This window comes from Macaca nemestrina, chromosome 12, assembly GCF_043159975.1.
Source record: "Macaca nemestrina isolate mMacNem1 chromosome 12, mMacNem.hap1, whole genome shotgun sequence".
Lineage (NCBI taxonomy): Eukaryota > Metazoa > Chordata > Mammalia > Primates > Cercopithecidae > Macaca > Macaca nemestrina.
Genome location: NC_092136.1, coordinates 11,804,212 through 11,865,714, shown reverse-complemented (window position 1 = coordinate 11,865,714; position 61,503 = coordinate 11,804,212). Strand labels below are relative to the sequence as shown.

Sequence of the window (61,503 nt, the reverse complement as noted above, 5' to 3'; positions counted from 1 at the left end):
AGTTTGCTAGGAATAGCATTGAATCTGTAAATTGCTTTGGGCTTATGGCCATTTTAACAATATTGAGTCTTTCCATCCATGAATATGGAATATGAAATGTTTTTCCACATGTTTGTGTTGTCTCTGATTTCCTTCAGTGGTGTTTTATAAATCTCATTGTAGAGCTATTTCACCTCCCTGGTTAGCTGTATTCCCAGGTATTTTATTTTTGTGGATGGCTGTTGTGAACAAGATTGTGTTTTTGAGTTAGCTCTCATCTTGAATGATATTGGTGTATAGATATGCTACTGATTTTTGTACACTGATTTTGTATACAGTAACTTTCCTGAAGTTGTTTAATAGCAATTGGAGCTTTTGGGCAGAGACTATGGGGTTTTATAGGTACAGAATCAAATCATCTGCAGACAGGGGTGGTTTGACTTCCTCTTTTCCTATTCGGATGCAATTTCTTTCTCTTGCCTGATTGCTCTGGCTAGGACTTCCGGTACTACGTTAAATAGGAGTGGTGAGAGTGGGCATCCTTGTCTTGTTCTTGTTCTCAAGGCGAATGCTTATGGTGTTTACCCATTCGGTGTGTTGTCTGTGGGTTTGTCACAGACGGCTGTTATTGTTTTGAGGTATGTTCCTTTAATGCCTAGTTTGTTGAGGGTTTTTATCAAAAGTCTTTTCTGATTCTTTTGAGGTCATTATGTGGTTTTCATTTTTAGTTCTGTTTATGTGATGAATCACATGTTTTGGTTTACATCTGTTCAACCAAACCTGCATCCTGGAAATACCGACTTGATCATGGTGGGTTAGTTTTTTGATGCACTGCTGGATTGGGTTTGCTAGTATTTTGTTGAGGATTTTGCATCTATATTCATCACGAATATTGTCCTAAAGTTTTCTTTTTTTGTTGTTGTGTCTCTGTGAGGTTTTGGTATCAGAATGATTCTGGCCTCATAGAATGAGTTGGGGAGGAGTCGCTCCCCTCAATTTTTTGGAATAGTTTCTGTAGGATTGGTGCAACTCTTCTTTACATGTACGATAGAATTAGGCTGTGAATCCATCTTTTCCAGGGCATTTTCTGGTTGGTAGCCTTTTTATTACAAATTCTTTTTGAACTTGTTATTGGTCTATTCGGGTTTTCAATTTCTTCCTGGTTCAATCTTGAGAGGTTGTATGCTTCTAGGAATTTATCCACTTCTTCTTGTTTTTCTAGTTTATGTGCATAGAGGTGTGTAATACTCTCTGAGGGTTTTTGTATTTTTTTGGCAGGGGGCAGGTCAGTGATAACATCCACTTTGTCATTTCCAGTTGTATTTATTTGGATCTTCTCTCTTTTTTTCTTTGTTAGTCTAGCTAGCAGTCTATCAATCTTATTTATTCTTTCAAATAACTAAATTTTGGTTTCGTTGAGTTTTTGTATGGTTTTTCACATCTCAGTTTCATTCAGTTCAGCTCTGAATTTGGTTATTTCATGTCTTCTGCCAGCTTTGGGGTTGGTTTGCTGTTGTTTTTATAGTTCTGGGGATCACGTTAGGTTTTATTTGAGATCTTTCTAACTTTTCGATGTGGGCATTTAGCACTATAAACTTTCCTTTTAACACTTCTTTACTTAACACTTCTGTCCCAGAGATTCTAGTATGTTTTATCTGTTTTCACTAGTTTCAAAGTATTTCTTGATTTCTGCCTTAATTTAATTGTTTACCCAAAAGTTATTCAGGAGCATGTTGTTTACTTTCCATGTAATTGTATGGTGTTGAGAGATCTTAGTGTTGATTTCTATTTTTATCGCACTATCATCCAAGAGTGTGGCTAATATGATTTCAGTTGGTTTGAATTTGCTGGGAATTGTTTTTGGCCAATCAAGTGGTCAATTTTAGAGTATGTGTCATGTGCACATGAGAAGAATGTATATTCTGTTGCTTTTTGGTGGAGTGTTCTGTAGATGTCTGTTAGGTCTATTTGGTCAACTGTTGAGTTCTGGTCCTGAATGTCCCTGTTAGTTTTCTGCTTCAGTGACCTGTCTAATACTGTGAGTGGGGTGCTGAAGTCTCCCACTATTACTGTGTGGTTATCTAAGTCTCTTTGTGGGTCTCTGAAAACTTGTTGTATAAATCTAGGTGCTCCAGTGTTGGGTGCATATATATTTAGGATAGTTAAGTCTTAAGTCTCCTTGTTGAATTGAACCCTTTGTTATGTAATGCCCTTCTTTGTCTTTTTTTTTTTTTTTTTTTTTTGAGACAGAGTCTCACTCTGTCACCCAGGCTGGAGTGCAGTGGTGCAATCTTGGCTCACTGCAACCTCTGCCTCAAGTGATTCTCCTGCCTCAGCCTACCAAGTAGCTGGGATTACAGGCATGTGCCACCACACTCAGCTAATTTTTGTATTTCTTTTAGGCAGAGTCTCACTCTGTCACTCAGGCTGGGGTACAGTGGCACAATCTTGGCTCACTGCAACTGCCACCTCCAGGGTTCAAGTGATTCTCATGCTTCAGCCTCCTGAGTAGCTGGGATTACAGGTGTGCACCACCACACATGGCTAATTTTTGTATTTTCAGTAGAGACGGGTTTCACCATGTTGGCCAGGCTGGTCTCAAACTCCTGACCTCAGGTGATCTGCCTGCCTCAGCCTCCCAAAGTGCTGAGATTACAGGTATGAGCCACTGCGCCTGGCCTAATTTTTGTATTTTTTTTTTTAGTAGAGATGGGGTTTTGCCATGTTGGCCTGGCTGGTCTCGAGCTCCTGGCTTCAAACGACCTGTCTGCCTTGGCCTCCTAAAGTGCCGAGATTACAGGTGTGAGTCACCGTGGCTGGACTTCTTTGTCTTTTTTTTTAATCACTGTTTAAAGTCTTTTTTGTCTAAAATTAGAATAGCAATGCCTGCTCTTTTATGTTTCCTGTTTGCTTTGTAGATTTTTTCCATGCCTTTGAGCCTATGGGTGTCATTCCTGCGAGATGAGTCTCTTGAAGACAGCATACAGTTGGGTCTTTCTTCTTTATCCAACTTGCCGTCTGTGCCTTTTAATTGGAGTATTTAGCCTGTTTATGTTCAAAGTTAATATAGATATGTGCATATTTGATTGTCATTGTGTTGTCAGCTGGTTGTTATATAGACTTGATTGTGTCATTGTTTTATAGTGTCAATGGTCATGTACTTAAGTGTGTTTTTGTGCTGGCCAGCAGTGGTTTTTCATTTCCATGTTTGGCGTTCCGTTAAGGCAGGTCTCATGGTACTAAATTTCCTTAGCAGATACTTGTCTGGAAAGGATCTTATTTCTCCTTCACTTATGAAACTTAGTTTGGCTGGGTATGAAATTCTTGGTTGGGATTTATTTTCTTTAAGAATTCTGAACATAAGTCCCTAGTCTTTTCTGGCTTATAGAGTTTTTGCTGAAAGGTACACTGTTAGCTTGATGAGGTTCCCTTTGTTAATGACCTGCCCCTTCTCTCTAGCTGCCTTTTTATTCTTCCATGTTAACCTTGGTTAATCTGACGATTATGTGTCTTGGGGATGGTCACCTTGTATACTATCATCTAACAGGAGTTCCCTGCATTTCCTGAATTTCAATGTTGACCTCTTTAGAAAGGTTGCGGAAATTTTTGTGGAGAATATCCTCAAATATGTTTTCCAGCCAGGCATGGTGGCTCATGCCCGTAATCCCAGCACTTTGGGAGGATGAGGTGGGTGGATCACTTGAGGTCGGGAGTTCAAGACCAGCCTGGCCAACATGGTAAAACCCATCTCTATTAAAAATACAAAAAACAATTAGCCAGGAGTGGTGGCAGGTGCCTGTAATCCCAGCTACGCAGGAGGCTAAGGCAGGAGAATCGCTTGAACCCGGGAGGCGGAGGTTGCAGTGAGCTGAGATCATGCTGTCACACTCCAGCCTGGACAACAGAGTGAGACTCTGTCTCAAAAAAAAAAAAAAATGTTTTCCAAGTTGCTTGCTCTCTCCCCCTTTCTTTCAGGGGATGCCAATGAGTTGTGCATTTGGTCTTTTTACATAATCCCATATTTCTTAGAGGTTTTGTTCATTCTTTTTTATTCCTTTTTCTTTATTTTTGTCTGACTTTATTTTTGTCTGACTGAGTTGATTTGAAGAATCATTCTTTGAGATCTGAGATTCTTTCCTCAGCTTGGTGTATTCTGTTGTTAATACTTCCAATTGTATTACACAATTTTTGTAGTGAGTTTTTCAGCTCTATCAGATCAGTTTGGTTCTTTCTTAAAAATGAGTATTTTGTCTTTCAGCTCTTGTATCATTTTGTTGGATTCCTTAGATTCCTTGAATTGGGTTTTGGCCTTCTCCTGAATGTCATTGATCTTCGTTCCTATCCAGATTCTGAATTCTGTGTCTGTCATTTCAGCCATTTGAGCTGATTAAGAACCATTGCTGGGGAACTAGTGTGGTCATTTGGAAGTAAGATGACACTCTGGCTTTTTGAGTTGCCAGAGTTTTGTGCTGATTCTTTCTCATCTGTGTGTAGTGATGCTCTTTTAATCTTTGAAGTTGCTGTCCCTTGGATGGGCCTTGGCCTCCCGAGTAACTGGGACTACAGGCACGCACCACCATGCCCAGCTAATTTTTGTATTTTTATTAGAGACGAAGTTTCACCATGTTGGCCAGGATGGTCTCGATCTCTTGACCTTGTGATCTGTCCACCTCGGCCTCCCAAAGTGCTGGGATTACAGGTGTGAGCCACCATGCCCAGCCCGTTTTTTTTTTCTTTTATATTCTTTGATGCCCTTGAGGGTTTGACTGTGGTATCAGGTGGGTTCATTGACTGGCTTTGTTTCTGGAAGACTTCAGAAGGCCAAGGTTCAGTTCAGTTCAGCACTCCTGGGCTGCTTGCTCTAACCCTGGAGGCCTGGTTCCAGGCCCATGGCTTTGTTCTCTGGCCCCTTGAGGTTAAGCACCTGCTGTGCTGGTCAGGTGGAGGTGTTCCCAGTCTGCTGGCAACAACACTCTGCCAAAGCACTTCATCAGGGCAGTGGCAGCAGGGTCTGTGCTCATGTGCATGCATGCTGGCAGCTGTGGTGGCAAATCAATATTGAGAGTTTTTCTAGTAGATTGTCTTAGATTTCCCTGATAGTTGAATAACTATCTATAAATAATGACCAATTTATGTTCATGGATTTATCTTTTAATATGGATTTTGCCCTCTGTTTGAAGAGAATATTGTTGACATCATGTTTCTCTCCATACAATTTTTTTATTTTAAATTGACAAATAATTGTGTGTGTATATATATACATTTTTATATATAATATATATTTTTATATATTATATATAAAATATTTGCATATATAGCATTTATTTAGCACTATATTAGATATATAGATAGATATATAAATATTTAGATATACATCTATATAGATATATAAATATTTAGATATATATCTATATAAATATATAAATATTTGCATTTATATAGCACTATATTACAGTGCTAATATAATATATATTATATATATTTTATATATATATAATTTTTTTTTTGAGACAGAGTCTCACTCTGTCATCCAGGCTGGAGTGCAGTGGCACGATCTTGGCTCACTGCAATCTCTGCCTCCCAGGTCCAAGCCATTCTCTCGCCTCAGCCTCCCAAACAGCTGGGATTACAGACACACAGCACCAAACCTGGTTGATTTTTGTATTTTTAGTAGAGACAAGTTTTTGCCATGTTGGTCAGGCTGGTCTCAAACTCCTGACCTCAGGTAATCTGCCCAGCTCAGTCTCCCAAAGTGCTGGGATTATAGGCATGAGCCACTGCACCTGACCTAAAATTGTATATTTTTATGGCACACAATATGATGTTTTGATGTATGTTTACAATGCATATATCAAATACAATCAAATTAATTAACACATCCCTCGCTTCACATACTTATTTTTGCATTAAAAACGTTTATTTTATTTTATTTCACATTTTTAGAGACAAGTTCTTGCTCTGTTGCCTGGGCTAGAGTGCAGTGGCATAATCAGGGCTCACTGTAGCCTGAAACTCCTGGGGTCATGCAATCCTCCCACCTCAGCCTCTTGAGTACTGTGAATACAGGCACCCACCACCATGCCTGGCTAAATTTTAAAATTGTTTGTAGAGACAAGGTCTTGTGTGTTGCCCAGGCTGGTCTCAAACTCCTGGCCTCAAATGATCCACCTGCCTTGACCTCCCAAAGTGCTGGGATTACAGGTATGAGCCACCGCACCCAGCCGAGATGAGAAGATTTTAAGCCAACCAGGGAAGGAGTAGAGCAGTCATAAAAAGTACCACCTATGAAAACTAAAAAAAACCCGGAGCAGGTGTTAAGAGCTACATGAATGATAAAAGTATGTGGGCAGCAATCCTCTTTCAGATATACACATCCCTCCTAATGGAATATATAGATGAAGGCCAAGCCCACGTCAGGACAAGTTCTGTTCAACAGATGTGGAAAATTCCTCACCCATTTGTCATCTGTGAGAACCTAAATTCCTGTCCCTGGTTCTGTGGTCTCAGAGACCATGAGCTGGGTTTCCTTAATTTATTTCAGATAGTGGGGGTATATCTAGGTTTCCTTAGACAACTGTGTGTCTCTTAGTGACTGGGACACATTCTGAGAAATGCGTAGGCAATTGTCATTGTGTGAACATCATAGAGTGCAGTTATACAAACCTAGATGGCATAGCCTACTACACACCTCAGCTATTAAGAGGTAAGCCTATTGCTCCTGGGCCACAAACCTGTACAGCATGTTACTGTTCTGAACACTGTAGGCAGTTGTAATACAATGACAAGTATTTGTGTATCTAAGCATATCGAAACAGAAAAGGTGCAGTAAAAATACAGTATTATAATTTTAGGGGACCCCTGTCGTATGTGGGGTCTGATGTTAACTAGTATGTCCTTATGTGGCCCATGACTTGTAGTTCTGAAAATCAGTGATTTTTTTTTGAGGGTTGGTTGTGCTTTAAACTAGGAACTGGTAGCAATCCATGACATGTATGACAGGTGGGACAAGATAATAGTAGTCAACATTTATTGAGAGTTTACTACATGTCAGACCTTGTTAATTTTTTTTTTTTTTTTTTTTTTTTGAGACAGAGTTTTGCTCTTGTTGCCCAGGCTAGAGTGCAATGGCGCCATCTCAGTGCACCACAACTCTGCCTCCCAGGTTCAAGTGATTCTCTTGCCTCAGCCTCCTAAGTAGCTGGGACTATAGGCACATGCCACCATGCCCAGCTAATTTTTTGTATTTTTAGTAGAGATGGGGTTTCATCATGTTAGCCAGGCTGGTCTCAAACTCCTGACCTCAGGTGACCCACTCGCCTCAGCCTCCCAAAGTGCTGGAACCATAGGTGTGAGCCACTGTGCCTGGCCAGACCTTGGTAAATTTTATACACACACACACACACACACACACACACACACACACTCATTTGAACATCTATCAACCCAATGATGTAGGCACCATTTTTAACCTACTTTTACAAATGATAAAGTTGAGTTTACATAAACAGTAATTTTCATAGGGTTCAATAGCCCATAGACATGGATCTGAACCCTCCTAGCTGTGAGCTTCGCCACTGGACCTTCCCACTCCTTAGAGTTGGAGGCAGAGGTGGCATCAGGGGCTTCCCCACCATTTTGGGTGATGGAAGTGAGAGCCATTGTCGCCCTCAGCTGGGACTCAGCCAGGCCTGCCAAGGTGTCTCTGATGACACAGACCATAAGGTCCCCTTCCTTCATAAAGGTCTTTCTGAGTGGTTCTCAGCCCTGCTGCCCATCAGACCCACCAGAGCAGTTTAAACAGAAGAGGAATGGGACCTCGCCCTGGAACTATGGAATCAAAATCCTCAGAGAGGGAAGACTGGGGAGGTCAGTATATTTTAAGAGCTCCAAGTGATTTGATTGCACAGCTGAGAATGGAAAACTCCGTCCTGGGCTGTGACTCTTCTCAAATGTGTGTTCACTTAAGAGACACATTTCCGGTGATTTCCTACTCACCAAATGGTGGCACTGCAGTGGAAGGGCAGTGCCAGGGGCTGGTGCTGGACTCATGACATGTACTCACCCCAGTGAGTACTCTGGCACCTGGACACTCACCTGGAGCATAGAGCAGAGTTCCTCTGCAGGGCTGCCCTCCTGTTTTCCGCCCCACTCGGGATGCAGGGAGGCATGGGGACGTGACACTGATGGATGGCAGCAGCCCTGGCTAGGAAGGGAGGGTTGGAAGCCAGAAGGGTGTCTATTGCCTTTGCTGGGGGTGGCCTTCGCTTTCCATCAACAATGAGATGGCCCAGGCAGCAGAGCTAGGTTAGAAGTGGAACACTTGAGCCCAAGGGTTAGAGGGAAGTGACCTCCCACCCCGTTCATCCGTCTCTTCCTTTCCATTATCGTCCCTGCCTAGAAGTGAAGACCAGTGTCTCTGATGCCTGTTTGCCTCCAGACACCCCAGAAGCTCCTTGGGTAAAAAGAATTGGGCAATTTAATCATCACATCAGCCCTGTGAGGAGATATGGGTGGCTAGAGGTCACGGGAGGCTTGCTTTCAGTAGACAGAAAATTTGAACCTGGGCTATATTCACAACTCCACCCATAAACAAAGACACAGATCTTGGAGTGAGACAGGGTAGAGGACGGGGGAGCGGTTGTTTTCCCCAAGGAAATCCTCCAAAGGTGGAGTGTATTCAGCTACGTTTTAGGTACCTATATGGTAAAGATGGTGGTGATGGAAGGGGCCGAGTGGGAGGATAGGTCTGGTTCAAACCTGATCTGTGTGCAGCTGAAACACATGTGGCTGATTGTCAGACATGCAGCGGAGGTCAACGTGGGGTCTCTTCCATGCCTGCTGTCCTACAACCAAACCACAGCCCCTAGCTTCCTGCACCCCGGTTTCTGTCCTCCTGAAGTGAGAACTCACCTTTACCCTCGCACTGACATAAAGAACAGAGAGATAATCCTCAAAAGCCCAAAAGCAAACTGAGGTTCCGGGGAACATGGCCAGAGGCACCTGGACACTCACCTGGAGCACACAGCCGAGTTCCTGCAGGGCTGCCCTCCTGTGCTCCGCCCCACTCAGGGTGCAGGGAGGCATGGGGATGTGACACTGATGGATGGCAGCAGCCCTGGCTAGGAAGGGAGGGCTGGAAGCCAGGCCTCATCACCTGCCAGATGCCCACGTGGGCAGGACCAGCCAAGCTCCTTAGGTACAAATAGCCCTGGGCTCCACGGCTCCACAGGTTCCTGGGGTTGAGTCTAAATCACTCATCATTGGTTAAAGCTGAGCTCACAGCAGAATAAGCCACCATGAGGCTGTTGGTGTGTCTCGTGCTGCTCACGCTGGCCCTTTGCTGCTACCGGGGTGAGTATATCAGTCATGAGTCCAGCACCAGCCCCTGGGACACACCCTTCTCTGAGCACGAGGTCACCTATTCGGGTTAAGGTTGGGGTCTGGAACAAACCAAAATTCCAAACCTTATCCTGTGCTTGTTGAAGGAACTGCTCATAAAGCTCAGGCCTCATTTCATCAAATCCCCAGCACCTAGGAAGTTTTGCAGAAAATCAGTGCAGGCAAATGTTAGGAATCCTGCCTGAACTTCACTCCTGGTTGGGATCCGTGTCAGATGATGTAATATGAGGTCTGGGGTGACTCTGGGCTCAGCCACTTCTCAGCCCTTTCACTGTGGGCAAGATGCTCACCCTCCCCGCACCTCCTCCTATCACTGGTGCTTAGAGCTTCTGCCGGGAGTGGCAACGGGAATGGAGTGGGATTATTGTGCCAAGGGTCTATCTGTGGATGTGAAGGCGATCACTGTACCATCAGACATTCTCCTCCCCAGACCTTTAGGTACCAATTGAGCTCACAGCTTCTTACATTGTAAATTCAGACTCATAAAATGTTACATCTGGAAGGATCCTTGGAGAACTCTCAGTCCAAGAAGAGACGGTGCTTTCTGATTCTCTCAATAAGAAGCCTGCAAATGAACTCTTAGAATAAGCAGTACTCAGTGTATCTTCCAGGGGTCCTACCAGTAATGGTGGTAGAAATACTGCAGTGGTTAGCATCAGAACTTCTATTTTTCTAAAATAGAAATTCTGATGCTAATTCTGGCTGTTTTTTCCACAGTTCATTTGGGTACTTTCCTTTCCCCTGTCAGGACCGATCCAGATTCTGATTCTTCTCTTTCTTCTTCCTTTCTGAACTTCTCCCATTTCCCTGTGACACCCCTGATCCTACCCTCTCCAAATTCTTCCCACAGTTGGAAGTCGCGTAGTCAGGGGTCATGTTGAGCCTCGTGGGGCACTTTCTGGTTGCACGATGTTTGCAAAAGACTTAGGGGAATGGAGATTCCAGACCAAGCGAAATGATTACTCCAGATCTTTCCAAAATTCCCAGTGGGAGCAGGAATGAGCCTCAGTATGAGCCTCAGTTCCCTCCTGTCATCCTCTGTAAATATTCTAGACATTGCTGCAGAATATGGGCCAAGTACAATTTCCTGTATAAGCTTCTAATGTGTGTTAAAACCGATTCACATTATTTTATTTTATATTCACATTATTTGATTTTGTTTTAATTTGTTTACCTTTTAGCTCTGTCTATATTGGATCACATAAGCCTAAATCCCACAACTTATTCTCAAAGCATCACCTTCATCATTTTAATAATTTTAACTTCTTCTTTTCCAGATTTACTCATTTCTCTAATTTCCGATAGGATTCTGACTCTACCATTCACTTCAAAATTTGATTACCCAAAACCTCCTCTTCACCAATGTCTAAGACTAATAAAGTGTCACTTAACTGGCAGAGAAAAGTGATTATTTTCAAATCTAGAAAAAAGAACGTTGGCCATCCATCCAGAGAAGCTTCGGAAAGTCATGGGTGTGCTTAAAAAAAAAAACAAAGACTGAATGAGTGATCAGGAAGTTCGTTTTCCAGTTCTAGCTCTTCCCTTTGCTGTGTGACCTCAAGGAAGTCACAACCTCCCATGTCTGACGTCATTGGCATAGTTATTGACCAGAAGCCTAAAAGCCTGGGGTTCCTGTCTGGTCTAACATCAGGGAGGCATGGGAGAAACACTGATTTCCTTACATAAATTATATTTTTATTCTTTTGCTCCAGCAAATGCAGTGGTCTGCCAAGCTGTTGGTTCTGAAATCGCAGGCTTCTTATTAGCTGGAAAACCTGTGTTCAAGTTCCAACTTGCCAAATTTAAGGCACCTCTGGAAGCTGTTGCAGCCAAGATGGAAGTGAAGAAATGCGTGGATCTGATGGCCTATGAGAAGAGAGTGCTAATTACAAAAACATTGGTAATTTCTGTCTCTTTCATGTGGCCAGGTCAGCGGCACAGTGTGAAGTGAGGTCAGCTTGCTGCTCTGTGAGGGACACAGGTGGTGGGGCACCTGCCTTGCTGGTCACCATTTGAGGTCACCTGGGGCCACAGGGTGGGTGCTTCCATTTCACCTGCAGAACTCAGCTCAGCTGCGCACAGCCTCCTGCATGTTCCCCCTCCTCAGGTCACCTGCCTGGATGCCGTGTCCCCAGAGTGTGCTGAGGACATGGGGAGTGAGCCTGGGCCCAGGCAGGGGTGGTGAAGGGCCGAGTACGACTACCTCTCCACCTGGGGACTTTCCTGAGGCTGAGCTGCCCTTACACAGTCACTGTGGAATGTACTGGGGAGTGTGGGAGCCTCGAACAGGGAGAGGAAGGCAGGGAGGGACCCAAAGCCAGGCCTCCTACAGAGGCAGCGCTGGAGGGCTGGGCTTCTCTGCAGCTTCTGCAGAGCCAGGAAGGAGCTCCCCCCAGCTCCTCAGACTCCACGCTCCCCTCCTCACCCACGATGCTCTCCTGACCACGGCCAGTGGGCCAAGACCCTCGCTACTCCACCTCCTGCAGTGCCATGGAAGCGGGATGCTCTCACTCTGTCTTTCTCAAGAAATCAGAGGTTTTCCAGGGGCCTCTCAGCCTGGCTGCCTCTGGGTTGCTGTCCTGAGGCTCATGGAAGGTGCAGGCTCAGGACTGAGGGGTGCTCGGATCCTGAGGCAGAATTCCTGCATGGGGAGGCTGGAGTCTCCTGGAAGCCAAGCTTTCCAGAAGCCCTCTCAGCCCTACCAGCCTCTCAGTCCTGGGTCCCTCATTGCAGGAAACAGGAGACTCCAAGTCCTGGGAGACTCCAGCCCAGACAATAACCTCTGGCTGCTCTGTCCACCCCTTCTTTCCCCCTCCATGAGGACCCGGGGCCTCACACTTGGGTCCCCCCAGGGCTATTGGCCTGGCAAGGAAAGGCTGTTCCCTCACCAGCAAGGGTGCTGTGAAGCCCCCAGGTCTAGGCTCTGGTTTCCCACGCACACTAGGTTCCTGCCTCTGCCCTTCCAATTGTCTTTGGGAGCAGAATTCCATCGACCACTTGGATGTTAACCTGTTGTCTCCAGGAGCTGCATGACCAACCTCATCTTCTTTTCTTTCCTTTTCTATTTCAGGGAAAAATAGCAGAGAAATGTGATCGCTGAGATGTAAAAACTTTTTAATGCTAGTTTCCACTATCTTTCAATGATACCCTGATCGTCACTGCAGAATGTAAAGGTTTCAACGTCTTTCTCTAATAAATCACTTGCCCTGAACTTCTCCATTGGTCTTGTTATGATCCTGCAGTCTTAAGCTTTGAGCCCGGAGTGGTTTCCATAGGGGAGTGGCTTTTGGGCATGGCTAACAATCAACTCCAGAGAACCAGCATCCTGTTGTCAATGGGGCCTGAGTCCAGGCATCCCAGAAGGAACTATTTGGTAGGAATCATCCTGCATTCCTTACCGATTTTCCATCCTGCAGCCGTGAATGAAAACCATGGTAATGAGGACACAGGAATTACAGTGTTCCTGCTGTTCTTGTACTGAGGGAACCCCCAACCTGCCTGAGTGTCCAGGCGCAGGGCTCCCACCTAGCAGGGACCCTAGTGGATGTCCCCTCAGACCCACAGTCAGCCTGCTTGGTGCCACCTCTGCACTGTGGTTTCTCTCCTCTGTCATGTCCAGTATACTTTCTTTTCCATTTACCATAATTTGAGAAGATCTCCAGGTTTCAACCTGGATTTCACATTTGTTCACTCCCCACACTCAGAGGACTCCTCAGTGTCTGCATCACTCACCAGCACCTGAGGCGAATGCTTCCTTCCTGCCTCAAGCCACCCCAAGAGCTCCAGAGACCAGCACCCCTGCCAACTGGACAGCTCCAAGCGCACACTCCACAGTCCTTTCAGGAGCAGGACGTAAAACTGAGCACAGGGTCCGTGCCCAACCTACTCTCCCTTCCATGAGCCCATCCAGGCTAATGCACCCACCCAGCAAGTCCACTGACCAGGACACAAGGAGATGCCACAGGTTCCTGGTTTGGTGTCCTGTGGCTGCTGGAATAAACTTCCACAAGCTTGGTGACTTAAAACAACTGATTTGGCTGGGCGTGGTGGCTCACACCTGTAATCCCAGCACTTTGGGAGTCCGAGGTGGGCAGATCACAAGGTCAAGAGATTGCGGCCATCCTGGCCAACATGGTGAAACCCCGTCTCTACTAAAAATACAAAAATTAGCTGGGCATGGTGACACAAGCCTGTAGTCCCAGCTCCTCAGGAGGCTGAGGCAGAATTACTTGAACCCGGGAGGCAGAGGTTGCAGTGAGCCGAGATCGTGCTACAGCACTCCAGCCTGGCGACAGAGTGAGACTCCATCTCAAGAAAACAAAACAAAACAAAAACAAACACCAACTGATTCTCTCGCACATCTGGGGGTCAGAAGTCCAACATTAGTGTCATGTTCAGGAGGTTGGAGGCAGGAAGGCTCCACTTGCGCTGGGGGCTCTCAGGGAGCATGCACTAAGGGCTGCTTCTGGCTTCTGGGCTGCTGACTGTCCTGGTCCTGTGGCCACATCACTCCAACCTCTGCCTCCATGATACATTCTCATCTCCTTTTTCTACCAGGTTAACCCCCCTGACTTTTAATTACAAAATATAGGGTTTGGGTTTAGGTACCACCAGAATATTCAAAATAATCCTCCCATCTTATGACCCTTAACTTTATCACATCTGCAAAGTGCTGTTTTTGGGTCATGTAATGGAACATTCACAGATTCCAGGGATTAGGATATCTTTGGGGGAATGGGGGCAAGAATCAGCCAACCACAACTTCCCTCCCTCCTGTCCCCTAACAGTGCTCTACGTTCCACTCCCTCCACGGCCACAGCGGTCACCTCTGGGAATCGCTCCATTCCCACCACACAGTCACATCACAGCCCGGTCCACATCCTTCCCAGCTCAGACTAAGTCCCTAAAATGTCTTGCAGCCTCTGAAAACCCTTCCTGTAATACACCCTCCTCATTCACACCAAAGTGAGCCCCCTCAAACTGAAATGTGATCCTATCCTCTGTTCAACAACCCTACATGACCAGAAGGCACTTGTTCTCAAGGGTTTTGAGTAAGGGACACAATGCTGAAAACCCACCTTCATAAAATAGTGGTTATTTTTATACAGTGGAGAAAATAGTAGATGACAGTTATTACTATTACTACTATTATTATTATTATTTGAGACAGAGTTTCACTCTTGTTGCCCAGGCTGGAGTGCAATGGCACGATCTCAGCTCACTGCAACCGCCGCCTCCCGGGTTCAAGCGATCCTCCTGCCTCAGCCTCCCAAGTAGCTGGGATTACAGCCATGCACCACCACACCCTGCTAATTTTTTTTTTTTTTTCTTTTTAGTAGAGACGGGGTTTCTCCATGTTGGTCACACTGGTCTCAAACTCCCAACCTTAGGTGATCCGCCCACCTTGGCCGCCCAAACTGCTGGGATTACAGGCATGAGGCACTGTGCCCTGCCAATAATAGTTATTATTAGGTAAGAATTGATCTTAAGGGAAATTCGTATTTTTAATCACATCAGGAAATATGTACACTTAGAAATAGAACCTAATGTGTGAAACTCATGACCAGTTCAGCCTACTACACACTATGTGTGCGGGAAACAAGGATTCATGGATTCTTCCAGCACTCAGAGACGCCTAGAAGGAACCACTGCCGGGAGAGCAAGTCCACACCCTTGTGTTGCACACAAGGACTTTCAAGGCCCTGCTCCTGCCAGCCCCTGTCCCTTCCTCTCCTTTCTCCCGGGAGGTCCATGCTCAGCCATAGTTATTTATATCTCATTTCTTAGGCCTCAGTTGAGTCACACCGTTGTACCAGTGTATATGAGTTTCCGTTTCCTTCTATAGCCTTTTCTGCTTATGACATCTGACAACCCCATCTCTGGAATCCACTTCTCCTCCTCCGTAAAGCTTTCTTGGATACTCACACATTACATCAAATCTTTACACACACGTGCACTCACATGCATAGATACCGGTTTTTTTCTTAATTATACTTTAAGTTCTGGGATACATGGAAGAATGTGCAGGTTTGTTACATAGGTATACATGTGCCATGGTGGTTTGTTGCATCCATCAACCCGTCATCTACATTAGGTATTTCTCCTAATGTTATCTCTCCACTAGCCCCCCAACCCCTGACAGGCCCCGGTGTGTGATGTTCCCCTCCCTGTGTCCATGTGTTCTCATTGTTCAACTTCCAATTATGAGTGAGAAAGTGCTATGTTTGGTTTTCTGTTCTTGTGTTAGTTTGCTGAGAAAGATGGTTTCCAGCTGCATCCATGGCCCTGCAAAGGACATGAACTCATCCTTTTTTATGGATGCATAGTATTCCATGGTGTATGTGTGCCACATTTTCTTTATCCAGTCTATCATTGATGGGTTTGTTCCATCAATGATACATTTGGGCTGGTTCCAAGTCTTTGCTATTGTGAATAGTGCCACAGTAAACATACATGTGCATGTGTCTTTATAGCAGAATGATTTATAATCCTGTGGGTATATACCCAGTAATGTAATTGCTGGGTCAAATGGTATTTCTAGTTCTAGATCCTTGAGAAATCACCACACTGTCTTCCATAATGTTTGAACTAATTTACACTCCCACCACCAGTGTAAAAGCATTCCTATTTTTCCATATCCTCTCCAGCATCTGTTGTTTCCTGACTTTTTAATGGTCACCATTCTAACTAGTGTGAGATGGTATCTCATTGTGGTTTTGATTTGCATTTCTCTAATGACCAGTGATGACGAGCTTTTTTTCTTGTTTGTTGGCTGCATAAATATCTTCTTTTGAGAAGTGTCTGTTCATATCCTTTGCCCACTTTTTGATGTTTTTTTTTCTTGTAAATTTGTTTAAGTTCTTTGTAGATTCTGGATATTAGCCCTTTGTCAGATAGATAGATTGCAAAAATTTGCCTGTTCACTCTGGTGGATTTCCCTGTTTTATCATCGCTTTTCCTTCCTATGATACAGGATATATATCATAGCATTGTGATAAGAACATATTATATAAATACTAGAAAGCATTCAACATATCTTAGCAATCTTTGTTATAATGCTTACAATTAATATGTTTCTATTTATTGAGCACCCTAATATGCATTTTGCCAAAAGGCTTCCAAGTTCTCTGTGACTTAGTCCTCACTAGTTCCCAAGGTCTGAGATTGTTCCCACTAATGAACCTGAGAATGAAAAATGCTCTACCCAGTGCCTGTCAACCCTGGCTCTGTTTTAGAATTCACTGGGAAGCTGTCAAAAGCAATCAATGTCCAGGCTCCACCTGGGGCACATGTGTCTATCTGTGTGCAAATAGAGTCCATGCAGTCTCTGGCCTTGGACCTCCCGTTCCTATAGGTGCAGGTATGCAGTGACCTGGGGAGGCAGTAGCTGGGACAGGAGTCCCTGGTGATACTCACAGGACTCTGGACATCACCCGGCTGTTACCTTGAGGCCTTTCCCTTAGCTACTTCCATAGCCTTTAAAGCCTGGGGGTTTCAAGGTGCTCACTCTAATCACACGGGGGTCACATATGGTAAAGTTTCCTTCCTGAGCTGCTGTTAAATGAGTGTGAAGGCCGGGCACAGTGGCTCACACTTGTAATCCCAGCGCTTTGGGAGGCTGAGGCAGGCAGATCACGAGGTCAAGAGACCTATGAGACCAGCCTGGGCAACATAGTGAAAGCCCATTTCTACAAAAATTAGCCAGGTATGATGGCACATATCTATAGTACCAGCTACTGGGGAGGCTGAAGTGGGAGGATCACTTGAGCCCAGGATGCAGAAGTTGCAGTGAACCGAGATCATGCCACTACACTCTAGTCAGGGTGACAGAGCAAGACTCTGCCTCAGAAAAAAAAAAGTCAACAAGGAAATAATAACAAAAAATTTCCCAGAAAAAAGTATGGTATTGAAAAATCCGTAGACATCCATCTGTTTTCCATACCAAAAAATATTTTGCTAACATTCTGGAACATTGTCTTTAAGAAAAGGTCTTTTTTTTCCCCAGAAAAAAAAGAGTGAGACACATACAGTGATGGGGAATAATAATGGAACCAACACAAGAACTGGTGGATGGTGGAGAACTACTAAAAAATCAGAGGATCGTCAACTTCTAATTTTATACAAATATGAATCTGTAATCAGCCTACTCATTCAAACATAAAGACAAAATAAAGGCCCTCAAACATTTTATTACCAATAAACTTTTTCTCCAAAAGGTACTGGAGGACAGACCCCAGCAGAAAGAATTAGAACAAGAAAGGGAAAGACATGGGACTCGGTAAACAGCGATGAAAATAGGAGTTAGTGGATAAATCAACAGAACAGTAATAAAAGATTATTTGAAACATGGAAATCCTTCTGCAGAGAAAGAAGGTCTCAGGTCAATGCAGAATGGGGGAGGGTGATCCATTTTGTTGAAAGGATCAATAAATTTCCTTAAGGAATTAATTAGCAAGTTGAATGGGAAGACATCATATAGAACTGAAGAAAGATACAATGTGTATCACTGAGATGAGATCTTATTATGCAAATTAAAAGCCTATAGAAATCCAAGGATATACAAACGAAAGCTTGTGGAAGAGGTGATGGCTGAGTTGGACCATGAAGCACCTAGAAGGTGAGGATGACAGTCAGGGGAAGCAGGGCCTCCGGGTGCATGGAGCAGCCTGGGCAAAGGCATGGACATGAGGCTGACTCAGCCACCTGGAGGACAAAGGTGCCCACATTCTTGCTGGCACCTTGGCAGGCTGGGGCTATACTCCCTGTTTGCTGAGTCTGAGGCTCACGAGTGCTACTGGTCATTTGTCGCAAGAGCAAATGTGTGCAGTTATTTCTCTAGCACTTGGCAGTACTGACATCAAAAGTAAGTAATCCTTTTTCTGTGGGATCTGCCCTTTGCACTGTAGGAGGTTCAGCAGCACCCCGGCCTCTGCCCCGGGGTGCTGATAGCACCCCCACCACCACCCAGCTGTGATAACCAAAACTGTCCAGACTGATGTCTTTGGGAATAGGGAGGAGATGGGAGTAGATGTGCCCTAGTTGACAATCGCCACTCTACAGTGGAAAACTTTATGTCGGTTCTCCTATGTGACTCTTGCAATGGCCCTAAGGTAGGTGTTCACAACTTTGGGGTCACTACAGTTACCAGCAAAATGAATGGGGCATTGAAAAGAAAAAAAAAATTGCGAACTTAATGGAGGAGATGTTAGTGTAAATACCTAATGAACCAAATCAGTTGTTACATGGGTACAGGATTAAGCTTTTCACCACACGTTACAGGGAAATGTCAAGTTAAGTAAAGTTCAGAGTTTTGGTTAAGGAGCCAAGGAGAATTAGCCAGGGGCTGATACCTGACCTCGGCTCTGCTTCCCAATCCCGCTCTATCTCCCAACTCATTGGATGAACCAAGGTCAGATCATACCGCGGTAATGGTCATTTTTTGAGAAAAGGAACACTGGGCTGGCGTGGTGGCTCACGCCTGTAATTCCAGCACTTTGGGAGGCCGATGTGGGTGGATCACTTGAGGTCAGGAGTTTGAGACTAGCCTGGCCAACATAGTGAAAACCCATCTCTACTAAAAATACAAAAATTAGCTGGCCATGGTGGTGTGCGCCTGTAGTCCCAGCTACTTGGTTGAGGCATGAGAATCGTTTGAATCCAGGAGGCAGAGGTTGCAGTGAGCTGAGATGGAGATTGAACCACTGAACTCCAGCCTGGGCGACAGAGTGAGACTCTGTCTCAAAAAAAAAAAAAAAAAAAAAAGGAACACTGAGGTGGTCCCGCCCCAAGTTAGCACTGCCTCCAACTACTTCCCCCTCCCCTTACCTGTCTCCTCCCACCCTGACCCCAAAGCCATCATCCAGGAAAGTACAACATTAGTGTTAGTGTCCAGGAAGTCACCCAGATGTGTGGTTAGTGTTGTGTGTAATCCTTGCCTTTACTAAAGATTCAAACGCCGATGAGTGCCTCTTTCTAAATAGACCCGGTACTAAAACATGAGCGATATCATCAGTGAACTCTTGTAAAGCACCACATTTTGACCCAGAAAATAAATTACAAAATTATTGATTAAGCACTTATTATATGATGTTGTCATACAGAGGCGGGACATGCAGAGGCCATGTTCTCCAGGAGCATGAACAGAGAGGACAGGTCAGCATCAGAGGATGTCAGTTCGGAGCTGCCCATGGAGAGCCACAGGTCCCTGGGGAGGGGGAGATCCCGGGAGTTGGAGGAACCAGCAAAGAACATAAGGTGTGAGATGCTTTGATGTAGCTTCCAGAATGAATGAAGTGTTTCAACCCAGAGTGGCTAAGGCAAGGGCAGTGGAGACCACAGGGAGCAAGGTAAAATAGTTAAATTACTGTAAGGTAAAATTGCAAAGTAAATGTAAATTATTTCAATAATTTCTCAAGCAGAAAACTGTGAGTCTTGTGCAGAAATCCACACGAAGTTCCCACAGGGCAGCAGTGGGAGTCAAGGTCACCAGGACCCGCCTGAGCCGTGGTGTGCAGGTTTTTCAGGATCCAGCTAAGGAGGGAAAGTGTTGAGAGCAGCTTGTGGAGCCAGAACACCTGGCTTCATATCCTGTTTCTGCCACTTCCTAGCTGTGTCTCGAAAAGTTCTATGGAATCTCTGTGTCCCGTCTCCTGTAGCGGGGGTGAAATGATCTGCCCACTTCACAGAGTGGTGATCACACATCCAGTTTGCTCAGGAAAGTCCTGGTTTACATTGTTATCCTGGCATCCCACTCATTTCGGGTTCCCTTTCATTTCCAAAGTGCCCCTCATTTGCAATCAATAGTACGGTCACTCTGCTCATAGGATGACAGCGGTGAGATTCAAAGGGGCTTACAACAGTGCCTGTCATTTAGGAACTGGTGCAGAATTGTTTTTCATTCATATTTTAATTGAACATTTCCTGAAAGTTGCTAAACAATTAGATCTTAAGTGTTCTTATCACACACAAAAAAAATAAGTATGTGAGGTGATGGTATGCTAATTAGCTTGAATTAATCATTTCAGAATGTATATATACATCAAAACATAAATTATAAACCATAAATCTAAATAATTTTTATTTGTCAATTTGCCTTAGTAAAGCCGGGTAAAAAATTTAAAAATGTATCTAAACATGTTAAATAAATTGGAACTGGTTTCTGGGAAGATTAATATGGTAATATTAAGTAGAATATGCTTGGGTGAGAAGTTATTTGTAAATAATTTAAATAAAGCTCTGAGGCCAGGTGTGGTAGTTCATGCCTGTAATCCCAGCACTTTGGGAGGCCAAGGTGGGCAGATCACTTGAGCCCAGGAGTTCGAGACCAGCCTGAGCAACATGGCGAAACTCTGTCTCTACCAAAAATACAAAAATTAGCTGGGCGTGGTGGTGTGCACCTGTAATCCCAGCTACTGGAAAGGCTGAGGCAGGAGGATCGCTTGAACTCAGGAGACAGAGAGTGCAGTGAGCCAAGATGGCACCACTGTACTCCAGCCTGGGCGACAGAAAAAGAACCTGTTCCAAAAAAAAAAAAAAAAATCAAAAAACCAAAAAACTCTGAGGAAAGGGGAACACAGAAAAAAAAAAACAAAACATATAGATCAAAACACAGAACTTTGTTTTCAAACTTAAAACTTCAAAATTTTAGCTGGGAGCGGTGGCTCGCGCCTGTAATCCCAGCACTTTCGGAGGCCGAGGCGGGTGGATCATGAGGTCAGGAGATCGAGACCATCCTGGCTAACACGGTGAAACCCCATCTCTGCTAAAAATACAAAAAATTAGCCGGGCGTGGTGGCAGGTGCTTGTAGTCCCAGCTACTCGGAAGGCTGAGGCAGGAGAATGGTGTGAACCCAGGAGGAGGAGCTTGCAGCGAGCTGAGATCGCGCCACTGCACTCCAGCCTGGGTGATAGAGCGAGACTCTGTCTCAAAAAAAAAAAAAAAAAGAAAAAAGAAATTTAGCTTACATCTGAATAGTTACTCAAATATTTTAGAGAATGTCATGTGGAAGCCGAGGTTTCAGTGGTGTCGAACAGTCCTAGCAGTCCTTGGAGTTTACCATAAATACATTTTTTTATTACCAAAAATAATGACTACCAGCTGACATTTGGATAACCTGCTTTGTGCCAAGCACTGTTCTCAGGACTTTCCACGTTTTACTTCACTTGTGACTCACAGCAATTCTATGACTGTTCCCATTTTAAAGGGAACACAGAGCATTAAGTTTCCTGTCCAATGGTGCAGTCAGCAAACGGAGGAGCTGGGATGTGAACACAAGTGGCGGTCAGGCTCTGAGTCCTCACTCACCACCCATCTGCCATCCAACCCTTATGAGAAAGGGCTGCAGAACCTGCAGAGACAGGACCCAGCAGTGTGGCACAGTAGCGCTTAGCAGAGCTGCAGCTTCCCAGGCATTCACTTCCGGGAGTCTTGCGAATGTCCAGCTGGGATGGGACTGCCCCATGGGATAAGGGATTTTATCCTTTCCTGACGTTTCAGTCATCTGACTCCTCTGGGAGTCACCTCCCCCATCTTCTGAATTTATCCACCTTTAAACTACCTGCTCCCTACCCACAGCCTCCCCTCGCTCTCTGAGCCAGAGGACATTTCTCCCACTTCAGGGAAGGCACCGTCTCCCTCCTCTGGCCTTCCAGAGCCCTTCGTCCATCTCTCTCTGCACCTCTCCTTTCCCATCTGGGCTTATAGTCTCCTGTGTGTGTCTCCCCAGGCCTCTCAGAGGTACGCAGGTTCACAGTTCTCTTCTGACAATTGAGGGAGTGTGAAAAATGCGCCACTGTCACGTGCATCTTGGGCGTGTGTGTAAGGGGAAGGGGGTTCTTCCTTGGTTGCCGTAGACTCCCCATGGAAGCTACAGCCTCTCCTTTCCTCAGCCCCATTTCAGAAAGAAGAGGCCAGAAAGCGTTTCTGATGTGTGTGGTCCCTTTAGAGGATTCACACTGTTCCCTTCACTCAATCCCAACCCCGTGTCACCAGATGTATTCACCCCCACGCAGGGGAAGGTCAGTCTTTGCAAGCTTCTGACACATTTTGGGACACTGAGCTGGAATATGGGAGTGCTGGGGTGGACCGAACACTGAGCAACTCAGACTTGGAATCCCAGCATGAGACTCCGGCCAACGCGAGGGAGGCGCCGGGTCTAGACGAGGACTTGGTGACTTGAACAACAGACATATTGCCGCCAACCAAGATGGCTCCAAGAGGCCTTTCCTGAAGTTCTGTTCTGGGTAAGCAGGTGACTGACAGGGCAGGGCCATAAGGACTGGGGCACAAGACAAAGCCCCAGTAAGTACTGGCCGAGGAGACAGTCTCACATTTCATGATCAAGGTCCTTCACTCCCCTTGGGAAACAAGGCCACCAGCCAATGTTAGCTGTGTACAGTGGTAAGTAAACAACACCTCTCCCTTCTGTCCTCCCCCAAATTAGGTTTGTTCTTGACCACTGAGGCTCCATCTGAACGGTGGAAAGAAACATGTCACAAGTAATCCAGAGAGTAAACAATGCATTCACAGGGAATTAACAATGGATTCGTCCCTCTGGCTGTTTCATCTACTTCTTTTTTTTTTTTTTAACCTGAGCCAACTATGTTTTTCTTGTTCCTATGACCTTCACTGTGACCCTAATTAAACAGGGGTGGCGTTTTTATCATGTGAGGCTGTCCTGTCCTTCTCCTGATTCTATGTGGCCACGTTCCCTCCCTTACCTTGCCAGATGCTATCTGTCCTCAAGCTTCTGTACTTGCAGTTCCCTCTCCCTGAAATGCTCTTCCCCAGATGTGTCCCTGGACATCACCATCCACTCATCCAAGTCTCAGCTGAAACAGCACCTGCTCTACAGGCTGCCTTGGGGGACTTACAGGCCACTGCCCCTGGGCAGCCATCTGTGACAGTGTTCAGCCGTTGTGAATATTTTGCTGTTCTTTGCAGCAGTGACCACTTTCTCATACCTCTAATGTATCTTATCCTTAGTCTTGTTCTTTGTGTCCTTCATTAGAAAATAAGGCCCACAGGAGCAAGCACCTGGTCTAACCTGTTTCTAGAACTGAATCTAGCGCAGGGCCCAGCTCGCAGGAGAAGCTGTGATGAAGCAACAGTGATGTGGATAACAAGGGATCCATGCCTGAATTCAACTGCCATTTATTCAGAATTATCTTATGCTTGGCCATGTGTTTAAAAATTTACAGACTGTTGGCCGGGAGAGGTGGCTCACGACTGTAACCCAGTACTTTGGGAGGCCAAGGCGGGTGGATCACAAGGTCAGGAGTTTGAGACCAGCCTAGCGAACATGGTGAAACCTTGTCTCCACTAAAAATAGAAAAATAAAAATAAAAATAAAAATTAGCTGGGTGTGGTGGTGCACACCTGTAATCCCAGCTACTCAGGAGGCTGAGGCAGGAGAATCGCTTGAAATTGGGAAGGCTGAGTTTGCAGTGAGATCACGCCACTGCACTCCAGCCAGGGCAATAAGAGTGAGACTCCATCTCAAAAAAAAAAAAAAAATTACAGAGCATCTATCATCATTATAAAAATTCAGCATCACGGCTGGGCATGGTGGCTCACACCTGTAATCCCAGCACTTTGGGAGGCTAAGGTGGGTGGATCACCTGAGGTCAGGAGTTCGAGACCAGCCTGGCCAACATGGAGAAACCCCATCTCTACTAAAAATACGAAAATTATCCAGGCGTCGCGCCACATGCCTGTAATCCCAGCTACTCAGAAGGCTGAGATAGGAGAATCGCTTGAACTTGGGAGACAGAGGTTGCAGTGCGCCAAGATCGTGCCATTGAACTCCGGCCTGGGGCGAGACTCCATCTCAAAAAAAAAAAAAAAAAATTCAGCGTCACTTATACCCATTTAGTAAAGAGAGAAAGGAAGCCCAGAGGGACCAGCGTTGTAACTTGCCTAAAGACACAGCATGACTACATGTGGCCTCCGGGATCCACACCCACACCTGCCCAAATCTCATCACCTAAATCCCATCATGGACCAACCCCATTGCCACCCACTGCCCAGCACTGCCTACCCAAGCAGTCAGCTACTCCACTCACTCCCAGCATCCTCTCAACCAGTGGAAGGAAAACCGTAAAAGACTAACAAAGAACTAAGCACGAATTAAATTATAAATATATTGTAAAATAAATAGTGTTGTAATTCTTAACAAGAATAACAAGAAGCTTTCAGTTGAGGTTATATATTAATGTTTCTCCCAAAACTTAAAGCACTTTTCTGGGCTGGGCGTGGTGGCTCACGCCTGTAATCCCAGCACTTTGGGAGGCTGAGGGGGGCAGATCACCTGAGGTCAGGAATTCAAGACCAGCCTGGCTAAAATGTTGAAACCCCGTCTCTACTAAAAATACAAAGATTAGCTGGGTGTCCTGGCACGTGCCTGTAATCCCAGCTACCCAGGAGGCTGAGGCAGGAGAATCGCTGGAACCCGGGAGGCGGAAGCTTCAGTGAGCTGAGATCGCGTCACTGCACTCCAGCCTGGACAACAGAACAAGACTCTGTCTCAAAACAACAACACCACCCCAAAAAACAAAACAAAAAAACCCCCACTTTTCTGAAAAAGAAATGTCTATGGATTAGGAAGGTCTGCCTCCCAGAGGAAGATGCCGGTAGCCCAAATATTTGATGATTCCAGGACCGGCAGATATACAAGTTATGAAACTGTTTGTACCTTGAAGAATAAGGAGAAGAAGAGGAAAAGACAAAGAGGAGTAGAAGAAAAAGAATAGAAGGAGGAGGAGGAAGAAGGGAAAGAGGACTAGAAGAAAACTACAATAATAACAACAGTGTTGAGAGCACAAGATCACACCATTGGGTTTTGCTTTATATTGTGGAAAACACTGTTGCATCCATTTTACTAAAAGCCGTGTGTCATTATTGTAGTCCCCAAATTGTCAGGGATCCAAATATTACTGCCTTCTTGGTTTCTACAAACAGAGCACAGGCTGGCTGGGCTCCCCTTGGGGCACAATATTGTGTCCTGGTCCCACGCCAGGCTGACACTCTACTTCATTCCTGGGAGGGACTAAGGTGTCTCCCTGGGGAATAAATAGAGCAGGGCTGGGCGCTCACCTCCACAGCAGCTTCCTTGATCCCTGCCACGCACGACTGAACACAGACAGCAGCCGCCTCGCCATGAAGCTGCTAATGATCCTCATGCTGGCGGCCCTCCCTCCGCTCTGCTATGCAGGTGAGTTCTGGGCAGAGACGGCTGCTTCCGGGCTAGGAGTTGTCATTCTGGGCCCCTGTAGAAGAACTCGCAGCCCTTAATCCCCAGCACAGATGAATCCCAGTGTGAAGGGCCTGGGTGTGATAGGCCTTAGGATCCCCATGAGTTCCTGACAATCAAGTGGGCAGTGCCCTCGTGGGCTGTCCCCTGCATTGGAGCTGCACGTAGTGTATCATGGCACTCGGGGTCTCACCATGGTCACGGCAACCATAGAAACCAGGATGAGTCTCAGGATTGAATACTGAAATTAACGATTTCAGCGGGGCAAGAGAGAGATGGCATCTGCACTTAGAAACCACGAAATAATCGTGGGTCTCCTTGAATGTGGAACGAAATAGGAAACCTCCCAGGACAGAGAGCCCAGGCTGCAGAGTGTGACCCAGTTTCTCTCACCCTGTGTGGCTCACTCTGTGTTCTCAGAGTTGATCTGGGTCCTTCTGGGATGCCCTTTCCCTCCCAGTTGCTTCAGGCTCAAGGCAGACCGGTGAGGAGAACTCACCCGCCCCCGGAGTCTCCTTCCAGCACTGAAGATCCAGTGGGAGGCAAAAGCCCTGGCTGCTGGAATCAGCACTAGTAGTTCCATAGGGAGCCTGCCTTGTGCAATTCACAAAGGTGGATTCCAAACCCTACCGTATTGGTGTCCAAGGTAGGTGCAGACGCGTAGAAGGGTGACAAGCTCACAGTCAACAAACTAGAAAATCACAAAGTCCAGAGCACAACCAGCTCACATGAAGCCAAGTCCTGAGCTCTTTCCTCTCCCTTACACTGGGGGGGTGACCTCAGATCCCTTCATGGACAAGTTCTATTTCCCATTCATGTGTGTGTGTGTGTGTTTGAGACAAGGTCTTGCTGTGTCACCCAGGCTGGGACTGGGACTGGTGTGCAATGGCACGGTCTCAGCTCACTGCAACCTCTTCCTGCCAGGCACAAGTAATGCTCCTGTCTCAGCCTCCCAAGTAGCTGGGACTACAGGTGGGCACCACGATGCCTGGCTAATTTTTAATTTTTTTGTAGAGATGAGGTCTCCCTATGTTGTCCAGGCTGGTCTTGAACTCCTGAGCTCAAGCAATTTGCCTACCTTGGCCTCCCTAAGTGCTGGGATTACAGGCGTGAGCCACCTTCCCTGGTCACACATTCCCTTTTATTGCAGTAGAGTCAACAGAACTAACGGACAATGTCCTAGACCCATTAATCTGAAATCCTTGGAAACCCTCGCTGATGCTGGGCATGATAACAGGGAAGCATTGCATGACTTTGAACCAAGAAAGCCCAAGCGGTGTTTGCTATGTGCCCCCAGTCAGAGCACCTCATTTCTCGAGGGTCCTCTTCACCAAGGATACATGGGGTTGGGCTTCTCTGGGTTTGGGAGGTTGGAGAGAATTTGCAGAGCCTGAGTTTATGCTCTCAGAATTGAGAACTCTACATCCTGCACCAAAATCTTTCTGAACCTCGGTCTGTCCCTGGAGGTACAAAGACAGCCAGCTTTCCCAATTCATCTGTAAAATGAGCTCACACCTCTGGTAATGGCCCATGTTCTTGTGTCTTTTATTTTTTCCAGATTCTGGCTGCAAACTCCTGGAGGATGTGGTTGAAAAGACCATCAATTCCGACATATCTATACCTGAGTACAAAGAGCTTCTTCAAGAATTCACAGACAGCGAGGCCGCCGCGGAGGCTATGGGGAAGTTCAAGCAGTGCTTCCTCAGCCAGTCACATAGAACTCTGAAAAACTTCGGACTGATGATGGTAATTTTGGCTTCTTCTTAGGTACCCTTTGAAAATCACCGATCAGAACCAGCGGGCTCTAAACTTTATATATCAATTCATTAAACTTCGTCTCCAGGCTGCTTTGCCACTTCACACTGAGAATCTTTAGGTAGTGATAAATGGAAAAGGCAAAAGGGAGAAAACCAAGACTTAGAGATCACCCATCTACCTCTGACCTCACCAGTCCATTCTCACACAGACACAGACACACATAAGCACACAAGTATAGACACACAGACACACAGCGACAGGCATCTGCATTTTTTTTTTTTTTTTTTTGAGACGGAGTTTCGCTCTGTCACCCAGGCTGGAGTGTAGTGGCACGAATCTCAGCTCACTGCAACCTCCACTTCCCGGGTTCAAGTGAATTGCCTGCCTCTGCCTCCCAAGTATTTGGGATTACAGGTGTGCGCCACCATGCCCTGCTAATTTTTGTATTTTTACTAGAGATGGAGTTTTGCCATGTTTGCAAGGCTGGTCTCAAACTCCTGACTTCAAGTGATCTGCCTCCCTTGACCTCCCAAAATTCTGGAATTACAGGTGTGAGCCACGGCACCCAGCCAGACACATGCACATTTTTATTAAGAGAAAAAATTTGGTTCTCAAGGAGTCACACACTTGTAGGAGCAACCTACTAAGACATTTCCTAGTTTCACAAAACAAATATTAAAAACATTCTTATTATTTTTTATCTAGCTCAGAAAATACAATTTGTGCAAATTCTGCATTTTCTAAAATAAAGAAAAAGAATTTTTTTGAGATGGAGTTTCACTCCGTCGCCCAGGCTGGAGTGTAGTGGCATGATCTTCGTTCACTGCAAACTCTGCCTCCTGGGATCAAGCAGTTCTTGTGCCTCAGACTCTCGAGTAGCTGGGACTACAGGCACGTACCATCACCATGCCCAGCTAATTTTTGTATTTTTAGTAGAGATGGGGTTTCACCATGTTGGCCAGGCTGGTCTTGAACTCCTGGCCTCAGGTGATCTGCCAGCCTCGGCCTCCCAAATTGCTGGGATTACAGGTGTGAGCCATCCCTCCTGGCCTAAAATAAAGAATTTAAAATGCAAGTCCAAGCAACCAAGATTTGTTAGCATACGTGACTGGAAATCATGCACCACTTAATTAAGTGCCTCATGAAGTGGGAAGTGCAGATCACGGGTGTGAAACAGCACGAGTGCTAGAATTGTTTACAACAAAGTCAATTAGAATTGTTTACAACAAAGTCAATGGTTATAACATTGAGTGTTTCTGTTTATAAAGATGTGTTGGCTATGAGTTTTTTTTTTTTTTTTTTTGAGACAGAGTTTAGCTCTTGTTGCTCAGGCTAGAGTGTAATGGCACAATCTCGGCTCACTGCAACCTCCGCCTCCTGGGTTCAAGTGATTCTCCAGCCTCAGCCTTCAGAGTAGCCAGGATTACTGGCACACGCCACCACACCCAGCTGATTTTAAGTAGAGATGGAGTTTCACCATGTTGGCCAGGCTGGTCTCAAACTCCTGACCTCAGGTGATCTGCCCGCTTCAGCCTCCCAAAGTGCTGGGATTATGTTTGTTTTTTTTTTTTCTTTAAAGAATTTATTTAATACCCCAAAATTTTATTAAACATTCCACAATAGAATATTTAGAGATATATCAAATGCTCAAGGATAAAAGTAAATATTAACTGCAATTTGGGATGGTTGAATCATTTTTTTCTTTAAAAACTCAGATTAGCAAGGTGCGGTCCCTCATACCTGTAATCCCAGCACTTTGGGAGGCCAAGGTGGGTGGATCACTTGAGGTCAGGAGTTCAAGACCAGCCTGGTCAACATGTTGAAACCCCGTCTCTACTAACAATACAAAAATTAGCCAGGTGTGGTTGCGCACACCTGTAATTCCAGCTACTTGGGTGGCTGAGGCAGGAGAATTGCTTGAACCCGGGAGGCAGAGGTTGCAGTAGGCAAAGATAGTGCCACTGCACTCCAGCCTGGGCAATAAAGAGAGACTCCATCTCAAAAACAAACAAACAAACAATAAACCCAAACAAACCAAAAAAACCCCTCAGATTAATCATTTATATTATAAAACTCCAATGTTTCTTGTTTCCATTTTTTTGTTTTGTTTTGTTTTGTTTTTTTGAGACAGAGTCTTGCTCTTTTGCCCAGGCTGGAGTGCAGTGGTACAATCACAGTTCACTGCAGCCTCCATCTCCTGGGCTCAAGTGATCCTCCCACATCAGCCTCTTGAGTAGCTGCAACTACAGTTGCACACTAGCACATCCAGCATATGTTTTGTTTTTTTTTTTTTGTAGAGATTGGGTTTTGTCATATTGCCCAGATTGGTTTAAACTCCTGGGGTCAAGCAATCTGCCCACCTTGGCTTCCCAAAGTGCTGGGATTACAGGCATGAGCCATCGCACCCAGCCCAGCTCCAATATTTCATAGACCTCAAAGGTAATGGTGAAGAGTCTCCGCCTGTTACAACATTTCCACCTTTTATGCCTGTGCAATAACTCAAAACCATCACATTCTTGTATTTGAGCTGAGATTTTTTTTTTTTAACAATTCTTTGTTGTAAAAGTGGTATCAGAAACAGTCCAAATGATCAGGTCTTCAACAAATAGTATGTGCAGCATATTTATTGGATAAGTTATTTCAAGGAATAGAATTTTTGGAGAAAAAAAGTATTACATGGATCCCTGGTAGGGAAGAGGTCCTACAACCCTGGCCCCTGTTTGGCGTTATGAAGTGTCTCCTAGAGGGCAGAATAAATGGAGAGGGAATGCTGGCTTTTCTTCCACTGCAAATTTTCCTGGGAGTTAGCTGTTTGTGGACAAATGCAAGAAAACAAGAAGGCAAGTTATACTATTTGACTTAGTAAGTGAAATTTGCAAACCTAAGTGATCTGTTTTTGTTTTCCAGCATACAATGTACGACAGTATTTGGTGTAATTAAGAGTAATTAACTTTACACAAGGCGTTTGGCTCAGAGGACTACAGACTATGGCCAGAACTCATCTGTTGATTGCTAGAAGCCACTTTTCTTTCTTGTGTTGTCTTTTTATATGTGGAAACTGCTGGACAATTGTTGAAACCTCAAATTCATTTCCATTTCAATAAACTAACTGCAAATCACTAAAATTATTTCTTGTTCTTCTATTAAAAAAAAAAAAAGAGGCTTCCCAGACTGCACAGGCAGGCTGTAGGTTGCAGACAGAGAGGCCTCGAAGGAGCTGGGTGAGGGTCCGAGGTTTCTGGGAAACGCTTGAATTCTCATCATCTCCAGCCCAAGAGTTGGACTTCTCTCTCTCTGAAGAAAAAAAGCATTAGCTCTTGTTGCCTAACTTTTCTCTGAAGAGTGTTTCACGCTCCACATCCCACTACCTCCTCAGCCACTTTCTCTGGAAACCTCACACTCTTGGGGTCGTGCTCAGAAGCCCTGATTTTACCCCAGTCCCATCCATGCTGAGCCCTGCTGGTTATGCCAGGCTCCTCTGGGTTGTCTCTGGGCCTCCCCCGGGTGTGCAGGGCCCAGACCAGAGCCAGTCAGGGAGGGGAGGAGTGCAAAGCAAGGGGGATCCTGTCTGAATTTTAAATTTTGATTTTTATTTGTCATTCATGGATGTTGGCGTTAATGTTGAACTTTTAAAGTATTGCATGAAAATATTACTTACCCTGATGACTGAGTTTTCTAGCATAACAACACCTTAAATTATGCAATGTTCCCCCGTCCAGTCTCTGCCAGTGGGTTCATCCTCCCCTGCCCCACAGTGAGCTGCAAAGGCCATGAGGGTTGAGGGGAGTGAGTGTGATGTGCAGGGACCCGGCACAGCAGAGGATTTTTAAATGGAAACTAGGATCTCGTTCATGTTCTGTCCCCTGTATTCCTGTCATCAGGGTTAGGTTATTACTACCTCTTCTGCTGTCACTTCAGCCTGTCCCTCTTCTTAGTGGGGCCATCCCCTCACCCAGGAAGACCCTGTCTGTTTCTCAGACAACTCAGATCCACCAGGGATGACTCTTCCCTTCAGCAAGGCAGGTGCAGGGATCCAGGCCCACAACAGGGGTCCATAATAATGTTATAATTTAAAAAAAAAAAACACAACATTTCTTAAAGTGAGTACATATCAATGAATCTAGCCAAGGATATATTCACCATCTTAGCAATGCAATTGTAAAGTACAAAGTCGAATATGTTTCTATGCGGAAGTGGCCTATGAAGGCAATAACACCTGTGACCTACAAAAGTCATAGTGAGGCCTTGCACCCAGGACCGTTCCCAAACCACAGCCCAACTTGTTTTGCTTCACACCCTAAAAGGCAGGAAAAGGGAAAAGAGATTCAGAGCTAGGAACTGGAAGATGTGCACATGGGCACTCACTTAGAAACTGCAAATCTGTTCAGTGAAGGCCCTGGCCCATTTGATGAAGTGGTGAAATACATTCTAGAAAGGAAACAAGCTCCAATGGAAGGGACCACTCCAGAATGCCCATGCCACATGGGGAGCATCGCACAATGAAAAACAGGTTTGCTCTGGTGGCCAAGCCTGTGACTCAGCGTGTCAGACCCATGTAACTGACAGAGGAAACTACCCAAGGGAAGGACGTAGAACTACAAGCTTCTGAAATGGCCCAGGAAGAGAATGTTTATAAGAAGCACCTTGAAGCAGCATAAAAGTGATGAGAAAGTATGACTCGGGTCCTTGAGGCATAGGGCGCTCACACCCAGCACTTCCTGAAGACCCCTGTGAAGCTCGTTACTTTTTGCCCCAGTGTCCTAGCTCAGTGGGGGATATAGGTCTCCAAGATGGCTACACTGGGGAAAAAGAGGACTACAGATAGCTTAGACCAAGCATCCAGGGTGTCTTATGACAATGACAGGAAAGCCCATTTCGGTCAAGACTCAAGCAATGAAAAAACACACATTCAGAGCAATGCTCACGGTCATGCCTGATGGAGAAAATCATCTCTGTATATCAGTTCAGGGGAGCACAGAGCCCACTGAAGAATTCCTCAGTGGGATGGAATTTACTTGCTTCAGGCAGGAATGGATGCTGTGGCCTTGAGGTGGAAGTGGATAAAGAGATATGAAGACTGAGGACTACAGCTGTGCCCATCGAAAGAGACACTGATTGTAACGGCTCCAGCCCCAGCACTGACTGTGTGGAGAGTTCCAGGGGAAGCAGGGACACAGACGTGGTGACCAGCCAGGCCTGACCACAGCTTCGGGGCCTGGATGTGGTGGTCTATTGATCACTGAATGATACTACGGGGGCCCAGGACTGCAACTGGCTGGGGTTGCACCACCAGCCTTTAGAGGTTTATAATAACTGAGGTCATAGAAACTATGTTCTGCGACCATAATTGAGTCCAATTAAAATAAAAAACAGAATTACAAGAAATTCTCCAATCACTTGGAAATTCAACACTCTACTACTAAATGATCAATGGGTGATGAAATACTTTTCGAAAATTTTGTGAAAGTGTGTGTCCAGCCCTGGGCTGTGAGGTTTAGGCAGGGACAATGGATGAACCCTTCTCTGCTCTGGCCTCCTGCTGGGACAGTTGGGGCACAATGCTCTTTCACTTCCTAGATGGCCTCTGATTTGTTGAGAGCATTAGGGTCTGTGTAGCACAGCATTAATCTCTTAGATTAGGAGGAGGCCTGGGATGACATCATCTTCCTCTATTTACATTTTTTTCTTACAGACAACTAGGGACGCATCAGGATGCCTGGGATCACTGCACTCTGTGACCACCTCCATCCCATTTGCACTTGGCTATAGTTCCTTACAAGGGTCTTCTATTTCATTTTTGTCCTAGGTTTGTCTTCTTACAAAGTGAAGGGTTTAGAATTGAAGGATTCATAGGCAGACCTTGGACTGCAACCTCAGTTGCCCTAATACAGAAACATGTTGACTGTCAATCCTATCTGCAGGATTGCAACTGCTATCTGAGGACAGCAAGCCCAAAATGTGTGGTCCTCTCCCTATGCCTGTATCCTGGCTAGATCTAGGCCAAGATATTTTTTATGCTCTTGGCAGTTCCCCTGTATTTTCTACAGATATTTCTTACCTTCAGCCAGATGCTTGTCAAATTTTCCAGCCTGCAACTGATAGGGGCCTAATGGGGCATTGGTGATGCTTTTTCTATGTTTTCTGTCTGCCTTACTTTCTTCTTTTGCACTGACTGAGTCATATTTAATTTCATTTTCCTTTGCCAGTCTGAAAGTTACACATGCTCTTGATATTTTGATGTAGGGTCCAACCCCACAGGGTCGATGGGTTTTTCTCCCCGTGTGCTGAGACGAGAGATTGCAGAAATAAAGACACAAGACAAAGAGATAAAAGAAAAGACAGCTGGGCCTGGGAGGCCACTATCTCCAAGACGCAGAGATAGGTAGTGGCCCCTAATGCCAGACTGCGCTGATATTTATTGCATACAAGACAAAGGGGCAGGGTAAGGAGTGTGAGCCATCTCCAATGATAGGTAAGGTCACGTGGGTCAGTCACGTGGGTCATGTGTCCAGTGGACAGGGGGCCCTTCCCTGCCTGGCAGCGAGGCAGAGAGAAAGGGAGGAGAGAGAGAGAAACAGCCTACGCCATTATTTCTGCATATCAGAGACTTTTAGTACTTTCACTAATTTGCTACTGCTATCTAAAAGGCTGAGCCAGGTGTACAGGAGGGAACATGAAGGCGGACTAGGAGCGTGACCACTGAAGCACAGCGTCACAGGGAGATGGTTAAGCCTCCGGATAACTGCCGGCGGGCCTTACTGATGTCAGGCCTTCCACAAGAGGTGGAGGAGCAGAGTCTTCTCTAAACTCCCCTCAGGGAGAGGGAGACTCCCTTTCCCGGTCTGCTAAGTAGCCGGTGTTTTTCCTTGACACTGACGCTACCGCTCCGCTAGACCATGGTCCACTTGGCGACGGGCGTCTTCCCAGACGCTGGCATTACTGCTAGACCAAGGAGCCCTCTAGTGGCCCTGTCGGGGCGTGACAGAGGACTCGTCCTCTTGTCTTCTGGTCACTCCTCACTATGTCCCCTCAACTCCCATCTCTATATGGCCTGGCTTTTCCTAGGTTATGATTATAGAGCGAAGATTATTATAATATTGGAATAAAGAGTAATTGCTACAAACTAATGATTAATGATATTCATATATAATCATATCTATTATCTATATCTAGTATAAGTCTTCTTATTTTATATATTTTATTATACTGGAACAACTCGTGCCCTCGATCTCTTGCCTCGGCACCTGGGTGACTTGCTGTCCACATTTTGATGCATATGTAACATTTTTATTTTCTCTTTTAGAAAAAATGATCTTGATAACAAGTACTGATTGTTTTAATACTGCTCTACAAGTTATGATCTCTTCTGTCATTATTGTCTTATTTTAGACACCTCCATTATATGAAATCTACATAGAATTTCTATATGAAATCTACATAGAAATAAGACTAGGGGAAACTGAAGTACGGACATGCACTGAAGGATAAAACCTTAGATAGAGGAGCTATTTCTGGTAAAGAGAAAATGAGGTTTAGGATAGGACATGGATAATTATTGAGACTCAACACAGGAAAGGATGAGAGCAGAAATCTCAGATAAAGACAGCGACCTCATTCCAGTTTCTTCTGTCCTTCTTCAACATGAGATTTTTCACCACAAAGGATGGGTAAAATTGGATCACTGGATTTCTTTAGGTGCATGAAGTCAGAAGGTCAGGTGATCAGGCTGAATGAGACAGCATCACAATCTATTATGTAGTGTCAACTATGAAAGGAAACATATGTTAGCAAAATACCTGATGTATTGGCAAATAGTGCTGATTGCATGCTTTTGAAGCTGTCAGGGTATTTATCCAGAGAATGTAAAACCTTAAGGTCTTACAGTTCTGTAATTCATTAACTTTTCTCTAACTGGTAGTCAGTGTGCCCATCATGGGACTTTTCTCTTCCCTTTGATATTCTGCAAACCACACATTTTCATGTATGTACTCATTTGAGAGAGGGATGTGTGTATGTATGTATGTATGTATAGATAGATAGATAGATAGATATAGAGATATATCTCAGATGAGAGATATAATATATACATATCTGCAGTTTTTATCAGAAAGTGTACAGTCAAGAAAATAAACACTATATGTAAATTAATCAATTAATCAGAATGACATTCCATGTAGAAATTAGTGTTAGGAATTTTGACAGACTCCAGAACCAAAAAGGGGTTATGAAAGATGCCCTCTGATTGCAAATTGCAGGAAAACCATACCAACCCTGAAGCTGGAAGAGAAAAAGATAAAATGCTGTTGCCCAGATCTCATGACTGCAGGTGAAGGCGAGGCTGCTGCTAAAACTGAGCCACCTCAGCAGGAATAACAGCCATCGCACTGCACTCTGCTTTTCTGGGCTGCTGGGTGCTGCACGCTCTGCCACCACAATCAGTACAAGGAGCAATGTGAGAAACAAAGAAACATGACTTCTGCCTCCTCTCACCTTTCAGTGACCCAGCAACGCCTTCCACTGGAGAACAAGGAGCCAGCTTCCCTGAGGTTCTGAGATGTGAAACACAACGGCTTTTATTTTACCAATGAGGGATACAAATAAAAAGTAAATCCAGAATTAAGAAATCGTGTGCCCTATCTGGCATCCCATGATTGTAATCTAGCATCTCGGTCTTCATTTTTCAGCCATTTGGAGGCCATTTGTCTGACTTATCAAAGTGTTAATAGCTGGTAAGTTTGTTCCCTAGATTATAATAAACAAGACTTAATTAGTTCAATAAATACGTAGACTAACGACCACACAAGACTTATTGGGCAATAGCCAGTACTAGGTCATCCTGGGGTAGGAAAAATTTCTGCAAATTTATGTGTTAGAGCCAAAGAATGGCTGACCTACAGTCAGAGAGATTTCAAGAAAGCTAAAGCGAGGTGTGCACAAAGTAACAGAGCTAATGACATTAAGGGGATCAACAACACATGCTACAAAAATTTTTTGTTATCTGTTTCAGTGCAATGGACTGTTGGCGAAGAAAGGTCTTTCTAGTGAGCAAACTGTCAAGTTCACCAAAGCAAACTGTCCCTAGAAACCCACAGTGAAGATCAGGCCATCAGTTTCCTGGTTTATCTCACATATCCTGAGGTTATTTGTTCAGCTTCTCTATGCAGTCCTTCCAAAATTTATAAAACACTTCATTACACCTGTTGCAGACACCACAGGGCAACTGCTTTTCTCTCTAGAACAAGATCAAGAAAATCTACTTAATTTCTTCATCCTAAGTGGCACCTGTTTTTGCAGGGGACTCAAACATCCTCTTTTGACATGGTACCTCAGATGTGATTCTGGTTTGCTGTCCTCATGTGTTTTATTCACATGAAGGGCTGAATAACAAAGACACACAGGTACCTCAAGGGTGGACCAGCACATCTTATGGACTGTGGGGATGGTCAAGAAGAGGTGTGAGGACCTGGTCCAGTTCTCTGCCACCCAGTTCTCCATCTGGGATTCCTTTATGTGGAAGAGGAAGTACAAATTGAGAACCATGGTGATCACCTGATAAATGTATGGCCAAAGTACTTGGACACTAGGATCTTGATTGATCCTCTAAATTTTTTCATCTTCTAGGAAGCTGATCACCAGTTTGAAGACCAATCCCTAGAGAATTGCTGGGTAGTAACCTCAGGCAGAAGCACACTGGGACCAACACATCCTGGTGAGGACAGTAGTCCAATATTTACTCCACCCACACCCACACCCACATGTAGACTTAGATCCAAGACACATCATTAAGAATATTAACAATATCATAATAATAGTCACTCTGATGTAATCATAAAACAAAAAATTTGAAAAGTAATGATCTTAACTGTGGAAGATCCCAACAGAGCCAGAACCAGGTTCTGTAGCACTCTTTGTTAACCCTTAGGGTGTGTAAACATTCCTTGTTAGCAGAATGGGTTAGATTCTGTTTGATATTTTGTGTTGAGAAAGAGGTGATTATTTTTTACTTAATCATCTATATTTTCTCCTTTGGTTACGTAACTGTGGGAATTGACATTTAGTGCTCAAATGCTGTGATGTGTATTTTCCTCCATTAATTCATTTATTCCTTATGTAAATCCTGTGAGGTAGGCACTGCTTTTGCCACCTGAGTTTAAAATTAAGGAAACTATTTCTGCAAAGCTAAGCCACTTGCTGCAAAATTCACAAGTAGAAAATACCAGAGCTTAGCTTAAGCCCAGCAAGTCTGGTCCCCAAACTGGGCCTCTCCTCATTCCTTAATCAATGGATATATTCTAATTCTGAAAGATTCAAGCAGCACTCCAGAATTAAACAAAACATCAAACTGCCCTAGTAAGATTCTGTTAGACAGAGGCTAGCAAGGCTGTAGAGAAAAGGGAATGCTTATACACTGTTGGTAGGAGTGTAAATGAGTTTAGCCATTATAGAAATCAGTGTGGCAATTCCTCAAAGAGCTAAAAACAGAACTACCACTTGACCTAGCAATCCCATCACTGGGTATAAACCTAAAGGAATATAAAGCATGCTTATGTTCATTGCAGCACTATTCACAATAGCGAAGACATGGAACCAACCTAAATGTCTATCGATGGCAGACTGGATAAAGAAAATGTGGTACATATACACCATGAAATACTATGAAGCCATTAAAAAGAATGAGGTCATGTCTTTTCCAGGAACATGGATGGAGCTGGAGGCCATTATCCTTAGCAAACTAATGAAGGGAAAGAAAACAAATACTACATGTTCTTACTTATAAGTGGGAGCTAGATGATGTGAACACGTAGACACATAGAGGGCAACAACAGACAGTGGGGCCGACTTGAGCATGGAGGGTGGATGGAGGGATAGGATCAGAAAAAATAATATTGGGTACTAGGCTTAATACCAGAGTGATAAAATAATATGCACAACAAACCTCCATAATACCACTTGACCAACTGACATGAACCCCAAACCTAGAATAAAAGTTAAAACAAAATTCTGTTAGAAGCAACTTCGAATTTATAGAACAGAGCATAGTTGACGTCTTTAAATTTTCTTCTTTTTTTTTTTTTTTTTTTTGAGACGGAGTCTGGCTCTGTCGCCCAGGCTGGAGTGCAGTGGCCAGATCTCAGCTCACTGCAAGCTCCGCCTCCCGGGTTCCCGCCATTCTCCTGCCTCAGCCTCCCGAGTAGCTGGGACCACAGGCGCCGCCACCTCGCCCGGCTAATTTTTTGTGTTTTTAGTAGAGACGGGGTTTCGCCGTGTTAGCCAGGATGGTCTCGATCTCCTGACCTTGTGATCCGCCCGTCTCGGCCTCCCAAAGTGCTGGGATTACAGGCTTGAGCCACCGTGCCCGGCCGACGTCTTTAAATTTTCTACTGTTTCCTCTAGAAACCAGGTGTGGGCATCCATTTATCTAGATTTCCTTTTGATATCGTGACAAAAGTTTCGTGAATCTGTTTCTGGAGGCTTGTATATCTCCACTCAGGCAGCTATTAATATATTTTTGTGGCTGCTGTTTATATTATTGTCAATGGTACCATTTCTTCATTATGGTGTGTAGTGGCGTAGCTAGCTTGCAGGAAAGCAATTCCCTTTTTCATTTTCTTAACTTGTATTTAGCTAACTTCATGTATTCTTATTTCTTTTAATAGGTTTTAGTTGATTGTGTTAGATTTTCACCAAAATTGATCAGCTATCTATATTATTGTACAATTCATTGATTTGGCTTTTTTCAATAAGGATTTTTCTTCTCGTGTGAAAATAATTTTTTTTTGCAATTTGCATCATTCTTTTTTTAAACACACTATTCCTTTAGAGTACATTCAGGTTTACAGAAAAGATTGAGTAGAAAATACAGAGTTCACATATAACTCCTGCCCCTGCACAGGTACAGCCTCCCTCATTATTCAAAGCCTAACCCAGAGTGACATACATAATTGATGAACTCACCTGGACAAATTATTTTCATGCAAAGTGCATAGCTTATATTAAAGTTCACTCTCGCTGTCCTACATTCTATAATTTCTGAGAAATGTGTAATGACCTGTATATACCATCACAGGGTACTCTATTCAACAAATGGTGCTAGGATAATTGGCAAGCCACATGTAGGAGACTGAAACTGGATCCTCATCTCTCATCTTATATGAAAAGCAACTCAAGGTGGATCAAGGACTCAAATCTAGGACCTGAAACTGTAAACATTCTATAAGATAACATCGGAAAAACCCTTCTAGACATTTGCTTAGGCAAAGATTTCAGGACCAAGAACCTAAAGGCAAATGCAATAAAAACAAAGATAAATAGGTGGGATTTAATTGAACTAAAGAGCTTCCGCATAGCAAAGGAAACAGTCAGCAGAGTAAACAGACAACCCACAGAGGAGAAAATCTTCACAATCTATACATCCAACAAAAAACTAATATCCAGAATCTATAAGGAACTCAAACAAATTAGCAAGGAAAAAACAAACAATCCCATCAAAAAAGGGGCTAAGGACAGGAATAGACAGTTCTAGAAAGAACATATACAAAGGGCCAACAAACATGAAAAAATGCTCAATGTCACTAATGATCAGGGAAATGCACATCAAAACCACAATGCAATACCACCTTACTACTGCAAGAAGGGCCACAATATATTAAGACCATAATGATTCAAAAAATCAAAAAAACAAAAGATGTTGTTCAGAGATGCAGTGAAAAGGGAACACTTCTACACTGCTGATGGGAATGTGAACAAATACAACCACTATGGAAAACAGTGTAGATATTCCTTAAATAACCAGAAGTAGAACTACCATTTGATCCAGCAGTCCTACTACTGAGTATCTACCCAGAGGAAAAGAAGTCATTATATGGAAAAGATCCTTGCACAGGCATTTTTATAGCAGCACAATTCAGGACTGCAAAAACATACAACCAGCCAAAATGCCCATCAATCAACAAGTGATTCAAGAAATTGTAGTACGCATATACAATGGGATACTACGCAGCCATAAAAAGGAAAGAATGGCATTAGCAGCAACCTGGATAGAACTGGAAACCATTATTCTAAGAGAAGTAACTTAGGAATGAAAAACCAAACATTACATGTACTCACTCATAAGTAGGAGCTCAACTATTAGGATGCAGAAGCATGAGAATAATACAAAGAACTTTGGGGACTTGAGGGAAAAGGTGGGAGGTGGGGGAGTGATAAAAGACTACAAATTGGGTTCAGTGTATGCTACTTGGATGATGGGTGCACCCAAATCACACAAATCACTGCTAAAGAACTTACTCATATAACCAAATACTACCTGTTTCCCAAAAATCTATGGAAATAAAAAATTTTTTAAAATTCAGAATTGTTTCTCTGCCCTAAAAATCCCCTGTGCTCTCCCTTTTCATGATTCCCTCCCCATTAACGTTTGTCAATAACAGACCTTTGTTTCCATATGTGCTTTTCAGAATGTCATATGGTTGGAATCCTACAGTAGGTAACCCTTTCAGATTGGCTTCTTTTACTTAGTTATAAGGATTTGAGATTCCTTTTTTTCTTTTCATGGCATAATAGCTCATTATTTCTTGGTGGTGAATCATATTCTTCTGCCTGTAGGTACCAAAGGTTAATAATCTCTGCACGTATTAAAGGACTTCTCAGTTGCTTCCTGTTTTGATGATTTTCAATCAAGCGTCTTTGAATATCCGTGTCCACATTTTTGTATGGAAACTAAACTTCAACTAATTTAGGTTAATATCAAGGAGCACACTTACTGGAATTTATGGTGAGAATGTGTTCAGTTTAGTAAGAAACTGCCACACTGTCTTCCAAATGGTTGTACCATTTTGCATTTCCACCAGTCAATGAATGAGAGTTCCTGTTGTTCCTCATCTCACCAGCATTTGATGTTGTCACTGTAGGATCTTACTTCAAAAGGAAAAGACGAAAAAGTGAAATGAACTAGATGAAGAAGCTAATGTGAGGCATCATTGATTAGAAGAATTCACTTGAGTGAAAAAGTAAAATGCAAGGAGCTGCTTAGACAGAAATTAATCTGCATCTGCCTCCAGCCCACCTCACATGTAAACAGGGCCAGATTTTGGACTGAGAGAACCACTTTGCTACTTCACAACTCATACACCATCAATGCCTGAGTCAGACCTTCTGGCTTTTAAACTGTGCAACTCTGGATGGGTTTCTTATTTCTGCAAGTCAGTTGCCTCAACTATATTATTGGAAATGTAATAGTTTATATATTGCACTTTTGTAACAAGAATGTGAATATGATCAATTGTGTTTTGCAGGTACAGATATACAAACTGAAAACTATTACTACTCTCTTTATTACCACCGTTCTCATTAACTACAGAAGTTTTTGCAACACTCTGGGCCTGCATGTTTCCAAGAAGAATCAGCTCACGGCTAGTTTGGTGACTGGATTTTCATGGGACGTTCCATTCTATAAAGCCAAGGCAATGTTTGTGTGATCAAGGATAAAAATGGTTTGTTGGTTGAATGAATGAGTCAACAGAAAGTAAGGGCTTAGGAAAGAATGTGCTCAAGGCCCTCTTGGCCTTCTGTAAATCCTTGGCTTTACAGAAGCAGGTAGCTCAAAATTCAGGTGCTTGGAAGGTGTGACTTTTACTTCAAGCCCAGGTGGTTTAAATTTTTTTTCATTGTGATACGAAAATGTAAAACGTGCCATCTTACATTTGGTACATTACAAATGTACCATCTTACGACTTGGCTTGCACCTCAGCGGTATTCAGTACATTCACTTTATTGTGCAACCAATCTCCAAAAACTTTTTTTGGAAACCTGAAATCCTCTACCATTAAACAATACCTCCCAATATCTTTTCCCCAAAAGCCTCTGAAAACCACTATTCAAACTTCTGTTTCTGTGGATTTGGATACTGTAGATACCACACATAAGTGGAATCATACTATATTTATGTTTGTGACTGGATTACTTCATATAGCATAATGTACTGTAGTCCATCTATATTGAATTCTACAGCCTGTGTCTGGATTTTCCTTCTTTTAGAGTCTGAATAAGATTCCATTCCATGAATACCCAGATTTGCTTCATCCTTTCATCTGGGGATGAACACTGGGTTGGTTCCCCTTCTTCACCTATGTGAATAGTGTCCTTAAGGACATGCCCATGCGATATATCTATAATATCCTGATTTCAGTACTTGTGGCTATATCATCAGAGGAGAAATTCCTTGATCCTATGATATTTTCTGTTTTAATTTGAGAGGCCCCCATACTCTTCAATGATGGCTGAACTATTTTACATTCCCACTAAGAGAGCACTTCCTTGTTACAATGGTATTTTCAAATTTGTTAGTTAGCTTGTATGTCTGTTTTATAGCAGCTATCCTAAAGGATATGAAAGTCTGTTATTTTGACCTGAGATTTAAAATCACCAAAAAAAAAAAAAAAAAAAAAAAAAAGATGCAGTGGGGCAACAAAATCTGAAAGTGCCTCATCTCTCCCACTCATTCTACTTTCCACAGAGGAAAGTGCAAGCAAGCTCCACTGAATTTGGCCCGTCCTGTTCTCCAGTCACAAACCCTTCTTTATTATACCATGTTCATCTGTCTGTTTCAGGTTCACCAGGCTACCTGATGATCTTCACAAGACACTTTGTTTATACTGTGTCAACTTCTGTCATGCTGTTGTCTGGGCTCCTTCCACACATTTTTTTTTTTTTGAAACAAATTCTTTATTTATTTATTTATTTTATTTTATTATTATTTTTTTTTTGAGACAGAGTCTTGCTCTGTTGCCCAGGCTGGAGTGCAGTGGCATGATCTTGACTCACTGCAACCTCCACCTCTCAAGCGATTCTCCTGCCTCAGCCTCCCAAGTAGCTGGGACTACAAGCGCCCACCACCATGCCCGGCTAATTTGGAAAAAGTTGGGATATTTATTCATCAGACCAGCCCTAAGATAAGATGTAAGTGGCTACACATCACAGAAAGCTTGCTCTTAATAGGTAGAAAATGTGAATCTTGGTCATATTTATAACTGCACCCATAAACAAGACTCAGTCTGGGAGTAAGGCAGGATAGAGAACAGGTGCGGTGGTTGCTTTTCCCCCAGGAAATCCTCCAAAGGTAGGACGTATTCAACTCAGTTTTAGGTACCTATGCAGTGAACATGGTGATGATGGAAGGGGCTCAGGGAAAAAATAGGTCTTGTTTAGACTTGCTCAACGTGCAACTGAAACAAGCCTGGCTGGTTGTCAGACATGCAGGGGGATCAAAGCAGGGTTTCCTTATGTCCCTGCTCTCCCATAACCAGAACACAGCCTTCCAGCTTCCTGTGCCTGCTGAAGTCAGAATCCACCTAGGCTTCTGCACTGTTACAAAGAAAAAATAATAATTAGCAAAAGCTCAGGAGGAAACTGAGAATCCCGGGAATATTTCCAGAGATCTCGGGACACCCACCTGGAGCACAGAGCTGAGTTTTGGGTGGTTCTCAGCTCTGCTGCCCACACGTGGGCTGCTCTCCTGAGCTCCACCCAACTCGGGATGGAGGGAGGCGTGGGGACATGACACTGATGGATGGCAGCAGCCCTGGCTAGGAGGGTTGAGCTGACAGCCAGGCCTGGTGACCTATCAGGTGCCCCCGTGGGCACGACCAGCCAGACTGCCTAGATACAAATAGCCCTGGGCTCCAAGGCTTCACAGGTTTCTGGGATCGAGTCCAAATTTCTCATCGTTTGTGAAAGCTGAGCTCACAGCAGAATAAGCCACCATGAGGCTGTCGGTGTGTCTCCTACTGGTCACACTGGCCCTTTGCTGCTACCAGGGTGAGTACATCAGTCATGAGTCCAGCACCAGCCCCTGGGACGCACCCTCCTCCGAGGCAAGGCCACTCATTTGGGCTGGAGTAGGAGTCTTCACTAAACCAAAACACCAGACCTTTTTCTGTGCTTTTTGAATGAGCCTCTCAGAAAGCTCAGGGCTATTTCTTCTCCCCAGCACCTAGGAAGTTTTATAAAATACAAATGCAGGAAAATGTTAGGAATTCTTCTGCCCGAGCTTCGCTCCTGGATGGGATCTGTGTCAGAGGACGTAATGTGAGGTCTGGGGTGAATCTGGGCTTTGCCACTTCCCAGCCATTTGACCTTTGGCACAATGCTCACCCTCCCTGACCAGCCTCCTCCAATCACTGGTGGTTAGAGCTTCTGCCAGGAGTGGCTATGGGAATGGAGTAAGATTAAGGCTGTCAGAAGTCTAGCTGTGGGCCAGGCATCATGGCTCACACCTATATTTTAACACTAGGTATGAGCCATGTAATTTTAACACTTCAGGAAGCCGAGGCGGGCGGATCGCTTGAGCTCAGAAGTTTAAGACCAGGCAACATGGGGATACCCAGTATTTACAATAAATAGATAAATAAATAAATAGCCCACAAAACAAATTAGCTGGTCATGGTGGCATTCACCTGTAGTTTCAGCTACTTGGGGGCCTGAGGTGGGAGGATCGCTTGAGCCCAGGAGGCTGAGGTTGCACTGAGCCGAGATTGTGCCACTGCATTCCATCCTGAGAAAGTGATACTCTGTCTCAGAAAAAAAAAAAAAAAAAGGCTGAGTGCGGTGGCTCACACCTGTAATCCCAGCGCTTTGGGAGGCCGAGGCGGGTGGATCACCTGAGGTCAGGAGTTCGAGACCAGCCTGACCAACATGGAGGAACCCCATCTTTACTAAAAATACAAAATTAGCCAGGCGTGGTGGCGCATGCCTGTAATCCCAGCTACTCAGGAGGCTGAGGCAAGGGAATCACTTGAACCTGGGAGGTGGAGGTTGCGGTGAGCCAAGATCATGCCATTGCACTCTGGCCTGGGCAACAAGACCGAAACTCTATCTCAAAAAAAAGAAAAATATATAAATAAAAGAGAGTCTAGCTGTAGGTATGAACCTCTTCCCTTTGTTTGTGTGACCTTGAGGAAATCACACCGAGGTCTGGCAGTGTCATCAGCACAATAACGGTGTGGAAACACGGATCCCAGGGGGTGATGTCTGGTAGCCATTAGGCAGCCATGAAAAAAAATCGACTTTTTCTAACATAAAGAGTATTTTTATTCTTGTGTTGCAGCCAACGCTGTGGTCTGCCCAGCTCTTTTTTCTGAGATCTCAGGCTTCTCATTCATTAATGAACCTGTGTTCAAGTTAAAACTTGCCAAATATGATGCACCTCCAGAAGCTGTAGCAGCCATTTTGGAAGTGAAGAAATGCACAGATCAGATATCGCTTGAGAAACATCTTTTAATTGAAAAAGTCCAGGTAACTTCTTTCTTTTCTTTTTTTTGACTCACTGCAAACTCCGCCTCCCAGGTGCAAGTGATTCTTGTGCCTCAGCCTCCCAAGTAGCTGGGATTACAGGCACCTGCCACCATGCCTGGCTAATTTTTGTATTTTTAGTAGAGATGGGGTTTCATCATGTTGGCCAGGCTGGTTTCAAACTCCTGACCTCAGGTGATCCACCCACCGCGGTCAATTTCTTTCTTTTTTCATGTCGAGGCTTCTGGTCAGCAGAACAGTGTGAAGTGAGGTCAGCTTGCTGCTCTGCGGGGGACACAGGTGGTGGGGCACCTGCCTTGCTGTTCACTGCTTGAGAGAGTCACTCAGGGCCACAGGGTGGGTGCTTCCATTTCGCCTGCAGAACTCAGCTCAGCTGCGCACAGCCTCCTGCATGTTCCCCCTCCTCAGGTCACCTGCCTGGATGCCGTGTCCCCAGAGTGTGCTGAGGACATGGGGAGTGAGCCTGGGCCCAGGCAGGGGTGGTGAAGGGCCAAATACGACTACCTCTCCACCTGGGGACTTTCCTGAGGCCAAGCGGCCCTCACACAGTCACTGTGGAATGTACTGGGGGGTGTGGGAGCCTCGAACAGGGAGAGGAAGGCAGGGAGGGACCCAAAGCCAGGCCTCCTACAGAGGCAGCGCTGGAGGGCTGGGCTTCTCTGCAGCTTCTGCAGAGCCAGGAAGGAGCTCCTCCCAGCTCCTCAGACTCCACGCTCCCCACCTCACCCACGATGCTCTCCTGACCACGGCCAGTGGGCCAAGACCCTCGCTACTCCACCTCCTGCAGTGCCATGGAAGCGGGATGCTCTCACTCTGTCTTTCTCAAGAAATCAGAGGTTTTCCAGGGGCCTCTCAGCCTGGCTGCCTCTGGGCTGCTGTCCTGAGGTTTAGCTACAAATGCTCGTGGAAGGTGCAGGCTCAGGACTGAGAGGTGCTTGGGCCCTGAGGCAGAATTCTCACATGGGGAGGCTGGAGTCTCCTGGAAGCCAAGCTTCCCAGAAGCCTTCTCAGCCCTGACCAGCCTCTCAGTCCTGGGTCCCTCATTGTAGGAAACAGGAGACTCCAAGTCCTGGGATAGCCCAGACAATAACCTCTGGCTGCTCTGTCCACCCCTTCTTTCCCCCCCATGAGGACCCGGGGCCTCACACTTGGGTCCCCCCAGGGCTATTGGCCTGGCAAGGAAAGGCTGCTCCCTCACCAGCATGCGTGCTGTGAAGCCCCCAGGTCTAGGCTCTGGTTTCCCACGCACACTAGGTTCCTGCCTCTGCCCTTCCAATTGTCTTTGGGAGCAGAATTCCATCGGCCACTTGGATGTTAAGATGTTGTCTCCAGGAGCTGCATGACCAACCTCACCTTCCTTTCTTTCCTTTTCTATTTCAGGAAAAAATAGCAGAGAAATGTGATCGCTGAGATGTAAAAACTTTTTAATGCTAGTTTCCACTATCTTTCAATGATACTCTGATCGTCACTGCAGAATGTAAAGGTTTCAACGTCTTTCTCTAATAAATCACTTGCCCTGCACGTCTCCACTGGTCTTGTTATGATCCTGCAGTCTTAGGCCTTGAGTCAAGGGTGGCTTTTATAGGGGAACGGCCTTTTGCTGTGGGTGATAATCAGCTCCAGAGAACTAGGTCCTGTTACCAATGGGGCCGGAGTCCAGGCATCCCAGAGGGAAATATTTGGTAGGAATCATCCTGCATTCCTTAGACATTCCCTATCCTGTGGCCCTAAATGAAAACCATGTTAACGAGGACACAGGAATTACAGCGTTTCTGATGGCCTTGTACTGAGGGAACCCCCAGCCTGCCTGGGTGTCCAGGCCTGGAGTTCCCACCCAGCAGTGGCCCTAGTGTGATGTCCTTTAGGACCGAAGGTCAGCCTGCTTGGTGCCACCTCTGCACTATGGTTTCTCTGCCCCGTCATGTTTATTTCCTAATTTATCACAATTTGAGGGCATCTCCAGGTTTCGACATGGAGTTCACATGTTTTCACTCCCCACACTCAGAGCACTCCTCAGTGTCTGCACCCTCACCAGCACCTGAGGCAAATTCTCTCTCCAGCTCTCCCAAGAGCTCCAGAGACCAGCACCCCCTGCCAACTGGACAGCTCCAAGCGTGCACTCTACAGTCCTTCCAGGAGCAGGATGTGAAACTGAGCACGGCGTCCTCCCACAGCCTGCTCTCCCTTCCATGAGCCCCATCCAGGGTAATGCACCCACCCGGCAAGTCTCCTAACCAGGACACAGGGAGACCCAACAGGTTCTTGTCTTGGTGTCCTGTGGCTGCTGGAACAAACTTCTGCAAGCTTAGTGGCTTAAAACAACTGATTTTCTGACACCTCTGGGGATCAGAAGCCCAACATTAGTATCATTGCTGGGAGGCTAGGGGACAGCAGGACTCGACTCCCTCTGGGGTCTCTCAGGGAGAGATCACTAAGGGCTGCTAATGGCTTCTGGGCTGCTGACTGTCCTGGTCCTGTGGCCACATCACTGCAACCTCTTTCTCCATGATAATTTTTTTTCTATTGTTATTTCCATGTCAAATCCTTTTCTGCCTTTTAATTACAAAGTACAGAGGTTGGGTTTAGGGACCACCAGATTATTTAGAATAATGTCCCTGTCTCATCATCTTTAACTTAATCACGTATGCAAAGTGATTTTTTTGTCATGTAATGGAACAGTCACAGATTTCAGGGATTAGGATGTAGATGTTCTTTGGGGGGAACATGAATCAGCCAAAAACATCTCCCCTTCCTACTGCCTTCTAGCCGTGCACTACGTTTTATTCCCTCCATGGCTACAGCATCACCTCTGCAAATCTCTTTTTTCCTATCATGTAGTGACCATCACAGTCTGGTCTGTGTCCTTCACAACTTAGACTGAAATCTCCTAAATTGTCTCCTAGCCTCTGAAGCCCTCCTGCAATATATTCTCCTTATCCACGCCAAAGTGAACCTCCTAAAATTAAAATGTGATTCTGTCTTCTTTTCCACAAGTGTACATGACCTGAGGGCTCTTTGTTCTCAAGGGTTTTAAGTAAGGGAACTTATTTTTACCTTCATATGATAATGTTTATACACTTGGAACAATAGTAGATAAGTTATTATTAATTGAACATTTCTTGTAAAATAAATATGTATTTTAAAAATCACACCAGAAAATAGGTGCTCTTAAAAACAGAACCTAAGTTTGTGAAACCCATTACCAGTTCAGTCTACACACTGTGCATGGCAAACCAGGACTCACGGAGCTCTGGAAACACTGGGAGAAAACCACAGAGGAACACTTGCTGGAGGAGCAAGTCCACACCCTTGCATTGCACACAAGGGCTTCCAATACCTGTTTTTGCCAGCCCCTGCCTTCTCATCTCCCTTTTCCCCCCAGGTACTCTGTAATCAGTCACAGTTGTTTATATTTCATTTCTTACGTATCACATAACTCATATCTTTCCACCAGGGCTAATGTGTTTTCCTTTGCCTCTGTAGCCTTCCCTGCCTGAGACATCTGACAACCCCATCTATAGAATTCACTTCGCTTATCTCTTCCTCTGCAAAGCCCTCTCAAATACCCATGTCTTACATTAAATCCTCATACACACATGCATTCACATGCATAGACATCCCTTTTATCATTAGTGTGCCTTTCTGTGTTATAGGATGCATATCACAGTATTGTTGTAAGAACACACTAAATTAATTAATACTCAGGAAAATCTTAGCATTCTGCAAACTGGAGCAACCATTACTATAATGCTTACAATGAATAAAAGTTTCTATGTATTGAGCATCTTGATATGCATTTTGCTGGAAGGCTTCCAAGTTCTGTCTGACTTAGACCTCACTAGTGCCCAGGAAGATCTGAGGTTATTCCCACTAAAGAATACAAGAATGACAAATGTTCTGCCTTGGGGTCCTCAAATGTGTCTCTGTTTTAGAATCCACTGGGAAGCTGTCAAAAGCAAGTGATGCCCTGGCCCCATGCGGATCTATCCCTGTGCAGGTAGAGTCCTTGCAGTCCCCATCCTCACACCTCACACCTCCCGCTCCTATACGCATGGGCATCCAGTGACCTGGGGAGGCAGTGGCTGAGACAGGAGTCCCCCATGATACTCACAAGACTCCCAGTATCACCAGGAAACATGGACACAAGGAGGGGAATGTCACACACCGGGGTCTGTTGGGGATGGGAGTCTAGGGGATGGATAGCTTTAGGAGAAATACCTAATGTAGATGACAGTCTGATGGGTGCAGCAAACCACCATGGCATGTGTATACCTATGTAACAAACCTGCACATACTGCACGTGTATCCCAGAACTTAAAGTGTAATAAAAAATAAAAATAAAATAAACAAAATAAAACCTAGATAATAGGTTGATAGGTGCAGCAAACCACCATGGCACATGTATACCTAAGTAACAAACCTGCAGGTTCTGCACATGTATCCCAGAACTTAAAGTAAAATAAAATAAAATAAATTTTATAAAAAGAAAATATTCAGAAAAAAATGAAAAAAAATTAAGTAGGAATGCAGTAGGCTTCCTATCTATTTCATTTCTGGGACCACCATGATTAATTAGTCAATGCCAGAGCTCTACACAAGTCACACTATTCTGATTGCTACTTTGCCTCTGTTGTCAAATATGGTAGCTATGCCCACCTTGCCTTTGATGGTTGAGTGCCACCACTTGGCTGCTGCCGCCTCGGATCCAATTGCTCCCATAGTATTTAAATTTTGTAGTAGAGTGACTGGAGTTCCCACTGTTAGATCTGACATACAGAGAAGAACTATTACAGGGCTCTTCAAAAATGCAGGTGCTGCCCTCACAAATCTATTTCTCAAGGCATTGGTCAGGGGAATGTCTTCTGGACCCTTCCAGCTGGGATGAATAGGTCTAAAGTGACTAATCCACTCCACCATGCCAATCTCCCTCAGCCTTTGGATCCCCTCCACTACATTAAACCAAGGGAGATTAGGCATTTCCAGCTTGCTCACAGTGGCCCATCTTTTAATCCATATTTCAGCTAACCAAGCATGTAAACTATTAGAACCCTTTTTAATTCCCCAGGCTGCAACATTAAATGCAGAATCCCTACTTAGTGGGCCCAAATCAATAAATTCAGCCTGATCCAACTCTATGTTCCTTCCACCATTATCCCATACCCTTAATATCCATTCCCATGCCTGTTCTCAAGATTTCTATTTACATAAATTAGAAAACCCAAACAGTTCTTTTTGTGTGTAGTGCACCTCCCCGTAGGTCACACTCTCAACCTCAACTCCAGGGGCCCTCCAGGACTTTAGTCTAGTTATAGGTCCAGAAGTAAACAGGGGTGTTGGGTGTGATTCCTGAGAAGAATATTATTTTGCCTGGCAACTGCCTCAGGGGAGGCCATCACTGCTGCCTCAGGCAGCACAGGGTTTATCTCCTCAGACAAATGTGGAAAGGCTGATGGCAGTATGGGTCCGGGAGGGAAGGTTGTTGTTACTGGGGATGGGGAAGCTGTTCCTTCTGGCAAAAAAAGCTTCCTCAGAGTTTACAAACTCAATGTCCTTAGCTTCATCAGGGTCCTCCTCCACACATTTTTATTCCAAGTTACAGGGTCTCATCCTGTTCCAATCAATGCCCTCATATTAATAGTAGACATCTGGCGAAACTGTGCATGCACCTTTCATTGCAGGTGAGCCACTTGCGTGGTAAGAGCTTGTGTCTGTCCTTCCACAATTTCAACTCTTTCTCTACAGGAGATAAGACTCTCACTCAGGGCAATCTTAGCAGATTTGAGGCTCAGTATCTGCTTCTGAAGCCAGGAGACAGAATCCCTGAGTTCATCATTTTCTTTCATCTCTTTGTCCACTGAATTTAGGAGTAACCAACCAGCTTTATGTTCCTTGTTCTCCACATATGGTCAAAGGTATTATGTATAGAGTCACTAAACTCCTTGCCTCTTACGAGCAGTGAATCAGGAGTGTCAAATGCATTTATTTTGTATAACTCTCTAAACAGTTTACACCAAAGACTATCAGTGTTCTCCATACTATTAGAAGTACAGTCCTTAGTATTTTGGGGTCAAATCATATTAAGCAGCTAACTCCAGAAACCCCTAAAACAACGAAAGAACTTCATCCTTAATATTCTGTTCCTCTAGAAACACTCCTGGTACCAAAATCTGTATTAGGGTTCTCTAGAGAGTAAAACCTAATAGGATATATATATATGAGTTTGTTATTACATATTATATACAATACAAAATATAATATATTTATATGAGTTTATTAAGTATTAACTTATTGCAGGGTCCTGCAATAGGCTGTCTGCTGTCTGCAAGCTTGAGGAGCAAGGAGAGCCAGTCCGAGTCTCAAAACTGAAGACTCTGGAGTCTGGTGTTTGAGAGCAGGAAGCGTCCAGCGTGGGAGAAAGATGTAGGCTGGGAGGCTAGGCCAGTCTCTTCTTTTCAAGTTTTTCTGCCTGCTTTATATTCGCTGGCAGCTGATTCGACAGTGTCCCAATTAAGAGTGGGTCTGCCCTTCCCAGTTCACTGACTCAAACGTCAATCTCCTTTGGCAACACCCTCACAGACACGCCCATGACCAATACTTTGTATCCTTCAATCCAATCAAGTTGACAGTATTAACTGTCACACCCTCGTTCTCAATTTTTACCTCCTTGCTTCCACATAAGAAATCCCAGAGAGAGAATTGCCCTAGCAGTGACCCGGGCCAGGTCCTCACACCTCCTCTTGTCCATCCCCACAGTGTATAAAGTGTGCTCACCCTCCTATGAGGTACCTGTATGTCTTTGTAAGTTGGCCCCACATGTAAACTACACACATGAGAACAGCAAACCACAACCACATTGAAGGACCAAATGAAAAGGTGGGTATTTGAGTCCTTTGCCAAAACAGGTGCCATTTAGGAGATAAAATAAATAGATTTTCTCCATCTTTTTCTGGAGAGGAAAGCAGTTACCCTGCGACATCCACAATAGGTTGAATGCAGTGTTGTATGAATTCTGGAAGAGCTTCGTGGAGAAGCAGAATGAATAATCTCAGGATACATGAGATAGAGCAGGAAACTGATGGGCTGATCCTCACTGTGGGTTTCTAGAGACAGTTTACTGAACTTGATACTTTACTCAGTAGAAAGACCTTTCTTCCTATAAAGTGCATTGCAATGACGTGGATAATAAAACCTTTTGTACTATTTGTCATTGGCCCCCATTAATCCCATTAGTTCTGATACTTTATGCACACCGAGCCATACGCAGCATCTTCCCTGAACAGTCTCTGGCTGTAGGTCAGCTGCCCTTTGGTACTAAGGCATAAACTTGTAGAAATTTTTCCTATTCCAGGATGATTTAATACCTGGTTATTGCCTGTTAAGCCTCCTGTGGTTATTCTTAGATGTATTTATTGAGCTAATTAAGCCTCATTTATTACATTGTAGGCAACAAATTTTCCAGCTATTAACTCTTCAATAGGTCAGATAAATGGCCTCCAACTGGCTGAAAAGACTAAGACTCTAGATTATCATCATGGGAAGCCAGATAAGGCTTATTTTTCCTTAGGTCCAGATTTACTTTTTCCTAAGTATCCCTCTATTGCTAAAATGGAGGCCTCCGTATTTCCCATCCCACAACGTCATGGCTGGCTCCTTGCGAATCTCCAGTGGAAGGTATTGCTGGGAGATTGGAAGCTGGGGCGAGGCAGGAGTCATGTCTCTCTCCTTCTGACATGGCCTCTTGCAGTAATTGTGGCAGCAGAGCCCGCAGAACCCAGCAGCCCAGCAAGGCTATGTGCAGTGTGAGGGCTTTTCTGCTTCGGTGGATCAGTTCCCGAAAGAGCAGTGGTTGTCAGTCACCCAGGATGGTTCCTCTAAGCAATCTGGAGTCTCATCTGGTTCCCAGTCTAGCCACTTGGAGTCCCTTGCCTATAGTAGACCAGGATTTTGGGGGCAACAGTGACGGGTTTCTCAGGGCTCTTCAAGAAGTTCTGGGTGTGGGTTACCTTATGCCTGAAAGATCTGAGGTATAGTTTGTCACCACCCGCAAGTTTGCTTAAGGCCCTTCTCTGGGAATGGCACACAGAGAAGCCAAGAAGAATCTGAACAGCAAGCCTTGCTGGATTTTCCCACTCCGTCTATTCACGTGAGATTACTCCCTTTTTGTCCAATCACATGTCTACACGGCTGTTACTGTGCATTAAATCTAAGCTTTAAAATAAACAGTTTTCCCTTGGTTCTTTGTGACTTCATTTCTAAAGCTTTCCATGTCAGGTAAAACTGATTAAATGAACTCGTTATGCTTTAAAAACACAAAAACCAAAGGGGAAATAAAAATCTCTTGTCAAGAATGTTCTTTTTGTCGGCAATTTCAGAAGCTCTTGTGTCTGTCACCTACCATGCACAGGGTCCCCTTTCCACTGCATGGGTCTGGCATGCAGTGCAAACCTGGTTTGCCATGTGGCATGAGTATCCTGGAGTGGCCCCTTCCCTTACAGCCTGTTGCCTCTCAAGAATGTATATGGCCCCCTCACCAAATGGGCCAGGCCCTTCTCTATACAGATTTATATTTTCTGCTACCATGTGCCCATCTTCTAGTTCTTAGCTCTGAATCTCTTTTCCCTTCTCCTCTCTTTCAGGACCTTAAACCAAAGAGGGTGGCCTGTGGTTTTTGGAAGTTATTGGGCGTAAGGCTTCATTGTGACTTCTGCAGGTCACTGGTATTTTATTGCCTTCATAGGCCATTTATCTACCAAAAAAAAAAAAAATTAAACTTTGTATTTTACAACTGCATTGGTAAAATAGAGTCTATATTCCTGGCTAGATTCATTGATATATATTCTTCACAGTTATATTCAATTTAGGAAATGATTCTTTAAAATTATTTCATTTTTATGGCCCCTTACAGATATTGTGAGCCTGGATCCCTGCACCTGCCCTCCCTGAGAAAAGAGTCAGTCCTAGTGGAGCTGAATTGTCCTAAGAAATAGATAGGATCTTCTTGGGTGAGTGGACGGCCCCAGAAAGAAGAGGGACAGGCTGAAGCAAGAGCAGAAGAGGTGGCAATAGCCTCCCCCTGGTGACAGGAATGCTGGGGACAGGACATGAAGGAGACCCCAGGTTTCATTTAAACATCCCCTGCTGTTCTGGGTCCCTGCAGGCACACTCACTCCCCTCAACCCTCATGGCCTTTGCAGCTCACTGTGGGACAGGGGAGGATGGACCCCATTCCTGCTGCAGAGACAGGACTCAGGGAAACTCAATAATTTAAGGAGGGTGCTATGAAACTCAGTAATTATATTTTTATATGTCTAAAATAATATAATATTATAAAAGATATTTTAATGCAACATTTAAAGAAATTGCATCCTCAGATCCAACATCCATAATGAACAAAAATCAAAATTTAGAAGCCAGACACCATCCACCCTGCTTTGTAGGTCTCCCTCCCTGGCTGGCTCTTGTCTGGACCCTGCACACCTTAGGGAGGCCCAGAGACAGTGCAGAGGAGCCTGGCATGGCCAGCAGGGCTCACCACACAGAAGAGGACTGGAATGAAAGCAGGGCCTCTGAGCAGGACCCCACCTCGGAACCTAGAGCCCTAGGACCCCAGAGAGAGTCACGTGGGGAGGTGGTGGAATGGAGGTAGGAAACAGTCTTCAGAGAGAGGCCCAATGCTTGGGCAAGAGGCTTTGAGAAAGCAAGTGCTTCACAGAAGCCTCAGTCCCTCGCCCGACACTTGCAAGGTCTGTCTATGGCCTGTCTGTGTTTGCCTCCCTCAGGCAGCCTGATTATGAGGCCTGGAAAGCCTCCCTTTCCTGACACAATAAAAGGAACTTTATGATTTGCAGTTAGTTTACTGAAATGAGAATGAATTTGAGGTTTCAACAGTTTCCTTGCAGTTTCCACAAAAAAGGTCCAAAGGAGAAAGAAAATAAGAAAAATTGCAGTTTCCAGCGGTAGGCAGTAGCTTTCTGGCCATCTTCTGTCTTGTCGTGTCTGAGCCAAAGGTCTTGTATAAAGTTAGAAGAGCTTACACCAAAAGCTGTTGTATACCGTATGCTGGGAAACAAAAGCAAACAGACAACTTAGATTTGTAAATCACTCTTAGAAAGTGAAGTATTAAAATACAGAAACTTTTCCTCATGTCGTTTTCCTGCATTTGTCCACGAACATCTAACACTCAGAAAAATTTGCACTGGAAGCAAAACAAGAATTCTCTTTTCATTTATTTTGTCATCCAGGAGACACCTTTATATTTTGTTTGTTTGTTTTTTGTTGTTGGTTTTTTGTTTGTTTGTTTGTTTAAGACAAAGTTTTCCTCTGCTTCCAAGGCTGGAGTGCAGTGGCACGAGATCGGCTCACTGCAACCTCTGCCTCCAGGTTCAAGCCATTCTCCTGCCTCAGCCTCCCAAGTAGCTGAGATTACAGGTGCCTGCCACCATGCCCAGATAATTTTTGTATTTTTAGTAGAGATGGGTTTTCTCCATATTGGCCAGGCTGGTCTTCAACTCCTGACCTCAGGTGATCCACCCACCTCAGCCTCCCGGAGTGCTGGGATTACAGGCATGAGGCACTGCACAAAGCCCAGGAGACACTTACTCTTACAGGGTCAGGGTTTTAGGATCTTTTCCCTGCCAGGATCCCCTTAATATTCTTCTCCAAAAATCCTATTCCTTGAAATAGTTTATCCAATAAATATGTGACATGCACTATTTGATAAAGACCTGCCAGTTTAAACTGATTCTGAGACCGCTCTTTCAACATAGAATTATTAAAACCTCAGCTCAAATATAGGAATGTGATAGTTTGGAGTTGCTGTGTGGCCTTACAAGTGGGAAATATTGTAACAGTCTGAGGCTCCACCACTACCTTGATACAGATTTAAAAATATTGGAGGTAGGTAATGATTAGTCTACTCCAGATTTTTAAAGAAGAAATGATTCTACAAAAGTTTGGTAGATCTTTAAATTTTCTACCATAAAATGTTTCAAATAGAATTTTGAAATATTACACAAAAGTTAAAAATAGAATCTGAGGGTAGCATGTTTTTTTAAATAGGCAGAAATCCTTGTTGTTATAACCACTGAGTTTTATTTTAAAGAATTCTGGCACTCATGCTGTTTCGCATCCATGACCTGCACTTCCCGTTTCCTGAGGTGCTTAATTAAATGGTGCGTGATTCCCAGTCATGTATGCTAGCAAATCTGGGCATGAGTTTTAAATTCTTTATATTAGAATCTGTAGAATTTGCACAAAAGGTATTTTCTGGACTGTGTAAAATAATTTTGAGAACATTTTTATTATTTATTATTGTGAAAGGGAAAAATTGCATTGTTGGTTGCTCCTAGTAATGAGTGGTTCTTTGAGAATCAGATCCTTCCTCTTCATAGAAAATGTCCAGCCTCGCCAACATGGAGAAACTCCATCTCTACCAAAAAATACAAAACTTGCCCGGTGTGGTGGCGGGCACCTGTAATTCCTGCTCCTCAGGAGACTGAGGTGGGAGAATCCCTTGAAGTTGGGAGGCGGAGGTTGCAGTGAGCCGAGATGGAACCACTGTACTCCAGCCTAGGTGACCCAGAGTGAGACCCTGTCTCACAAAGATTAAAGAAAGAAGGAATATGTGTGTGTGTGTGTGCGCGTGTGTGTGTATGTCCCTGTTAGTCTGTCTATGTTTCTTTTTGTGTGTCTATGTGCATGCGTCTGTGTGATTCCATGTACGTGTGCATCTGTGTCTCTGATTCTATATGTGTGTGTGTCTGTGTGTTTCTATGTGTGTGTGTCTGTGTGTGTGTGTGTGTTTCTATGAGTGTGAGAGAGAGAGAGAATGGACTGGGGAGCTGATGATTTGTTCTGCCTTTTCCGGAGCTTACTTTTTTTTTTTTTTTCCTTTTCCATTTATCACTCCCTGAAGACTCTCAAAGTGAAGTGTCAAAGCACCCTAAGGAAAAAATTAAATTAAATGATGTATAAACAAAGCTTGTTCACCAGGTGCTTAACACTCCTCATGGCACATTTAGAGCCTGTTTGTTTCTGGACAGTATTTTAAAGGGCACATGAGAAAAAAATGAAATTAATTACCATCATTAAATCAAAATTCTGCAGAGTTTCGTTTGACTGGTTGAGGAAACACTGTTTGAATTCACCTACAGCATTTTTAGCAGCTTCACTGTCTGTGAACTCTTGTACATATTGCTGGAATTCTGGTACAGACACTTCAGGATCGAGGGTCTTTGCAACCACATCCTCCAGCAGTTGGCAGCCAGAACCTGAGAAAAAGGCACCAGAACATGGGCCATCCCCAGAGGGATGAACTCATTTTGGGGATGAGCTGTGAGGCTGGTCATCTTCTTACCCCCCAGGAGAGCCCAAGTTTCAGAAAGATTATGGTGCAGGGTGCCAAGTTCTCAATTCTAGGAGCATAAACTCGGTCTGTGCAAATTCTCCCAACCTCTGTAGCTCAGGTCAGCCCAACCCTGTGCATCTTTGGTGAAGAGGGCCCTTAGGAAATGAGGTGCTCTGACTGGGGACACACACTAAACACTGCTTGAGCTTCTTTGGTTCAGAATCACACAATGCCTCCCTTTTATCATTCCCAGGATCAAGTAGGGGTTCAATGATTTCAGATGAATGGGTCTAGGATATTGCCCATTAGTTCCGTTAACTCTACTGCAATAAAAAGGAGCCTGAAACAGAACTTCTTGCTCATGATAGAATCTGAGGTGGCCACCACTTTGGGTGAGTGGAAAGTGCTCAGGACTCAGATTCTTGTGAGCTTCTTGCTGTTTTCTATTTAGTTGACTGTGTGCTTGTCAGCTAGTAACCCATTTGCACCTACTTTGGCAACAAATGAGGCAGAGTGTGCAGGGTAAGCTTTGGGAATTGCACAAGGCAAGCCACTGGGGGGACCTATCAGTACTGATTCCAGCCGTCTGGGCTTTTTTCTCCCACTGGACCTTCAGTGCTGGAAGAAGACTTCAGCGGGTGTGAATTCTCCTCCCCAGTCTGCCTTGAGCCTGAAGGAACTGGGATGGAAAGGGCATCCCAGAAAGACTCGGATAAACTCTGAGAACACAGAGTGAGGCCCACAGAATGCAAGATGCTGGATTACACTCTGCAGCCTGCGACTTCTGTTTTAAGAGGTTTGCTGTTCCTTTCCACATTCAAGGACACCCATGATTGTTCCATTGATTGAGGGCGCATATGTCATGGGGCCTTCATTCATGTCTCTCTCTTGCAACACTGAAATAGCTAATTCCAATATTCAATCTTGAGACTCATCCTGGTTTCTATGGTCACTGTGGTCACGGTGGGACGCTGAGTGCCGTGACACACAGCGTGCGGCTCCAATGCAGGGGACAGCTCGCGAAGGCACTGCCTGCTTGACTGTCAGGAACTAAAGGAAATCCTAAGGCCTGTCACACCCAGACCCTTTGTACTGAAGCTGACCTATGCTGGGAGCTGGGGTCTGGGAGTTCTTTCACAGGGGCCCAGGTGACAACCCCTAACTTTGAGGCAGCCCCCTCTCTGCCCGGAACTCACCTGCATAGCAGAGCAGTGGGAGGGTCGCCAGCATGAGGACCATCAACAGCTTCATGGTGAGGCAGCTGCTGTGGGTGTTCAGTCGTGCGTGGCAGGGATCAAGGAAGCTGCTGTGGAGGTTAGCACCCAGACCTGCTCTATTTATTCCCCAGGGAGACACCTTAGTCCCTTCCAGGAATGAAGCAACGTGTCAACCTGGCGTGGGACCAGGGCACAATAGTGTATACCAACCCAGCCAGCCTGTGCTCTGCTTGTAGAAACCAAGAAGGCAGTGATTTTTGGACCCCTGACAATTTGGGGACTGCAATAATGACATATGGCTCCAGGTAAATTGGACATGACAGTGTTTTCCAAAATAGAAAGCAAAGCCCAGCAGTGTGACCTTGTGCTCTCATCACTGTTGTGATTATAATTGTGTCTTCTCTATTCCTTCCTGTCTTGCGCTTCCTGCCACCTTAACTCTTTCTTCTTCTGCTTCTCTTCACCTTCTTTTCTTCTCCTCCTATTCTTCAAGGTGCAGACACTTTCGTATCCTGTATGTCTGTCCGTCCTGGAACTATTATAGTTGGAGTAGGTGCAATACCTGCATCTCCCCCTGGGAAGTAGTCCTTCCTCACCCATAGTAATTCCTTTTTTGTTAAAGGTGTTTCAGGTTCAAAGGGAAATATATTAATATCTAATCTCTGGGTTTTTTACTTTTTTTTTTTAATTTCCAGAGCACATGGGCACTATGTGCCGGTTTGTTACATAGATAAACGTGCGTCATGGTCGTCTGCTGCACCTATCAACCCATCACCTAGGTATTAACCCAAGCATGCATCAGCTCTTTTCCTTAATACTCTCCCTTCCTGCCCTCCCACAGCAGGCCCCAGCAAGTGCTGTTTCCCTCCATGTGTCCACGTATTCTCATTGTTAAGCTTCCACTTACAAGTGAGAACATGCGATACTTGCTTTTCTGTGTCTGTGTTAGTTACTCAGGATAATGTCTTCCAGCTTCATCCATGTTCCTGCAGAAGACATAATCTCCTACCTTTTTATAACTGCATAGGATTCCATGATGTATACATACCACATTTTCTTTATCCAGTCATCATTGCTGGGAATTTGGATTGATTCCATGTCTCTGCTATTGTAAATAGTGTTGCAATGAACATACACATGCATGTATCTTTGTAACAGAATGAGAATGATTTATATTCCTTTGGGTACATACCTAGTAATGAGTTTGCTGGGGCAAATGGTATCTCCAGTTCCATATCTCTGAGAACTCACCACACTGTCTTTCACAATGGTTGAACTAATTTACATTCCCACCAACAGTGTAAAAGCGTTCCTACTTCTCTGCACCCTCGCAAGCATCTGTTGTTTCTTAACTTTTTAATAATCGCCATTCTTTCTGGTGTGAGATGATGTTTCATTGTGGTTTTGATTTGCATTTCTCTAATGATCGGTGATGTTGAGCTACCTTTCATGTATTTGTTGGCCACTGAAAGTTTCAATGTTTTAAAAATAAGAAATTAACCCAAGTTTACAAATTCACTGTAGTAGAAATCTGTGAATTAATGTTTGTTTATCTCTTTGGTAGCTATTTTTTTTTTGAGACGTAGTCTTGCTCTGTCACCCAGGCTAGGGTGCAGTGGCGCAGTCTTGGCTCACTGCAACCTCCACCTCCCGGGTTCAAGAGATTCTCCTGCCTCAGTCTCCCAAGTAGCTGGGATTACAGGCACCCGCCACTGTGCCCGACTAGTTTTGTATTTTTAGTAGAGGCGGGGTTTCACCATCCTGGCCAGGCTGGTCTTGAACTCCTAATCTCGTGGTCCACCTACCTCAGCCTCCCAAAGTGCTGGGATTATGGGCATGAGCCACTGCACCCAGCCTATTTGGTAGCTTTTTAAGGTTTCCCTCACACTGATTGAAAAGATGCCATGAGTTAATGGAGTAACTGACTTCCCGGGCAGGCAGTGCTGGGCAGTGGGCAGTGATGGGATTTAGGCTCATGCAGATGTGGGCTTAGATCCTGGAGGCCATATGTAGTCATGCCATGTCTTTGGGCAAGTTACAATGCTGGTTTCTCTAGGATTTTTTTCTCTCTTTTGTGAAATGGGTATAAGTGATACCATGCTACAATTTGGAGTGATGATGGATACTCTATGCCAAGTTTTTATAACATGGTGTAGTATAAGATAATTCTGAATAAATGGCAGTTTTCATCTACGTACACGTCTATTGTTGACCACATAACCCATGGACTTCTCCAATGAGCTGA

At 44.6% G+C, this 61,503-nt stretch overlaps 4 protein-coding genes across 4 annotated transcripts; 3 read left to right on the top strand and 1 right to left on the bottom strand.

Moving 5' to 3' along the window:
* The first annotated feature begins 9,206 nt into the window (after window positions 1-9,206).
* On the top strand, window positions 9,207-12,589 carry LOC105469433 (secretoglobin family 1D member 1). The gene is made up of 3 exons (XM_011720431.2): window positions 9,207-9,330; window positions 11,091-11,278; window positions 12,449-12,589. Exons 1-3 carry the CDS (start codon window positions 9,276-9,278, stop codon window positions 12,476-12,478), a joined length of 273 nt encoding a protein of 90 aa, XP_011718733.1. The 5' UTR covers window positions 9,207-9,275; the 3' UTR covers window positions 12,479-12,589.
* Window positions 12,590-25,402: 12,813 nt separating this feature from the next.
* LOC105469434 (mammaglobin-B) lies at window positions 25,403-30,511 on the top strand. Its single transcript, XM_011720432.2, has 3 exons — window positions 25,403-25,589; window positions 27,187-27,374; window positions 30,294-30,511. Exons 1-3 carry the CDS (start codon window positions 25,535-25,537, stop codon window positions 30,324-30,326), a joined length of 276 nt encoding a protein of 91 aa, XP_011718734.2. The 5' UTR covers window positions 25,403-25,534; the 3' UTR covers window positions 30,327-30,511.
* Window positions 30,512-43,952: 13,441 nt separating this feature from the next.
* Window positions 43,953-47,206, top strand: LOC105469435 (secretoglobin family 1D member 2-like). The gene is made up of 3 exons (XM_011720434.2): window positions 43,953-44,201; window positions 45,490-45,677; window positions 47,076-47,206. Exons 1-3 carry the CDS (start codon window positions 44,147-44,149, stop codon window positions 47,103-47,105), a joined length of 273 nt encoding a protein of 90 aa, XP_011718736.1. The 5' UTR covers window positions 43,953-44,146; the 3' UTR covers window positions 47,106-47,206.
* Window positions 47,207-55,435: 8,229 nt separating this feature from the next.
* On the bottom strand, window positions 55,436-59,318 carry LOC139357313 (mammaglobin-B-like). Its single transcript, XM_071073927.1, has 3 exons — window positions 59,238-59,318; window positions 57,777-57,964; window positions 55,436-55,754 (listed from the first exon to the last, which is right to left on the bottom strand). The coding sequence occupies exons 1-3, from the start codon at window positions 59,290-59,292 to the stop codon at window positions 55,716-55,718; spliced, it is 282 nt and encodes a 93-aa protein (XP_070930028.1). The 5' UTR covers window positions 59,293-59,318; the 3' UTR covers window positions 55,436-55,715.
* Window positions 59,319-61,503: the final 2,185 nt, after the last annotated feature.

Excerpts from the sequence above, each read along its gene's own strand:
- LOC105469433 (XM_011720431.2), top strand. The coding sequence starts at position 9,276 with ATGAGGCTGTTGGTGTGTCTCGTGCTGCTCACGCTGGCCCTTTGCTGC. Across the intron at positions 9,331-11,090 it reads GGCCCTTTGCTGCTACCGGG|CAAATGCAGTGGTCTGCCAA; the intron begins GTGAGTATATCA and ends CTTTTGCTCCAG. Across the intron at positions 11,279-12,448 it reads TGCTAATTACAAAAACATTG|GGAAAAATAGCAGAGAAATG; the intron begins GTAATTTCTGTC and ends TTTCTATTTCAG.
- LOC105469434 (XM_011720432.2), top strand. The coding sequence starts at position 25,535 with ATGAAGCTGCTAATGATCCTCATGCTGGCGGCCCTCCCTCCGCTCTGC. Across the intron at positions 25,590-27,186 it reads CCCTCCGCTCTGCTATGCAG|ATTCTGGCTGCAAACTCCTG; the intron begins GTGAGTTCTGGG and ends TATTTTTTCCAG. Across the intron at positions 27,375-30,293 it reads AAAACTTCGGACTGATGATG|CATACAATGTACGACAGTAT; the intron begins GTAATTTTGGCT and ends TTTGTTTTCCAG.
- LOC105469435 (XM_011720434.2), top strand. The coding sequence starts at position 44,147 with ATGAGGCTGTCGGTGTGTCTCCTACTGGTCACACTGGCCCTTTGCTGC. Across the intron at positions 44,202-45,489 it reads GGCCCTTTGCTGCTACCAGG|CCAACGCTGTGGTCTGCCCA; the intron begins GTGAGTACATCA and ends CTTGTGTTGCAG. Across the intron at positions 45,678-47,075 it reads TTTTAATTGAAAAAGTCCAG|GAAAAAATAGCAGAGAAATG; the intron begins GTAACTTCTTTC and ends TTTCTATTTCAG.
- LOC139357313 (XM_071073927.1), bottom strand. The coding sequence starts at position 59,292 with ATGAAGCTGTTGATGGTCCTCATGCTGGCGACCCTCCCACTGCTCTGC. Across the intron at positions 57,965-59,237 it reads CCCACTGCTCTGCTATGCAG|GTTCTGGCTGCCAACTGCTG; the intron begins GTGAGTTCCGGG and ends CCTTTTTCTCAG. Across the intron at positions 55,755-57,776 it reads AGAATTTTGATTTAATGATG|CATACGGTATACAACAGCTT; the intron begins GTAATTAATTTC and ends TTTGTTTCCCAG.